This window comes from Trachypithecus francoisi, unplaced genomic scaffold, assembly GCF_009764315.1.
Source record: "Trachypithecus francoisi isolate TF-2019V2 unplaced genomic scaffold, Tfra_2.0 Lachesis_group11, whole genome shotgun sequence".
Taxonomy (NCBI): domain Eukaryota; kingdom Metazoa; phylum Chordata; class Mammalia; order Primates; family Cercopithecidae; genus Trachypithecus; species Trachypithecus francoisi.
In genome coordinates, this window is record NW_022681456.1 from 32,520,022 (window position 1) to 32,584,104 (window position 64,083).

Genomic DNA, 64,083 nt, shown 5'->3' on the forward strand with positions numbered 1-64,083 from the left:
AAACTTGGCTGATTTTGTTTTGTATTCTTTTGTTACGATAAATCTTAGCTGTGAGTAGGACTATGTGCTGAGCCTTGTGAGTCTTCCTAGCAAATCACCAACCTGGAAGTGGTCTTGGGAACCCCTAATGCTGAGGATCCACTGGAAATAAGCCCAAGAGATGAGACATAGGCCTAGGGCTTAAGCAGCCAAAATTTGTTCATGCCTTCTAGACAGATGCCTTCCTTCCTTCACCACTGAGATCTAGGAAGAATTGGGGTTTTGCTTGGAGTGGGGGAAAATAGAGTTAGGAGTTGGAAAAATAGAAAAAAAAAGGAGGGATGGAGCAAAAGGCACCATAAAGATAGGCTTTGCCGTTAGTGGCCGGAGGCATTAAGGAAGTCCCTGGTAACCAACCGGCAAGAGAAAGAACTCTCCAGAGAAAGAAGAAGGAAGAAAGTTATGTAGGATGAGAAGCAGGAGGTGCCTACTTCAAACTTAGCCTGAATCTCTCTTTACCCAGAAAGGACCATGTTCCACCTTGATGAGTTTCCCACCTTGGCTCACTACCCAAACAAGCCCAGAAGGTACAGATGGCAAGGAGAAGATGGGCAAGCCAGCTTGAGTATTTGGCATTTCTCACCTCTTGGGTTGGCCCATGATGATGCATAGAAATCTTCCTGCATGCCTGCAGAACAGAAGAAGAGCTGCAAACTGACATAGGTGTAACCAAAAAGAAGTTCTGAGTGATAAAGTGATATCTACCTGAACATCTTACAAGACTAGAGGAAGAGCCTGAAATGAGACTCCACAGCATAAAGTATTTATATTCACAGATTTGTAAGAGATGCGTAGAATTTTAAAACAGGAAAAGCCTTAGGGATTGAGTCAATACTCTCATTTTAGAGAAGAGGAAAGATCAGAGAGGTTGGGCACTCAGTCTAAGTCACACAGCCAGTACAGCCAGTACTCCTGACCAGCACCCTCTTCACCTCTCATTGAGAAAGAAAGGAGCTTCAATTTCAGAAGAAACACATGATGAAGTCAAATAGGTATTAACTGTTAGACTTTGGAGAGGTTATTCACCATCTCTGCTTTCTATTTTCTTGGTTGTCAAACAAGGATATTACTCCAAACAGAGATGGCTGCTGTCAGTGAAAGCTCATGGAAAACGCAGAAGGCAATACATAGTACGTATTCAATGAATATTAGCCCAGATCTCTCTCCTAAACATCACTCCAAATGACCTTCTGCAAAGCCTGCTGAAGTCCAGTGTTCCTTTGGGATCAAGACTGTGTCACACAAGAAAAGAGGCAATGAAGTAAGAGTGTAAAGAAATGCATGGAAAGGCAAACTCCAAAGTCAGAACAGCAGTTACCTCTGAGGGGGAGGGGAGGTACATGGGGGCCTCAAATCTATCAGTCATGTCTGATGTCTGCAGGTGAGTGCTGGGTATGTGTGTTCTTATCATATTGTTTTTATGCCCTTTCACATGTCTGAAATCTTTCATAAAATTTTACATAAATAAAAAGAAACAAATGTTTGACAAAGTAGCACATGAGACTATAAAGTCTTCACATGAGGGGAAGAAGAAAGGAAAACCTAGGGAGCATGGAAAACTACCCCGGGGGGAGGCCCAGGGAAGGGGTCAGCAACAGACACAGGGTGTTCCATGGGGAAACGGGCTCAAAATGGTACGTCACAACCTTGACCTCTAGCACAGTTTCACCTGGCCCTCCTAAGAAATGTGCTAAGAAACTGAAAAAGTTGTTCATATTTACACTTCCTTTCAAGTTTTAGGCTTGGCATGTAGGTACCTTCTGTCCAAGGAATGAAGGAAGCAGCACTGCCCCTGTTTAGCAGGCATGTGGAGGGGTCTCAGGTCTTACCAAGTCAGCTCAATCACACCGACCACATAACCCTAGAAGTTAAGCTTTGTCCGGTCCCTCTTGATATCCCTGAAGATGTGGAAAGAGAAGCACAAGGAGAAAGAAATGACATGACTGAGCCAAGATAAGACTTCATTATTGATTTGCTTTCTCCTGTTTCTCGTCTCAGCCAGGAAGATAAGAAAGCTCCATTTTTCAGTCTGTTCTTAGTTGAACAAAAATATATACATTTCATAGGCGTGTAGTAGGTGCTATTAGAACTTCTCCTTGTTTTTCTAAGGCCTGATCCAGTGAGAAATTGAGCAGGTTCTGGGAGGCCTGAACCTCCGCCAGCCGAGCGAGAGCCCACCTGCACTTTCCTTTGACTACAGTATCACTAGTGTTGAAGATGAGCACTTGTCCCGGGGAAGTGAGCACTTGTCCTCACGTCTCTGGGTTTTCATGTGGAGAACTTTCTAGAATAACTGATCCTCTGGTCTCCTGTCCTTGCCAGGGGAGCCTTGCTTTTCAATTGGGAAAAGGTAATCTAGTCAAAAGTCAAAAGCACTAGAGATTTTGGTCTCCTTTCATCCCTCTCCACTGGGACCAGCACATATTGGTGGCTGCTCTATTGGCTCAAATTGTGCCTGAGGTGGGTAGTTCTGGGGCCTGGATGGAAAGTGCAGAGGAAAGCATTATCCAATTTGGGCCACAGTCTCCCAACAGCTCTATCAGGAAAAAAGGTGATATTTTCATCTCCATATGCTGAGCATCTGTACCTGCCTCTCAACTAGATCCAAACTCTGGTGGGTTAGTTTACTGAGTCCTGAAAATCCCAGCATCTAGAATCATCTGGAAAGCCTCCAGCACCTTATAAAAATGACTTTTTAATAGGAAGAAATGGAAGCAGGATATCCTCACAATTAAGGGAACTTTGCAAGGTTTCTATTACTTTTGTTACAGCCCCTTTCCCCTAGTGATTAATAATAAAGCCTCTGTGTGCTCAGCGAAGGAGAGGCAAGTACACTGGAGGGTAGGAGGTCATAGCTTCTTCCACTATGAGCTCCGGAAACGAAGCCCAGAAGCAAAGAAGGGCAGCCTTGGAGCCATGGGTAGGGGTGGGTGGGGAGAGATTCAGAGAATAGCTGAGAAACTAGGACCTAGGTAGGGAAAGAAGACTAGGATTGTGCAGAAAAGTCAACATAACTAGGCCTGTGATTCCTTTCCTTAGGAAGGCTTGCTTACAGGGTTGGCACATCACTGGCATCTAAGAACTTAGATTTCAGGAAGGTTTTCTCAAATCTCTAACTGATAAGAATGGCTCACTGTGCCTAAACAGTTTGTGCAAGCAATGTGGTTTGTGCTGAACACCTGCTTTCCTGGGATTTTGGTACGTGCTAAGCAGAGGTACCTACATGGCCAATAAAATCCCTGGATGCTAAGTCTTCAAGGAGCTTCACTGGAAGACACTTCACACATGTTGTCACAATGCAATGCTGGAGGAATTAAGTTCATCCTGTGTGACTCCACTCTGGGAAAACTTTCAAAACTTGTTCCTGATTTCCTCCAGACTTTGCTCCATCCACCTTTTCTGGAAACTTGGCTGATTTTGTTTTGTATTCTTTTGTTACGATAAATCTTAGCTGTGAGTAGGACTATGTGCTGAGCCTTGTGAGTCTTCCTAGCAAATCACCAAACCTGGAAGTGGTCTTGGGAACCCCTAATGCTGAGGATCCACTGGAAATAAGCCCAAGAGATGAGACATAGGCCTAGGGCTTAAGCAGCCAAAATTTGTTCATGCCTTCTAGACAGATGCCTTCCTTCCTTCACCACTGAGGATCTAGGAAGAATTGGGGTTTTGCTTGGAGTGGGGGAAAATAGAGTTAGGAGTTGGAAAAATAGAAAAAGAAAAGGAGGGATGGAGCAAAAGGCACCATAAAGATAGGCTTTGCCGTTAGTGGCCGGAGGCATTAAGGAAGTCCCTGGTAACCAAACCGGCAAGAGAAAGAACTCTCCCAGAGAAAGAAGAAGGAAGAAAGTTATGTAGGATGAGAAGCAGGAGGTGCCTACTTCAAACTTAGCCTGAATCTCTCTTTACCCAGAAAGGACCATGTTCCACCTTGATGAGTTTCTCCACCTTGGCTCACTACCCAAACAAGCCCAGAAGGTACAGATGGCAAGGAGAAGATGGGCAAGCCAGCTTGAGTATTTGGCATTTCTCACCTCTTGGGTTGGCCCATGATGATGCATAGAAATCTTCCTGCATGCCTGCAGAACAGAAGAAGAGCTGCAAACTGACATAGGTGTAACCAAAAAGAAGTTCTGAGTGATAAAGTGATATCTACCTGAACATCTTACAAGACTAGAGGGGAAGAGCCTGAAATGAGACTCCACAGCATAAAGTATTTATATTCACAGATTTGTAAGAGATGCGTAGAATTTTAAAACAGGAAAAGCCTTAGGGATTGAGTCAATACTCCTCATTTTAGAGAAGAGGAAAGATCAGAGAGGTTGGGCACTCAGTCTAAGTCACACAGCCAGTACAGCCAGTACTCCTGACCAGCACCCTCTTCACCTCTCATTGAGAAAGAAAGGAGCTTCAATTTCAGAAGAAACACATGATGAAGTCAAATAGGTATTAACTGTTAGACTTTGGAGAGGTTATTCACCATCTCTGCTTTCTATTTTCTTGGTTGTCAAACAAGGATAATTACTCCAAACAGAGATGGCTGCTGTCAGTGAAAGCTCATGGAAAACGCAGAAGGCAATACATAGTACGTATTCAATGAATATTAGCCCAGATCTCTCTCCTAAACATCACTCCAAATGACCTTCTGCAAAGCCTGCTGAAGTCCAGTGTTCCTTTGGGATCAAGACTGTGTCACACAAGAAAAGAGGCAATGAAGTAAGAGTGTAAAGAAATGCATGGGAAAGGCAAACTCCAAAGTCAGAACAGCAGTTACCTCTGAGGGGGAGGGGAGGGGTACATGGGGGCCTCAAATCTATCAGTCATGTCTGATGTCTGCAGGTGAGTGCTGGGTATGTGTGTTCTTATCATATTGTTTTTATGCCCTTTCACATGTCTGAAATCTTTCATAAAATGTTTACATAAATAAAAAGAAACAAATGTTTGACAAAGTAGCACATGAGACTATAAAGTCTTCACATGAGGGGAAGAAGAAAGGAAAACCTAGGGAGCATGGAAAACTACCCCGGGGGGAGGCCCAGGGAAGGGGTCAGCAACAGACACAGGGTGTTCCATGGGGAAACGGGCTCAAAATGGTACGTCACAACCTTGACCTCTAGCACAGTTTCACCTGGCCCTCCTAAGAAATGTGCTAAGAAACTGAAAAAGTTGTTCATATTTACACTTCCTTTCAAGTTTTAGGCTTGGCATGTAGGTACCTTCTGTCCAAGGAATGAAGGAAGCAGCACTGCCCCTGTTTAGCAGGCATGTGGGAGGGGTCTCAGGTCTTACCAAGTCAGCTCAATCACACCGACCACATAACCCTAGAAGTTAAGCTTTGTCCGGTCCCTCTTGATATCCCTGAAGATGTGGGAAAGAGAAGCACAAGGAGAAAGAAATGACATGACTGAGCCAAGATAAGACTTCATTATTGATTTGCTTTCTCCTGTTTCTAGTCTCAGCCAGGAAGATAAGAAAGCTCCAATTTTTCAGTCTGTTCTTAGTTGAACAAAAATATATACATTTCATAAGGCGTGTAGTAGGTGCTAAATAAATACATGAAAGGAAAGTAACATTCTCACCACACAAAAACACCCACATACTGAGAGACTAATATGATGTAGTGGAAAGCATGTAAGATTTGGTGTCCAAAAACTTGAGTTAGAGTACATGGTCCAGTGTGCCTCTGTGCAAAGCATCTAACCTCTCTAGGTTTCCATATCCTCAAACGAGGATACTAACACCTATGTGTGGTGGGTTAAACAGTGTCTCCCAAAATACATGCCCATCTGGACCCTCAGAAAGTGACTTTATTTTGAACAAGGGTCTTTGTACATATAGTTAAGATTAAGGATCTCGATCATCCTGAATTAGGATGGATTTTAAGTCCAATGACAGGTGTTCATATAAGAGACAGAAAAAGGGAAGACAGACACAAAGAGAAGGCCGTGTGTAGACAGAGGTAGAAGCTGGAGTAATGTCACAAACCAAAGAATTCCAGTAGTCCACCAGAAGTTGGAACAGGAAAGAAAGGATTTTGCCTTAGAATCTTCAGAGAGAGCAGAGCCTGCTGACATTTTGATTTCAAACTTCTGGCCTCCAGAACTGTGAAGGAATAGATTTCTGTTGTTTTAGGTCATCCAGCTTGTGGTCATCTGTTGTGGTGGTCCTAAGAAACCAACACCCCTCCTTTACAGGGCCAGTATGAACATCAAACAGGATCATGTGTGGGAAAGCACACTGTCAATTCTATGGGGTTTTTTTTGTTGTTTTTTTTTTTTTTTTTTTGAGACAGAGTCTCACTCTGTCACCCAGGCTGGAGTGCAGTGGCGCGATCTCGGCTCACTGCAAGCTCCGCCTCCCGGGTTCACGCCATTCTCCTGCCTCAGCCTCCCGAGTAGCTGGGACTACAGGTGCCCGCCACCATGCCCAGCTAATTTTTGTATTTTTAGTAGAGATGGGGTTTCACTGTGTTAGCCAGGATGGTCTCGATCTCCTGACCTCATGATCCACCCGTCTCGGCCTCCCAAAGTGCTAGGATTACAGGCGTGGGCCACCGCACCCGGCCCACTGTCAATTCTTTAGAGTGATATAACTGGCAGCTATCATTATGGGATCAAAACCTTGAAAAGAATAAATCCTCTCAGGAACCAAATCCCGGACTTGCACCTAAGGATACATCCCCAGCAATTCTTTCCAGAGAGGATAGAATGCTGGTGACTAGCTCTAAGGTTATGCCTCCCCTTGCCTTGCTGGCTCCAGACTGCCTCTCTCCACTTGCACTTGTGCCTTTGAGGAAGACTGGAGTGTCATCTGGTGCAGAAAGAAGGCATCTGCTCCCAGGCACCAGTCACATGGCAAGCATTACACACCAAGGCCACCATCTGCACTAACAACTCACATCCAAGTACAGTTCAATGTCAGCCTTACTCTAATTCTGAATGAGCCAAGACCACAGGCAGGTGACTCTGGGGCCAAAATCTTTCCATGAACAGTGCAATTCTGAATCAGAGCATCACAGGTAGACAAGCTGGAGGCTGAATAAGGAAGAACCCACCACATGGCCCTCAACTGCCAATCTCTGATCCAAAGAGCCTGTTTAGGACATTTTGGGGTATGGTGTGATCCTCATGATCTTTTCTGCCTTTTTCTTTTTAAAGGAAGTTTTGAGTGCTGAATTTTATTTCTTTATATTAAAATCCACAGTCCTTGAAGGAGTGAAGAATAGATACAAATTGATCATAGCAGATGGGCAAAAAGAGCAAAATAGACATAGATGGATAAAGACCCACAGAGGAGGAAAAACTCCTACCGAAACCATAAAAGCAAAGGAATCCAAGAGAAAGGTAGGACAATCGCCCTTGATGAATTTAATGGCACTTTAGACTTTAAATATGCTTGTGGGAAAGTTGGTATGGTTTTCATTTTATAAAGAAGAACAAAGAACAGCGGGCAGGTTGGCAGTCTGTGTTCAGAGACCGGACATCCACTTATCAGGAATTAGCAAGTGAACTCAGTGGCCTTCAAAGGCTTTTTCCAATTTTGAAATTCACTCTCCTTGAATGCAAAGTTAGCAGTGGCTCTACCCTCCATAAAGTCAAGTTCATGGTGTACAGCATCCAAAGCCTTCACAATCAGGCCCACCTTTGTAGTTACGAGAGAGAAAGAAGAGTATGTAGGAGTAATCGAAGATAATATTGAAAACAAGTAGGCAGAGGCCCAATCATGAAGCACTACAGAGAATAAACTTTGTTCTCTAGACAGTACAATTGGGAACCACTAGAAAGTTTTACAAAAGGAAGTGACATACCAGATTTGCGCTTTAGAGAGATTAAGCCAACAGCCGTATGGAAAATCAGAGGGACTCCAAGGAAGACAAGTGACAAAGTAATTGTCCAGTCAAAGGTGACGAGGGTTTGAATCAAGGCAGGGAGATTGGGGATAGAAGGAGATAGAATCGACAGGCTTACTACCTGGATGTGAGGAGCAGGGCAGAAGACAGCCTATGATTCTTCTAGGATTCTGTCTTGGGCAACTGGATACATTCACCAATTTTTATCTGTCCCTTCTGGAAAATGCAGATGGCACAGATTTTAAAAACTGTCAGATTAACAGTTCCACATTTCCCAGAAGGGACAGATTAAAAAAAAAAAAAAAACTGAGACAACAGGATGATTTTTGGCTAATCTGAGTCAGAGTGCCTGCAGGACATCCCAGATGGAAATGTCTAGAAGGAAGTCAGAGAAGTTCAGGTTGGAGGTCTGAGACCAAAGTACAGAATACAGATTACAGGTGAAATAGGGGTAGTGAACAAGACCAGGAAAAGCAGACAGAGCAAGAGAGGGGAGCCAAGGACAAGCATTTGAGACACACTGACATTTAAGTGACATGAAGAAGGATTAGGGAAAGAAAAGAAGAAGTAGAACAGAGAAGTGGGACAGAACCCATGTCTGAAGAGGTTCAAGGAGGGAGATCTCCCAAGAGTTGAAATATCCACCAAAGAATCAGAGAAAACAAGTGAAAAAAAAAGTTGAAAACTCAGATTTTTCTAGCTTACTATTCTGTGAATTTTAGACAAAGGATAAAAGCATTTCTCATTAAATAGTACAACTGAACTTATACAGCAATTTGTCTCTCAAGATGTGAAGCAGATTTAGAAAGAAAAAAAAAGCTCAAATGTTGGGTAGGGTGGAAGGAAAAGAGGCATTAATTTTTTGTCTTCCTGCTCCTTGTTAAGCCTTTGACTTTCTGGTCAATATTTGTTCCATCACTCAATCGCATTATAAAATAATGTTCTAAGCTGGGTGCAATGGCTCACACCTGTAATCCTAGCACTTTGGGAGGCCAAGGAAGGTGAATCACAAGGTCAGGAGTTTGAGGCCAGCCTGGCCAACATAGTGAAACCCCATCTCTACTAAAAATACAAAAATTAGCCAGACGTGGTGATGGGCACCTGTAGTCTCAGCTACTCAGGAGGCTGAGGCAGGAGAATCACTTGAATCTGGGAGGCAGAGGTTGCAGTGAGCCAAGAACACACCGCTGCACTCCAGCCTGGGCAACAGAGCAAGACTACAACTCAAAAATAAAAATAAAAAATGTTCTATACATACATTTAAAATGGTACCTTCAATTTCTTCCTGAACCTTCACTAATCTGCTTACTATGTAGGAAGGCTCCAAAGTAAAGTGGCATTTCAGGACACACAATATTAAAATATTGACCCTTTTAAAGCTTTCAAAAACATTTTAACAGCCCTTACTATGTTGAAATTTGACACTAGCAGTATAGATGAATAATATAAAGCATTTAAAAGCACTTCAATATAACTTTTAAAATGTTGTAATTGCATTTTAATTAATAAGAAAAATATATCTGACACTTGAAAAAATAACAAAGGCAATTAAAATAACGACACGTGAAGACTCCCTGACTTGAGATTAAATAAGGAAAACTACTTTATTTCTCCTAGTGATAACTACTCAGAATCTCTTTGCAAACTATGTCATCCTAAGACCCAAAGATCCTCCATAAAACAGTAGAAGACTCATCCTCTGTCACATTTCCCCTAGCACAGGGAAAGTGGTTAAATGTTAAAGTTTCAAGGGACTTTGCATAGGAAAGGGAGAGGAGAGAACATCAGCTGCACTGTTAGCAAACTTGAAAACAGGTGAAAGCAAAGTGAGTGCTCAAACTGCCAAGAAAACAAATATTTGGGTTGAGCAGGTGCAAGCAAACTAGGAAGAAATTTCTTATTAGCTAAGACAATTAATCATAATTAGACGAAGATAAACAAAAACGATTGTAATCAAAGTACAAGTTTAGTGATCATACAGCGTTTAAAATTAAGGATTGGGGACACAGCATTAGCTTCAGGATAGAACCTACACTTAAATAATCAAGTTATTTAATTCAATAAATATTGATCAACTATTATGCATCACACACAAGGCTAGAGGGATCCAAATTCAATTCAGACATTTTCCCTGCATGGTGCCCACCATCTGGCAAGGCAGAGATATACCCTCAACTATGATTCATGGTGGCTAACCATCTGAAAAAGGTGTTATGGGATCACACAGGAAGAAGCATGGGGTATGCGGAAGTCCTTGAGGAGGAATTGGTATCTGAACCAGACTTTGGATTTCACCAAGCAAGAGAGAAGGGGAACAAGGCACTCCAGGTGAGGGATCAGCATAAGCAAAAATGTTAACAATAACACTAGGAAGAACTGGAATGCAGGATGCTTGGGAGCAACAAAGCTAAAAAGATAGGCCGGGTTAGACTGTAAGGGGCATGAACTCCACACTATGAAATCTGGACTCAAACTACAGGTTGTCAGGGATCACTGATGGGTTTTGTGGGCATAGAAGGACATACATTTATTTTATTGTGATAAAATGTACATAACATCAAATTTACCATTAGTGACATTCATTACATTCATAATGTGCAACCATCGTCACTATCCAGTTCCAAAACATTTTCATCACCCCAAAAGGAAACCCTGTACACATTAAGCAGTCATTCCTCATTCTCCCCACCCCTGGCAACCACTAATATGCTTTCTGTCTCTATGGATTTGACTACTCTATTTCATATAAATGGAGTCATACAAGATGTGGTATTTTGTGCTTGGCTGATTTCACTTAGCACAATCTTTTCAAGGTTCATCCATGTTGTAGCATGTATCAGTACTTAATTCCTTTTATGGCTGAATAATATTCCATTGTATGAATATATTATATCACATTTTGTTTATCCATTCATCCACGGATGGACATTTGGGCTGTTTTTACCTTTTGGCTATTATGACTAGTGCTGCTATGAACATTTGTCACAAATTTTTGTTTGAATACCTGTTTTCAATTATTGTGGATATATACCCATGAGTGGAATAGTTGGGTCATATGGTAATTCTATGTTCAACTTACTGAGGACCACCAAGTCCATGATGGTTTATAAGCCAAGGAATCACAGATTCAGATCAGTGTTTTAGGCAATGACAACACATGGTGGGGCTGGGGGTTGGAACAGACTGGGAAAAGAGTGAAGATAGGAAGGCCAGCCAGGAAACTACTGCCCCTGCACAGGCAAGAAAGTAGAAAGACTTGATCCATGGCAATGACCACAAAACTAAAGAAAAGAGCATAGACTTGAGGGACATTTGTGAGGCAGAATGAGCAAGAATTGATGAGCAATTAGATGTGGGAAGGGTGAAGAGAACACTGTGTTCATAGGTGCACATTATATTGTGAGTTATATGTTCACAGTTCACCTCCTTTGCTAGATATTGAGCTTCTAAAAGAGAGAGTCATGTCTTAGTCACCCTCACATCCCCAGTTCTTAGCACAGAACCTGGCCCAGTAAATGAACAAAGAACAATTTCAGTGTCTGGTTGAATAATGGTGCCAGCCATTATTCACAAGAGCAAAAGAACTGAGGGATGATGACTTTGAATGAGTGGTTGGTTAAAGATGACTCTCTGCTCTGTGTTTCAGAAGCAGGATGGATGATGACGCAGCTTGTTGAAACAGGGAACACAGAAGTGGTTTGGACAGGTGCTTGTGGGAACATGTGGGAACACGTCCAATAGACAACCAGGAATTTAGAGCTAAATATTCAGGGAAAGGTTGGAACAAAAGGCCATTTTTGACATGTACTGTACTATTAATAGTTTTATGCATTAAAATATCTCATTTAGATATCTAATTTCATGAATCAACTAAAACTACTATAATACAATGCTATAAATCTTTTCCTAGGAAGAACTGAAAAATAGGAGTAAAAAACACAGTGTGGGTTATGGCTTAATATAAATTTTGCCTGTAGCTAGGCTGCAGGTAGACCCAGGCACATCTCAGACGCTGGCCGAGCAGGCTGCCTGCAAATGTCTGCCTTCCTAAAGTGATGTACACTGGGGAAGAGAGGGCCTTTATAGGCAACTTCAGGTTGGAATAGGTAAAAGGAGGACAATCTACCCAGGGTATGAGGAGGAAAGCATGATGTCTCTTTCAGATAAATATTCCTGGCCCAGTGCAAAGGACTCAGATCTGAGCCCACTTGAAAAAATGGCCTCTTTGGGGTGAAAGAGATCATGTACATGAGATAGAGAGGCTGTGACAGATTGTGTCGTTGGCCCCAATTATTCACAGTTCCCCAATTCCACAGCCTTTCATCATGTGACTTAGCAGTGTTGCTCCACTGAGAATAAGACATTCTACCCCATTCTTAATTTTGGGCTCAACCATGTGGCATGTCTTTGGCTGATGAACTACTAGCAAATACGCTGCCATCAGAAGCTTGAAGTACTTGCATGATTGGACTGGTCCCTTCTCTGGCACCTCCACCACTGTCATGAGAATGTGCCAGAAAGCACATTCCTATGCCTACTGGAAGAGGAAAGGCTTATGGAGCACAGCTGAGTCATCCCAGTTGCTCCCACTGAGGACAACCTAGATCAGTCAAGGGCCAGCCAACTCCAAGATACTGAGTGAGCCCAGCCAAGATCAGCAGAGCTCTGGCCAAGCCCCAGCTGACTAGATAAATAAGTACATCTTAATCCTGTATGCCACCAAGGTTTTGGGGTTGTTTGGTATGCAGTATCATCATAGTAATGGTTAATGGATATAGATCCTTTGCCACAGTTCTTCGTTGACTCAGAGATGTCAGAACTATAGGGAATACAGAGCCCTTTTGAGGGATCACATCTTTGCCAAATCTGGGAGACAGTGTCATTGCCATAGGCACCATAGATGTTTTGAAATGAACATTAATAATAATCAGTCTCAAAGAGAAGTAATTTCCTTGTACAACAGACCTCACACATACCCACATTAAAAAAAAATTGTGTGACCCCTAAAGGTTTCCAAAGCATTTGAGGTATTATATTATCTAAATCAATGTTCAAATTATGAGTTGCAATTCATTCGTAAGCAGTGACATCCATTTAATGGATCTTGAGTTGTACTTTTTGGGGAACAGAATGGAATGGAATGGAAAATATCAGAGTATGTAACAAATAATGAGAATTATTTCCTTAAATATTTTTTTCAGGTTTGTGTGTGTAAGAGGGAGAGGGAGGAAGGAAGAGAAGGAGAAGAAGAAGTAGTAGTAGTAGTAGTAGTAGTAATAGTAATAGTAGTAATAGTAGTAGTAGTAGTAGTAGGTCAAAATACATAAGTATTTCTTACTTTAGGTATTGTTCAAAAATGTTGAAAGCCACAGGCTAAAAGAAGGTAACTACATTTTACTACTAACTAAACCTCAGCATCGAAGCCCAGCACAGGAAATATGAGGAGGAGACAGTTAAGAGAAGGGAGAGAAGGAATCCATGGGCTAGAATAATTAATAGGAAAAGTTGCTTTCACTAACATTTTAGGATTTGAAAAACATTTTTGCCTATTTTATCTCATTTGAGTCTTATAACCGCACCATTTCACAGATGAAGAAATTGAGGCTCAAAGAAGTTAAGTCTTTAGTGTGAAAGTAACACGATAAGTCAAAGCTGAGAAGACAAGCCAGGTCTTTGTCTCCTATTTCACATTCCAACTATATCTTCACCAGCTCCAACACATTCTTGAGATCTCTCTCAAATTACTACCACATCCTCAGTCTTTCCCCATCTTCAAAATCCATATTAAATGCCCTCTTTATACACCCCCTAATAGTGTCCTTTGCCTTCACTGAGCTAATGAAATTTCCTTATTTGGATGATTATTTCATCTCTCTCTCTTCTACTAGCCTATCCCACTGTCATTCCATAATAAAGCAGCCTTGTTGGCTTGGGTCACTCCAGGACACCCAGCACCTAACATAGTACTGGGCACAAAGTGGGCACTCAATAAATAGCTGCTGAATAAATGAATATGAGTTACATGACCTGGGACAAGGAAAGTGGGCCAACTCTTCCATTCTCCAATTACGACCACAAAGTAGTTATATCCTTATTTGCCTGAAAAAGACAAAAACTGTAGTTTCCAAAACATGTACCCGCATAACTAGAAGGAATAGTGACCAGAGGGTGTTACCCAATCTGTTTGGTGCCTCTTTGCTGGAGAGAACTACAAACTGAACCAGAATCCAGGTACTCAGCAGTTCCTGGGGGTTGGAAAACCTGCTCAGATTCTGGGCCTTTTTCTCCCTGGACCTCAGCGCCATGATCCACTACTTGCCCTTAGCTAGCAGAATGGTCCACAAGTCCACTGGTGTCTACAAAGCCAGTAGATGAACTCTTACGAGCCAGCGCTCCAAAACCCTGGCCTACTTCAGCTCAGCACCTTGACACCATACAGGTTGCCAGGCATCTCCCCCTCTCAGCAAAGGTCGGTGGAGATTTTTCATGCTTTTGGCCGAACTGAGAATTCCATCATGCTCTCTGACTTGCTTTCCCGTGTACATCTTCCCAGTCACTTCACTTCCATCAGCTGATGTCATGGATGCTGTGGGCCCCATGGTACTCCCCCAGCTGCTGATGGTTCCAGCTGAATCTTTCTTGGGAAACTGCCCGCAAAGAGAATTCCCCAGGGTCACATTCATTCCTTGTGGCAGCCTGCATCCAGGCAATGATGACAGGGTACAATAACTTTGTTGTGGGACAATGTTGAAGGATTGTTCCAGCTCCAGGTGTCCCTGTGTGAGGGCTGAGGCTGTGTTTGTGCATCATCACAGTTTATATCTTCCCTCTGCCTGGTTATGCTTCCTTCCCTCCATCCACCACACACACACCACACCATACACACTGATCCCAATGACTCTCCCCAAGAAACTTCTTGCATGCACATCTCTGGTTCAAAATCTATTTCCCAGAGAACAAGAACTAAGACAGTTAAGCTCCCTCTTGAGTCAGTACCATGGTTGTTGGGATTTTCATTTGGTTTTTAATATTAAAACAATGTCTATGGAAACATTAAGACACTTATACATCACAGACAAATAATATTCCTGTAACAGAACATAAGCAGACTTCCCACTTACAACTGGTAGTACAGAAAATGTTCTTTATGGAGTGCTGTTTTGGGAATTCAGAGGTGTGTTTTGATAAAAACAATATAAAAACAATATTGCCAAGAATCTTTAAGAAGAGGATTATTCCTGTCTTTCAAAGTACCTGTCTGTTAGTGACCATAAATTATTTGGTATAATATTTTTTGTTACCTGTGTCCTGTACTAAATTCCAAGCTCCATGACTGACAGCATGGGCATCACTTGGAAGCTTGTTAGAAATGCAGAATCTAGGCCACGCATGGTGGCTCATGCATGTAGTCCTAGCACTTTGAGAGGCCGAGACAGGCAAATAACTTGAGGTCAGGAGTTCAAGACTAGCCTGAACAACATGATGAAACCCTGTCTCTATTAAAAGTACAAAAAAAAAAAAAATTAGCCAGGTGCAGTGGCACATGCCTGTTATTCCAGCTACTTGGAACGCTGAGGCACAAGAAGTGCTTGAATCCAGGAGGCAGAAGTTGCAGTGAGCCGAGATCATGCCACTGCACTATAGCCTGGGTGATGGAGTGGGACTGTCTCCAAAAAAAGAAAGAAAGAAAAAAGAAAAAAAAAATGCAGAATCTCACCACCCCTTGCCCAGACCTACTGGATGAGGATCTGCAGTTTAACAAGAAGTCCAGTGGGCTTACATTTAACGTTAAAGTTTGAGAATCGCTGGCCTAAACTACGAAGCTTCAGTATCACATTTTAACCTTATTGAAAATATATGGGATATCCATTCAGTCATATATCACATCCCATTAATTACGGAGTGCTATTGAAGCTATCTCTAAAATGTCCCTTGCATTATCCCTTTTGTACGATATTGTTAAATCCAAACTCAGGCTCTCTTAGCTCTTGTGGATCACACTTTGAGTGGCAAGAGTTTAGATGACTGGAAGATGGATGACTTTATTGGAGCATCTTAAAGCCATCTGATTTTAAAATATATAATTATTTGCAAATCAGATTCAACACAGCTTTTATTCAAGTTCTTCAGTCTCTTATATTAGAAATCCCCAGGTAACTTAATAGCTACATCATTAAATTGACTTTGTCTTCATCATTTCTTTGTCACCAATCATTCTCTGATTCATTGGTGTTTTCAATCTTGTAAAACTAAATAACCAGCACACATGGAGAAAGAATTAACAGGACTGCTGGAATCAGTAATTAAACAACAGGAAACATTCTTGAATTCTGAAAAGAACAATGTAGGCAAGTTTAGGAAAACAGGAAATTTGAAGAAAGCTCAGCAATGTATTTCTCTTAGCCAATGCTCTTGTCAAAATGAACGTTTCCAAAGATTCTCTTAGTTCTAAAGTACAGGCAGTTGCCAACTTAGTTTTTCATTGAGAAGTAGTATACATAGAGGTTAAAATTCTGGGCTTACTCATAAATGTCCATTAACACATGGAATGTACCATGGAAGACCAGAGTAACAGCCCCAGAGAACCCAGCCACCCTGTGCGGCAATACCTCTATTGATGACACATTCAGCACTCAACCTCAATGTGAAGGAGACATTTAACCCCAGGTCTTCTGGAGTCAGCCTTTGTACACTGTCGTGCTGCTTGGAACGCTGGTCCCTCACCTGAATAACCTCAACTGAAATTCGCCTTCCCTTCCACTGTGACATCTTCTACTCAGCCAGCATCTTAGGAAACCACAAACCACCTTTCAAAATGCATAAAAATGCCCTACTTGTTACATAATCTTAAGTAAGTTAACCCTCACATTCACACTCCATGTAAACCAAACCAGGAAATTTATTCCATAACATATGATTAAAATCTAAATACCCCTTCAGGGCTACTTTGACAAAAGGGAAATTTTTAAAGGCAGAGAGGGCAGTAGGAAGATGACATTCCATTTTTAAAAATCACATACAATGCTCAATTAAAATCAGAAAAGGCAAGAGAAAAAGTAGGAAAAAAAGAAACGAACAAATGCAATAACAGAAAATGGTTACAAACATGGTAGATACTAATTCAACTATGCCAATCATCACTTTACTTGTGAATGGTCTAACGACATCAATTAAAAGAAATTGTCAGAATGGATAAAAACACTAGACCCAACTCTGTGTTCTCTAGAAGAAACCCACTTTAAATATAATGGTTTAGAGACTTTCTAATATATATTTCTCTGGTTTTTTGTAGAGGGTACCTGGTCTTCCATTACTCTGTGACACGGATTTAGCTGAACTAACACCCTAGCAGAAAGGCTCAGGCTGGCTGGGCACATGGTGTGCAAGCAGGGACAGGTCAAGGAGTGTCTCTGGGCTTCTCTATAAGGGAACACACGAGTCTCCTGGTGAGGTCCAATTACTCTGCATCTCGTGGTCACATCAGTCGCTCAGGTTGCAGGGTCACTGTTTGCAGCACTCTATCTCTGAAATCAAACCTCTGTTTCCTTTGGCATCAGTTCTGAAAATACCTGGTCACAATTTGTTGAAAGACATTGAATTCATGCTATGAAATGGGCACCTCTTCTAAGGTACTCTATACCCCAGGCAAATTCACAGCAACATAACCTTGGGCACCTAAGTTTTCAGAGCTTGCATATGTGGAGTACCAGTAAGCTCAGTAAGGTCACCAGAAAAGGTGAGTGAACACCTTCCCCCTCAAGACAAGACACGATGCTCTGCTCAGACCTCAGGTGCACAGGCAAAAGCTAGGCTCCTGGGAAGTGATCTGGAACAGGAGATAGTCATTTCTCAACTCCTCTCCTTTTCACAAATGAGGAACATGTTTGTAAAGTCCATAAGGAATGTTTGGAATTCATTAGTGTTTTGTTTGTTTGTGTGTTTGTTTGTTTTTAAGACAGAGTTATGCTTTTGTTGCCCAGTCTGGAGTGCAGTGGCGCAATCTTGACTCACTGCAAACTTTGCCTCCCAGGTTCAAGCGATTCTCCTGCCTCAGCCTCCTGGGTAGCTGGGACTACAGGAGCATGCCACCATACCCAGCTAATGTTTGTATTTTTAGTAGAGACAGGGTTTCACCATCTTGGCCAGGCTTGTCTCAAACTCCTGACCTTGTGATCCATCCACCTCGGCCTCCCAAAGTGCTGGGATTTCAGGCATAAGCCACTGTGCCTAGCCTAGCATTCTTTTTTAAAAACCCAATCCCACCAGAATACCACTAAAGGGAAGATGGTGAGGCCAGGGAAGGAGGGCACAAGGCAAAGGGAAGAGTTCTCAATGATTCCTGCCTATGGAAATGCAGGGAGGTTACCAATGGTCTTGAACACATACAGAGGACAAAGGTGTTACCAGTAGTCTCAAGGGGAAAAAAATCTTCCTCTCTGGAAAAAAATTCCCCCCATGTTTTTGATTAGGGTATGGTTTGCAAAAGGCCCTTGCTAAAATAGGATCAAATGCATTAAAACCCATGAACCCATTATCAATAATTAAGGTACCAGACTACTGCCACTAAGCAGAGCTTCAGAGAACAGGATCAGACTTTGGTGTGAGTCAGTGGTTCTCAACTAGGGGTGATTTTGCCTGCAAGCATACATATGGCAATGTCTGAAAACTTTTTTTGGCCGTCACAACTGACATCTGTTGGGTGCAGGCCAGGGATGCTGCTAAACATCCTACAATGCACAGGACAACTCCCATAGCTAAGAATTATTCAGCCCAAAATGTCCACAGCACCAGGGTTAAGAAACTGGTATTAGTTAAAAAGAAAGGCCTAAGTGCAGCATGAGATACAATTTACGGAGAGCTAAAGAACACAGCAACCCGAGAAAGGGGAAATCAAAGGTGCTAATCATACTTCACCAAGGGCAGCCCTAAGAGAGAAACAAGAACCCTGGGAATGCCCTAAAGGAGGGGACCCATTGCAAGGGCAAGGTACTACACACAGGACGAGAAACTCCCAGGGAGGAAGGAGAGTTAAGAATTGACAATGAACATGGGACAATGAGTTAGGGACCACGTCTTCTGCATGTAGGATGTTTAGCAGTATCCCTGGTGTCCACCCACTAGATGCCTGTGATACCTCCTGCCCAGTTGTGTCAACCAAAAATATCTCCAGACATTGCCAAATGTCCCCTGTGAAACAACATCAGCCCTGCTTGAAAAACCATTCTTCTAAGAGGGATCTTTTGAATTTTTATATACATATTTTTCTTATTATTTCATCGTTTCTTCTAGATTCAAGATTTTTTTTTTTTTTTTTTTGAGACAGAGTCTCGCTCTGTTGCTCAGGCTGGGTTGCAGTGGCACCATCTCAGCTCACCGCAGACTCCACCTACCAGGTTCAAGCAATCTCATGCCTCAGCTTCCCAAAGAGCTAGGATTACAGGTGCATGACACCACACCCAGCTAATTTTTGTATTTTAGTAGAGATGGGGTTTTGCCATGTTGGCCAGGCTGGTCTTGAACTCCTGACCTCAGATGATCTGCCTGCCTCAGCCTCCCAAAATGCTGAGATTACAGGCGTGAGCCACCATGCCCAGCCAAGACCCTTCTTTTCTAAACTAGGTTGTTTAGTCATTCTTTCAGGTGGTCTACATAGAATACATTTTCCCAGTCTTTTTCCAAAAATTTTCTTATGCTGATCTCCCTCTCCAGTGATCACTTAGCTGCATCTGGAATTCTGAATTCACCTTCATTTCCTTCAGCACTTTGAAGATATCAAGCTGCTGTTTTCCAGCCTGTCATTACTACTTGTTTCTCACTTTGCAGGTAATCAATTTGTTTCTCACTTGCAGGTAATCTGTCTTTTCTCTCAAGTTATTTATAAGATGTTTCTGATTTTTGCTGACTCACCATATATTTACATATGGATACATTTTTATTTATTCTATTCAGCACTCATCATGCTTCTTACATCAAAGAATTTGTGTCTCCTCATCAATTCTGGGGAAACTTCCAGCCATTGCCTTTTTAAACATTCCTCATATATATACGTTCTATTCTTTTAATGCAGAACAGAATTTCTATTAAATGGATGTTGAGCTTTTTCATTCTGTTTTCTACATTTCAATCTCCTCCTTCTTGTTTTTGTAGCTCGTATATCTTTGTACTGATAATGGGGTAATTTATTCAGATCTATCTTCCAGGCCTAATTCTCTCTTCAACTGTGTCTAATATGCAGTTTCAATGGTCATAGAAAACATACTTCCTACATGCCAAGCTCTGCACTGAGCAAACAAGTACATGATCAAACTATTAATTCCTAACTCAAGAACTTTAATTACATCTATTGTGGTAGCCATATGAAAAAACTGTATTGAAGTACAGTAAGAGCAAAATTCAATACGTGCTCTTCAAGAATTGCCAGTGGAAACAGAAAGAACAAAATATGCTGAGGCAAAAAGGGAAAGAATTCACAGAGGAAACTCTTAACTGAGTTTGAAGAATAAGAATGTTCTAGGAGGAGAACGTAAGGAAAGGTATCAAAGTAGATGACACAGACATGCAAAATCATGAGCTTTTAGGAAACAGTAAAGAATCAAGTGTAAGTACTGTGCCGACACATCTGTACAGAGTGTTGAGAGATGCTGGAGAGTCAGTTAAAGTTAGTTAGGAAGGCCCTCATGCACCTGTACCATGTACGAAGTGTTTAGACTTTATTCTATTGTCAACGGAGAAGCAACAGAGATTTTCAAGTGGAAGGCAGGAGGAGGTGGAAAAGGAGGAAGAAAAGGTGGGAGAGGGAGGGAGAGAGAAAGAGGAAAAGAGAGAAGGAGAGAGAGGAAGGGAGAGAGAGAAAGGGAGAGGGAGTGAGGGAAAGAAGAAGGGACAGAGATGAATTGGGAAAGCTAAACTATGGTCATGGAAGAATTAAGATGCAGGGAGACTTGTAACAAGACTGCTAGCAGCACTAGTCTAGGCAGAGATGGTGAGAGTTTGAGCTGAAATGTCAGCAGGGATGGAGAGGAAGCTCTGAAGTACCAATATTTCTAAAATAGACGTAATTAATATGTTAGCCAGCTGGCTGTGGAGGCTGATGGCCAGCAGAAGGTTAAGCATGAGGGGGTTAACCCAAAAAACTGGATTAGTACTGTGGATGATGCAATTAACTGAATGTTTGTGTCTCTCCAGAATAAATATGTTGGAATTCTAATTCCAGCATGATGGCATTTGGAGGTAGGGACTTTGGGAGGTGATTAGGTTATGAGGGTGGAGCCCTCATGAATGGGTTTAGTGTCCTTATAAGAAGAAGCCAGAGGGCCAGCTCACTCTCATTCTATCCTGTGAGGGTATAGTGAGAAGACCAGCCAGCTAGAAACCACGAAGACAGCCCTCACCAGACGCCAAATCTGTCAGTACCCTAATCTTGGACTTCCTAGCCTCTTTTTTTCTTTCCATAAGAAATAAACATTTGTTGTTTAAGCCACCCAATTGTATATTTGCTATGGCAGTCCAAACTAACACAATGAGACTATGCCAGCATTAAATAGAATAATAAATTCAACTCTGAGGGCTACCAGAAGGAAGTTCCATTCGGGACATATAAGTTTTGATAGTCTGGGATATATGCAGGTTGAACGTTCCAGTAGGCAGTATATGTATATATACACATGTAAAACTTGTCAGAGAAATCAGACATGAAAATATGACTTTGGGGGCATCAGTATGCAGCTGAGGATTAGATAGAAAGGAAGGGAGTAATTGAGGATCAGTTGGGGATACAGGAATGACTAGAAAGAGAAGTTGTAAGGTGGAGGTGGTAGTGGTGATGGAAGTTACACATCTTGGTTATCAAAAATTGCATGTTAACATGGACACACAGAAGGGAACAATGGACACCAAGGCCTACTTGAGAGTGGAGGTTGGGAGGAGGGTGAGGATTGAAAAACTACCTATGAGGTACTACGCTCACTACCTGGGTGATTAAATAATTTGTATAACAAACCCAAACGAAATGCAATTTGGCCATGTAGCAAACCTGCACGTATACCCCCAAACCTAAAATAAAAATTGGAAGGAAATAAAGTGAAAACATAGTTTTACTCTTTTTATATGACACTTACTAAGCATGAAGGAGTTATTTCCATTTTAATTTTTAAAATACCTTTCATGCCTTATTTTTGTCCTCAAAATATTTCTTGATTTAACCAAAATTCTTATAGTATATCCCAAAGTCCAGTATCTAGTAGCAACTTTTTGAAATGTAAAGTTTCTAATTATTTTTCTGTTAAACCAAAGCTTATAAATTATTTGTAACAAATTTAATATCAATTAAATACTATCATCATTTACTTCTTAAAAAATTGTATGTCAAACCTACTAAAAGTATCTGAGATAGAGATCATTTCCAAGCTTTCCTCCTATGGTTCTCTCAAATGTATCTTCTTTTAATTGAAGAAATAATTTAATAATATATTCTGCATTCAATGTATTTTTACTAATATTTTAGTTAAATATTTAAAATATTTTAATACTATTAGCATTTTAATAACATATTAATTAAATAATTTAAAACAAAAATGTGTGTGTGATCACATCTTGTGAAATCATCTATCTTAACACCACACTGAATTAGAATGCCTGGCTTACTTGTCTGCCTCCTCCACCAGACTCTCAGTTCCTGAGATAGGCATGATGCCTTACTTAACTTTCTCTCCCAAGGACTTATCACAATACATAACATGGAGTGGTAACTTACTATATATGGATGGATGGATGGATGGATGGATGGATGGAGCAAGCCGGACACGGGAGACAGTTTTTCTGTAATAAGGAAGAACTACATTCAGGGCCACTATGCAGTTTCACAAGTTGTTCACTGCACAAGGTGACAAGCAGGGTTAAGTAAAGTCTAACAGAAGAGAATCTACTGTAGAAGTTAGTCACACAATGAAGGGAGAGGATGATGGAATAGGATGGTGACAACAGTTAACACAGATAAATAAAATGAGAGCTCAAGAAGCTCTAGTCATTTAGTTAGTGTTCTGCTATTAATCATTCTTTCTAGGATTGCAGAATGGTGGGATTTATAAAATAGAAAAATGATTTTAAAATGTGTTTGGGAAATTCTTAAACAAGAAAATTCTCACAATCCATAAATAATTGTACAGTTATGTTGTGCCTAAAACTCGTCAGCTCCTCTATATCAATCCCAAAGTTTATAGAGAAGAGAGAGAGCTGAGAATTGTGAAGGGATGTCTGGCAAAGTCTGGAATTTGTAGGGTATCCTAGTATAGTTGAATTGACTTATCTCACCAGAGTTTTCTTCTAACTAGCCACAAAAGCAAAAAATTAAGTATAAATGAGTAATAAAATTAACTGTATTTTTAAAACAAAATAAAATTAAACCTTATTCTTTAAAACACAAAAAGAAAACTAGAAGTTTTCACACAAAAATACATATTAAAATCAACAAATTGTTGAAAGAAATCAAATAAATGTAATAATTGACCTACACATAATCATTGTCGAGACTTACAGAAGCTATACCAGCATCTATAACTTTCTATGATAAAATGATTATCACATGCTTGTGTAATATATATTTGGATATCCAGGCTTACTTTGTTAGGCTACAAATAGTAAGAATAATAATAAGCAGTTGCCTGGAAAAAATCATATTTTTTGCTAATGGAAAGTTCCCAGGAATGAAAAGAATTATAGGCTTTTGTTTGTGAAAACCCGCAAGTTAAACATGGAAACCTCTTCCAAAAATCAGATCAACTCTGAGTATAGTGCTCTATGGAGGAGGAAAAAAGTCAACTAAGGGAACCATGATAAAATGTTAATCTGGCAGCTGCCATTTCACACCCCTTTTTGCCAAAAAATGCCATAACCTTTCAGCTACCCTGGGCAAAGGAGGTACTTTATATATTAACTTCTGATTTTATTAAACTAAAGCAAGCAGAGTCAGCTTTCCTTCACAATAAAAGCAAAACCCAGAAGATTTTAAACTTACTATACAGAAACATTTTCAAGTCCCAGATAGTGATTTTTTCCGCTTTCAAACTGACCTTCAACAAGGACAGTCAGAAAGATGGTTACTTTTGCCATGTGCAGAACTGGTGGTATGCAAATGTTCCCCAGTGCTCTTCAATGCCAATCCCTGCTATTTCAATTCAGTCATTTGACTAAAGAGCCTTTGGAGGGGGTCCTAAAGATATGTATGGGAACGGCAGGAATCAAAATCCCAGGAAGGAAAGCCTGCCGAATGCAGATTGCTGAAGCTCACCCTGTGCCATGGACACAGCATCCCCTGGGGTAAGACCCAGGAATCTTCATTTTTAACAAGTGCAATGCTGATTCTCAACATTTAGTGATGTCTGCAATCTACTGCTTTGAAGATTAGTTTTGATAATCTGGAGTTTCTGCAACCTCAGCATCTTACCTCTAGGTGGCAGCATCTATGAATTGTTGAGTGTTGCGGTATCCCAACATTCAAAGATTTATTTCCAGAACCAGAATTACACATTGGATTTGGCTGACTAAACCACTATCTCTAAGTGCTGTATCTATAGAAGGAAAACACGGCAGGACAGATTTTGCATAATTTAAACCTCCAACTCAGATTTTAGAAATAAAAACAATTAATTGGCCATCCTTGCATGGCCATTCCTGCAGCTATTTCCAGGGTGATGGAAGTCATAAATTTCAAGGCAGGATGTTGTAAGCATTCTTCTCGCCCTGACTGTTTAACTCATGACTTCCAAGGATCACATAGATCAGCAGTCAGCAAACATTTTCTATAAAGGACCAGATAATAAATATTTCAGGGTTTGCGAGATGTACAGTCTCCATCACAATTACTCAACTCTGCCACTGTCATGTGAAAACAGCCATAGACAATACAGAAATCAATCAGTGTGGCTGTGTCCCAGGAAAACCTTATATATAAATACTGAAATGTGAATTTTATATAACTTTCATGTATATCAAAGTATTATTTAAAAACCTTTTTTTCCAACCATTTAAAAACGTAAAAACTATTCTTAGTTCTTGGGCTGTACAAAAACAGGTAGCCAGCCAGATTTGGCAGTAGTTTGCAGACCCTTGAGATAGATCAATTTGGTGGAGCAACATGAATTGGTATTAACTACAGTATTCAAAGATGACTTTCTGATGATGACTTTTTTGAATACATGAATTTAGTCCAAGATAGGTATCTTGTCACTAAATAGAGCATTAAATAAATTAAAGCCATATGACAGATCTTGGAATTTTGATTCAGAGTTGATTTCTAGATAATATTTTACCAAACAGAACTAGCACTTAGGTCAAATATTTCTATACACATTCAACCTTCCTTCTGGTATAGCAAAGCTATTAAAGGCCAGTGAGAGCTGGGCACGGTGGTGTGCATGCCTGTAGTCCCAGCTATTCAGGAGGCTGAGGTGGGAGGGATTGCTCAAGGCCAGGAGTTCGAGACCAGCCTGGACAACATAGTGAGACCCCATCTCATTGAAAAGAAAAGCCAGTATGAACATAGAGGTATTGTCGGGGTCCATCACATCACATAAGCAGAAATACAGATGCAATTTATTCAGCAGGCAAATGTGTGAAGGAATCTTATATACAGCCAGTCCTGAATCTCCAACAGGAAGTCAATACTTACCTGTCGTGTCTTGACTCAGGGTTTCCTGGCTACTACTGCTGTAAGAAGGCACTGGAGTGATAGACAGTGAGGCTGGACAGGACAAAGGTGTGGCCTGGTCAGTCTTGCGGGTGAAGGATCGGTGGTACACAGGGATGCCTGCATCTTTGGAGACGAAGAGAGGCAGATCTGATGGGAGGGTGGGTCTGCCTTGTACGTATGGATTTTTCCAGTGCGTGAGCCCAATTGCCACAGGCCCAGCAACGTCATAACCTGGTAAGATAAACATATTAGGTGAGTGGCAGCAATCAAAGCCATATAGTGTGCTTATTTTCATTATTTTCATACTTCCCCAAAATCTTAGCTGTTAGTCAAACCAAATGCCACTTGGGCTAAGAATGTATGTTCACAATAAACAGGCAGACATCATCCCTCTTGATGGCTCTTGTTCACTTAATCAACTTATGTTTATTAAGTACATGCTAAGTGCCCACTCTGCCTTCAAGGAGCTCAGAGTCCAATCAAGAAAGGAAATAAGACCTGTGTTCATAATAAAAAAATTATTTAAGGCCTACTATAAGCTAGAAACTTTGCAGAACTGATCTAGAATCCTCACAGCAATTGTACACAGGACTATCACAATTTCAGTCTTACAGATGAGAAAACTGGATCTCAACCTGGCCTACATCAAGTTCCAGAGGCAGAACTTAAGCACAGATTTGACTCCAAAATCTATGTTCTTTCCCATAAACTACAACTAACTATAGTACAAAGCAAGATGAAAGAAACCATTTTAAAGTAGATCAGAAAGTGCTCCTCCGGAGTTCAGGGGAGAAAGCCTTTCTAGGTATAGGGTCTGGGACATGGGGAAGGTAGCATGAATTTGGATGAAACTAGGGAATATTATACTAAGTGAAATAACAGAAAATGACTGTATGATCTCACTTATACACAAAATCTTTATATATAGTATATATAACAATTTATATATATAAAAATTTATATAAAGTATGGAATTAAAAAATATATAAATTATATTATAAAGATTAATTTAAATTAAATTATAATTTAAATTATAAAGATTTTTATATATAAACTTTATAAATTACATATATACATATACATATCAAGATTTATATATATATAAACAAAGAGTAGACTGGTGATTACCAGGAGCAGGGAGGATCAGAAGACAGAGGTAAAAAGGTACCAAGTTGTAATTAAGTTATGTAATGTGAATAAGTCTAGAGATTTAATATACAGCATGAGAACTAGAGTTAATAACTTCATATTGTGTGAACTGGAAATTTGCTAACAGTAGATTTTAGGTGCTCTTACCACACACATGTTAAAAACAGTAACTGTGAGATAATGGTCATGTCAAGTTGCTTGACTGTAGTAATCATTTCACTATGTATACCAAGACATTATGTTGTGCACCTTAAATATATGCGGTTAAATATATCAATATATATTTGATTCATCATAAACACTTAATAAATAAATATATGTTCTTTTTCCAAAAAAATAAAAAGTCTCTAAGGAACTTTGGACTCTCTAAGATTTCCGATTTTAGCATTTATTTTATAAAATTATAGCTAATTTATACTTAATTTTGAAAAAATATAATTCACACAGCTAACAAGTCTTTTTTTATTTAGGAAATTTCTACATCATTTACTCTGAAAATGGAGTTCATTAGCAAATATTTTAATCCACATTATTGATATAAATGAGCTATGACAAGATCTGCATAATTATGATGAAATATAAATAGATGAGTCTCAATTTAAAAGCAACAATGAAACCACAGTATTTTGAAGAGACAACTGTCCAGCGAACAGCTGATACCCAAGGGGCAAAGAATAGGAATGTCACATTGGCACCGCTGATAGCCTGCCCATCCTCCCTCACCCACCATCATGTCCCCTCTTGGGGAGGGAAGCAGGAACAGGGGTCTCAATTCCCACTGGACCCAAAACTGTGAAGAAAGAGATGGAAAGAACACCCCAAATTGTAAGCTGTCTTGAGAAAAAATAATGTTAACTATGTGGTTCTTAAATCTCTCATACAATGGCTAAAATGGGAATTTACCTAGAAAATAAGGGGCTAATCAAGTATCTCATGAATAAATAGAATAGTTTTAGAAGGAGTCCTTCTTCTGTTCTCTGGATTTTTTCACCCCACTGCTTTCGACAAGACATAGGTTGGTCTAGGAACCACATTACTAGGAAATCCACCCATATGCTATTTTCCTAAATGGAACACCCTCACAAATGTGACACTTCTGTGTGAGATGACTGTTTTGTAAGAGAAGGAATGAAGTACAAGAAATGAAAGAAAACAAAGGAGATTTTTGAAAAGAACTCTTGGATGATCCATACATCTGTCCTCCCTCTAGTACTTTGAGTCTAAAGTTGTAAATTATTTTTGTTCTTACTATAAATATTGCAAAAGTGCTTTGCACTGGACAGACTGTGAGCACTGGATATAGGCCGTTGCCTATGCAGAATCATTCCCCTCCTGCCTCCCAACAGAGCCATGACTTCATTTGGGAATCTGTCCCACCCCACACAGCCTTGTGACCCAGGACACAAGGCTCCTTCCCATCCTCATCCCTGTCCAAAGCCTCAGGTGAGCCTGATAGGGCTAAAAACAATGCCATCTCCCTTGTCAATGATTGGCTCAAGGATGGTCATGGGATGCAGCCCTGCCCAGTGAGATAGGAGGATCTACCAAGGAGCTACAGGAGAAAGTTTCTCAACTCCTCAAGCGAAGGCCTGAGGAGGGCACCAAAGCTTCTTTCCCTCTGATCATTGTCATGTCTGAATGCAGTTCCTGAAACCCTACAGCCATGTGGTTGCCACCATGAAGATAAATTGAGAGAGGAAGGCATAGGGGAGAAGGCCTTTTACAATGTCACTGAGCAGCTTAATCAACCCATCCTAAAGACAGGCCTGCCTCTGGTGTCCCTGTTATGTGAAATAATAAATTTCCTATCATTTCAGCCCATTTGAGCCAGGGAACTGAAGAGTAATCAAGAGCCTTCTGGTTACGCTGGCACCTTTTGGGAAGATTAAGCATCTGTCATATCTACCTCCCCATCAGAGGTTAGTTTTCTAGGGCTGCTGTGACAAAGTACCACAAACTGGGTGGCTTAAAACAACATAAATTTATTTTCTCACAGTACTGGGGGCTACGAGTCCAAAATAAGGTGTCAGCAGGGCTGTGCTATCTCTGAAGGCTCTAGAGGAGAATCTGTTCCATGTCTCTCTCCAGGCTTCTGATGTTGCCAGAAATCCCAGGGTATTCCTTGGCTTGGAGATGCATCACTCATATCTCTGCCTCTGCTATCACACAGCTCTCCCTGTATGGTCTCTGTGTCTCTTCTCTTCTTATAAGGACACTAGTCACATTGGAGTAGGGCCAACCCTAGTCCAGATGACCTCATCTTAACTTAATTACATCTGCAAATACCCTATTTCCAAACACGGTCACAATCACAGGTACTGGGGATTCGAACTTCAAAGTACCTTTTGGGGGGTACATTTCAACTCAACACCCTGACTTGGTAGCTAAACCTGACTGGACCAGGGAAGGCCACACTTGGCCCAAGTCTGCAAGATGTCAGGTCACAAGAGTGTCATCCAATAGGAGCCTGATGACCTGGGCTCAAATCGCAGCTCGTACTCTCATGTGTCCTTAGGCCACTCTTTACCCTCTCAGGAACTCCATCCCCTCATTTATAAAATGGGGGAAAATAACACTGTTTAACCTCAGGATCTTTTTGAGGATTAAATGAGTAAATACAGAAAAAGTAGTTAAAACACAGTGCTTGGCAAAAAGCTCCCCAAAAGTATCTGTTAGCTACTGCATCATCCTCACACTATCTACCCCTCCATTTTCATTGAAAAAAGCATCTTAAAAGAGAAGTCTCTGCTCACAGCCCTTCCCTCCCTATTCAGAGCTCCGCAACGTGGCTCCCATCCCACCACCCACTCACGTGGCTCTCAGGATATCACCTGGGCAGACTTTAATTTTCAACCTCCTCAGTCTATCCTTCTAGAAATTATCTGGGCTTTCCAAGAAAGGTGCTTGCTTGGTTCTCCTACCTCTGTCATTATTTCTATCCTTACCATGCTTCCCCCAAAGATTGGTCCTTGGTCCTCCACACACACACAACGTACTAATTCTCACTCTTATTATCTCATCTTCTTCCAAAGATTTGACTAAACTCTCTGTGCAGATAGTGCCAATATCTTCATCTCATGAACAGGTTCTCCATATTTCTAATTTCCCATGAGGCATTCTGAGGTGAGAAGTCTCAGGGGCATATCAGATCAACACATCTAACCTATCACCATCACACCTTCTTCCCGACTTCCACGTCCCTGGGAACAGCTCAGACTGTGTCACCCTGATGCGAAATCTCAGGGCACACTTACTATCCCCACACCCAGCCAATGACCAGTTCTGCCAGCAATTCCGTCCCTCTCCCTCAAGACCCGCCTCTTCATCCCACCTCCCTAGTTGATTTCTGTCTCATGTCAAGACCAGAGTCACAGCCACTAACTCTGTTACAACACCAGATTCTCCCACGTGAACTCCATCCTGTTCACCACCAGAATAATCTTCTCTCATCTATACGTTTGTCCTGTCATCCCCCTACTGTGAACCCTAAATGACCTCCTACTACTTAACTAATGTTTAATGTCTCACTAATGTCTCTGGGAATGGCATTTTAGGTTACTCAGTGTTTTCAAACCAGGGTCTGTGAGCTCTCCACAAGAATACTTAAACTGTCTTTGTTTTTCATGTAAAAGTCAATCATTTAAAAATTAATACAAGCATATTCTGGACCAAGTCCTGCCAGTTAATTTTAATGTCTGGGTTTACTTTTGTGTTTCCATCAGGTTTGGCACCAACTGGTACAATGAATGAGAAAAGGGGAGAGATGGATATGCCAAGGTACATTCATGGCAAATAAAGATCCAATAACCTCACATCAGTGAGCACTAACAGAGATTTCACAGGGGGTTGAACTGAGAAAGGCGGCAGCAATGCAGAGTCATCGTGAAGTACCTAGCAGTAAAACTGTACTGCACTCAAAGAACCAACATCACTGCAGCCAGTACCCCATTGCATTACAAGCAGTGACTGCACTTCAGCAAAATAACAACATGCATCATATTAAATTAGTGTGGTAAATTTGTATTTTTATCTGAGTTACAGAATTTCAAATCTGATTTGCAAAATCTATTTTAATGGCTATTTGGAATACAAGGTGTCTATATATAGTTCTATGTTTGAACATACTTAAGTAACCTCATAATAAAAATAATTTAAATCCATTTTAGAGGTTCATCATTAGTGCTTTGTATAGGCATCCACATTGCTGGAGTTTAAGAAACCATGGCATAGTGTTTAAGAGTATGGGCTTTAGTGTTAAACAGACCTAGAATGAAATCTTGGGTAATTAATTTCTAGCTGGGTGGCAAAGCTCAAGTTTCCTCCTCTGCAAAATGGAGAAATAACAGTAACTTGCTCATAAAGTTCTGATTAAGTAAAATAATGTATGCAGGGAGTCACAAGCAGCTTGCAGGCAATAAGTGCAAAATAAGCATAAGCTGTAACTATTATCTTCATTTTTCTTTTCTGATCTCTAAGTCACTGCCCAACATTCTAGAATCAAGAAAGTTTTGAAAGGAAATGGAAAGGAGAAGGATTCATCCAAGAGAAAAATGGCACAGTTCACTCTTCTACTTGCAACCAAAGTAACTGGTGTTTAAGGTTGAGTGAGCATAACAAGGAGAAAGTCTCGCTTTTATTTTCAGCATCACTCTAACACTTGCTTAGCATGTTCTCCAAACAGCAAAGAGTAGACTTTACCATGCATTTTCAATTTGCGCTAATTTCTTTTAAAAATATATTAATACAAATCTTTAAAAAGCAACTTGATTGTACTATCAAGTGCATAATAGTACAGGTGCTACATAAACGAAAGGGTTAAATCAAATTATGAAGATCTAGGAACAAGAGATGACTTAACTCCCTGGACATTTCCTCCATCTAATTCCATGCAAAAGCAGTAAAAATCCACAAGAGGGCGATCCAGAAAGGTGAGTCCACAAGCAATTGCTCTGATTCTGAAAATAAATGTCTATGCATTTACATTTTCTTCCCTCTCCTTCCCCAGCCGTCCCCTCGACCTCCAGCCTTTCCAGGCAACAATATTTTTTAAAAAGTTCAAAATGACACTAGTGCTCACCTATGGTGATCTGACTGACACAACTGTAGTAGCTGCCCGTTGTTGCAGAGGAAAGGTTATAACTTCCGCTGCTCACATCTTTGTCTGTTAAGAAAATAAAAGACAAGAAGGTTAATTATAACCTAGTAGACACCACGACCACAATGTAAATATATGACTGGTGGTAAATAAACGAGCTATCTATATCTATGACACTGGTAGTCCCATACTCATTTATTGGTATCGATGCTCAGGGAGAGCCAGGTGCCAGAACCTGGGATGGGCACTTTAACATTTCAATAAACAACCCAGACAGCCACACACAGGCAATTTCAGTTTCATGTGGCCATTAATACGATGGGAGAGTGAAGGGTGCTTGGGCATTTGGGGGCAGGGGCTTAGACAGGAGAGAAGGTGCCTGATCCAGACTATAGACTAAAGAGTATCAGGTAAGGTTTCCAGGAGGAAATTTAACATCCTAATGAAAACCTAAAGTACTATCTGACTGCGCAAGAAGCAGATGAATTGAGGGAAATGATGCAGGCAGGGGAGCTGTCATCCCCGTCCTCCATCCTCTGGAGGCTGAGAGGCCACAGGCAGCTTCGTGGGTTAGCAGCTGAATGCAGTAAGGGAAGGAGAGAGGAGCAGCAGCCAGGTTGCAAAGGGTCTTATAAACCAAGTTAACAAGTTTGGCTTCTGCCTAGAAAGCAGGATCCTATTTTTGTTTTAGAAAGATTACTTTGTGGCAGTTTCCAGGACAGATTGGAGGACAGTGAGATGAGAGTAGAAAGACATTTGTGAGGTTGCTGCAGTATTCTGATGAGAAATAGTGGTGGTCAAACCATGGGAGGAGTGGCAGTGGAGACAGAGAGGGGTGGATGCAATGCCCTCAAAAGCTAAAAGTGCAGCACAGGCATCTATTTCCTCATTAGTGTGAACAGAAAACGTTCTAGGCAGAGGAGGGCAAAAGAAATCAAAGCCTCACAGGTGCATTGTGTATCAGCATTTTCACCCACAACATTTCATGCACGAGGTAGGCGCCACCCTCACATCTCTGATGGAAAGGTTGAGAATCCAGGTGACTGAGTGCTGTGCCCAAGGTCACACTGACAGCACATGGCAGAAGAGAGCTCAAATCTGGATCAGGAGTACTTGGAATTGTTTATGAAACATTGCAGGAACACAAAATTTAAAAACTCCTAGAAGATAACATAGCAAAAAGAAATCTAGACCTCAGTGATGTTTTAGATATAACACCAAAGACAAGATCCATGGAAAAAATAATGGATACACTGGATTAAAAACTGCTACTCTATGAAAGATAATATAAACAGAATGAGAAGACAGGCCACAGACTGGGAGAAAATATTTGTAAAACACATATCTGATAAAGGATTGTTAGACAAAATATACAAAGAACTCTCAAAACTCAACAGTAAGAAAACAAATAAGCTGACTTAAAAAAAATGGGCCACTTTTACAGACACATCACCAAAGATGATATACAGATGGCAGATATACACATGAAAAGATGCTCCACGTCAGACACCAGAGAAATGCAAATTAAAACCAACACAAAATACCACTACACATTTATTAGAATGGCCAAAATCTGGAACACTGGCAAGACCAAATGCTGGCAACAGGACCTCTTATTCATTGCTGGTGAGAATATAAAATGGTACAGCCACTCTAGAAGACAGTTTGGCAATTTCTTACAAAACTAAACATACTCTTACCATACCATCCAGCAATCACACCCCTTGGTATTTGCCCAAAGAAGCTGAAAACTTATGTCCACCCAAAAACCTACATATAGACGTTTATAGCAGCTTTATTCATAATTGCCGTAACCTGGAAGTAACCAAGATGTCCTTCCGTAGAGGAATGGAAAATCAAACTGTGGCATATCCTAGCAGCTTTATTCATAGTTGCCATAATTTGGAAGCAACCAAGATGACCTTCTGTAGAAGAATGGAAGATAAAACTGTAGTATATCCAGACAATGGAATATTATTTAGCACTAAAATGAAATGAACTATCAAGCCATGAAAAGACATGGAGGAACCTTAAATGCATAATACTAAGTTAAAGAAACCAATCTGAAAAGGCCAAATTCTTTATGACTCCAACTATGTGACATTCTAGAAAAGGCAAAACTATGGAGACAATAAAAAGATTAGTGGTTGCCAGGGGTCAGAGTGGAGGGAAGGAATAAACAGGAAGAGCACACAGGATTATTAGGGCAATGAAATTCGTCTGTATGATACTATAATGGTGGATACAAGTCATTATTAAATTACCCAAACCCATAGGATGTACAACCACCAAGAGTGAGCCCTAATATAGACTATGGACTTTGGGTGATTATGACATGTTGATGCAGGTTCATCAATTGTAACAAATGCACCACTCCAGCGGGAGATATTGATAACAGGGGAGTATATGTGGGAACAGGAGGTGTTTGGGAACTCTTCTGTAACTTTCTTTTAATTTTGTTATGAACCTAAAACTGCTCTTAAAAAATTAACTCTTAACACAGGGAGTAAGTGATTTTAAAATATTACAATAAATACATGTTTTCTAATACAAGCCACTACAGGTTAGAAGAGTAATATTAAATAGTTCCAACACTGGCCTAAAGGCAACATTTGAACATTATGTGGCAATAAGAAAATTCTGATCTATAATGGTGAAAAGTATAGGTCTGAGGGAAATAAACAATTATTAGGATTCAGTCAAATGCATCCAAAGAGAAAAGTTGCCTAGAAACATATCAATTCAGACTTTAATGGGAACACAATGTGGATTGACAGAGAAGATGGCTTTGTAGGTGAATGTTCTTAGGAGGAAAGAACAGCAGGTACCTGGACAGAGAAGCCAGGAATAGGAGTCATCTTTAAGGGGTTTTCTATAGATGCCCTTGGTTTGAAAGCAGTTGGGAAGTACTGACAAGCAGGTGGCAAGCCAGAGGACAGAGAAACAGTGGGCTCTCAGAGGCCACTGCACGTTCACAAACAGAAAGGTAAATGCTAGGAAATATTTTTAAAACTATTTTTAACATGGGAAAACTAATTCTAGCAAGTGTATGTGGCCAACTCCTTCCCTAAGAAACATCTCCAGTCTCTAGAATGCTTACTGAACAGCTAGCCACACCTCCAATACTAGCACTGGGCATGCAAGATTGCACTGGTTTACACATCTCCTCAACCACGAGCTTGTCCAGGGAAGACCCAAATGTTATCCGATTTGCAATTTCCAGAGTTTAGTGTTGTGGCTGACATAAGGTAAATGCTCAATGAATATTCATTGGCTTTAAAAAAGGAAAGAACAAAATTAAAGAAGGAACAAATAAATGACTAATTCTCCTTCCTATTAATTTCAGAGAGGTTGCTGCGATCAAAGAGAAAGCACTGGGCTGAGAGCCAGAAGACCTAAGTTGGAAGCCCAGTTTTGCTACACATAACCTCTTTGAACATGCCAAGTTGTTTAATTTCCTTAAATACTGGTTCCTCCACCTGCAAATGGTGACAATAGTACTTATCTCACTTTTGGGGGGCAGGGGAGGAGGTATGGTTTAAAAAAATAAATCAGCTACATAAAATGCATAGTTGGCAAATAATTCTCTATATATTTGTGGAATCTGCTGAATCAATAAAATTCAGACTTAAAACATATCAAACTAAGTACTCTAAAGTTGTCATTCCTCATTCTTTTTAAACTCTTCTCTAGGGATCTATCCTTATAAGATTTTGGAAGGAAGAAGACTTTCACAGGACAAGTCAATGGCATCAAAAAATGTATACAATCAGAGAGAGAGAGATTTACAAGCACAGAAATGACTATGAATGGGGAAGAGAAAACGAATGAAGAAGAAAAGCTTAATGAGAAATTAGTAATCAACAAAGAAGTAGAGTGCTTGAATTAGGAAATGAATGCCTAGGAAGAGGCTATGAACAGTAAAACTATGCCAATTTGAATCAAGTCTGAATGGTAAAACCAGGGCAATAATTTTGGTGGCAATATATTGAAAAGACTCCAAGAACAAAAGTACGAAGAGCCGTGGTAACTGCAAGTGCAAAGTGATGACATGAAGGAAGGTATTCTTACCTACTGGAATTAAAACAAAAAGGCTAGATTTTACAGAAGAGCCTGAATATCCATTTAATCCTTTAAGAACCACCTAGAGTTAAATGATAAAATCATATAACTAGTGGGAAAACTTGAGACTATGAATTAGATTAATGAACATTGTGGGTTCTAGAGTCAATATCCAGATTAAACAGTCTGTTCCAACCCCTGACCCATTATTTCTTCTCTATGTGGCTCTGTTTCCTCATATGTAAAATAGGAATGATAAAGGCACTTATATTATAATATTACATAAGCATTTGATTATGTAATACATGAGAAAGTCTTTATATAACAGGACCTACCACATAGAACCTATTCAATTAGTGTTAGCTTTTTGGTTTTTTTGAGACAGAGTTTTGCCCTCGCTCTTGCTGCCCAGGCTGGAGTCCAATGGCGGGATCTCAGTTCACTGTAACCTCCAGCTATATTTTTATTTCATACTTATAAGAAACAAGATATCCATAAGATGGAATCCCATATAGCAAAGAAAATTAATAAAGAGAAGCTACAAAAATATTATGAATCTCACAAGCAAAATATAGAACGAAAGAAGCAAACCGAAAATATCTGTGATTCTACTTATAAAAGCTTCAACAACAAACACAATAAATTATATTGTTTATTAATGCATAATGGATGGTAAAACTGTAAAGAAAAGCAACAAAACAATTAGCACATAGGTGAGCATGGTGGTTCCACTGATGTGGAAGAAGTGAGTTTGTGTTATGAAAGAGTATGGGGGGCGTGGGTTCAGTGATGCTAGAAGTGTTCTGTTTCTTAACCAAGGTGGTGGCTACATGGTATACATTTTATAATTATATATGACATTAAACATTTTTCTTCCTCACTTGTCTACATGTATATTATAGTTCACTATAACTTTTTAAAAGAAATAAAGAGGTACAGAGATTATGGCAGGGCAAACCTAGAATATAAATTCTGAAAAATTATCTAGGAAAAAGAAAAGGCCGTGGAATTAGACACCATCAGTTACTGAGCACCCACTCTTTGTCAGGCACTATGCTGAACATTTATTATTTCATTTATACCCATTATTTAAACTTCAAAACAACTCCTTTAAAGTAACTCTATTATGCAGATGAGGAATTAGGGGCTCAAAAAATTAAAGAATTTGCCCAGAGTCACACTCACAGGAACTTACAAAGCTGGAATCAGAATCCAGGTTTGTCTTACACCAGAAAAGTAATTGAGAGCAGAGGCAAAGACAGAAGGAGGACAGATTAATATCACAAGTTGGGTTAGGCAGGTTCCTCCTGTATCTGGTGTTACATCTTTGACAGTCAGTTGTCTGATTTGCTAAGCACTGAGGCTCATAGAGAACAGGATCTACTCTGTTTTCAGAGGACTGCTCAACAAAAAAGTGTGGACAAAACTAACACACACTTTATTTATCTCAAATTATTTGGGGGCATACTCATAAACAAAACAAAAGAAAATAAGGCCCATCTCAACACTCAAACTATCTTACCTTTCATCCTAACCACCACGAAAAAGAAAGCACAGTGCCTATTTATGTCTTTCCACGGAATGTGGAATTCTTGTAAATATGTGGGTAATTCTACTGTCAATATAAAATGATAATTTTAATGTCTAATGTAGGAGAGTTTTAAAAAGAACCAAAGTTAAATACTAAACAATAATAGTCTACGAGCCAGGAGCTGGGTGCTCAAAGTCAAAGTATTGTTCGGAGGAGAGGTTAACATATTAAATTTGGAGTTAGTTAAACAAAATACAATGAATAAGTGTAGAATTTGTTAAGTAAGATTGAAGTAAAAGTGCAAGGGCAATTATTAAAACAGTAGAAATAGACTAAATTTCCAAACCAGTTCGTTGTGTTTAAAGGGGTAGCGATGGGGTAGGGTGGTGAGGAACAGTGGGAGAAGGAATATAACAAAAAAGTTCAACTTTGAAAAGGGAAATAAATGAAGGGGAAAAGTCATAGGAAAAATACTGAAAAAGTACAAAGTAAAATGGTTAAAAATAAGTTCAAAGATAGTAGTAATAACAATACATGTAAATGGTCTAAATTTGCTATTTAAGAGACTATGAGATGGATTTCTAAAAAAAAAAAAACTAAATGCTGTTTGTAAGAGAAACTTCTAAAACATAGGGATACAAATGTTGAAAGTAAAATATTTATAAAGATGCAGCAAGCAGATACTAACCAAAATAAAGCCAGGGTACCTATGTTAGTTTTAGATGAAAAAGGCTTTAAGACGAAAAGCATTATTAAGGATAAAGGTGGTGAGTAATAACGATAAAAGGTTCAAAGTTCAATTCTCCAAAAAGATATAAACAAATGTTAAATCTACATTGCCAGAATAAAATAATCTGAAACCTATGAAGCAAAAATTAACAGAACTACAGGGAATAACAGACAAACCTACCATCAAAAGAATGATTTTAACATACTTAATAACTGATTGCATAGGCAAGCAAAATTTTAGTAAAAACACTGAAAATTTGAACAGTATAATTAATCTCAATTTAATGGAGTTACTGAATGCTTCATCTGACAGTCAGAGAATATATATTCTTTTTAAGCCCACAGTGAAGTATTATAAAACTTGACCATACATTAGACCATAAAGCAAATCTCAACAATTCAAAAATAAATCAGTATCATTACAAGTCATGTTTTTCAACCCTAATCTATGATGATAAAAATCAGAGTAGAAGTCCTTTTTCAGTGAATGGGGGGTTCCTGGGGCAATTATTAAATATTATTATCTGTGCACTTTTCTGTGTGTGTGTGGGTGGGTGTGTATAAATTACCAATTTTTTTCAAAGGGTTTTTTTTAATGTTGCACTACTGGGCAAACAAAATAGAGAATATAGCAGATTTCTATCAAGCAAAACACAATCAAAAACGTCTAAATGAAAAGAATATAATTCCAAGTCTAGTTCCTTTAACCAGGGCCACTTCATACAGTTCACATGCACAAGCCATGGTAACATTCGCTATATAAGCACTAACTACTGTTCTCTATCACCCTGCTCCTCTGAGTGCAGTCTCTTGAACAGCAGCAGCTACACCACCTGAGAGTCCATTAGAAATGCAGAATTCCAGGCTCACCCCAGAGCTACTAAATCAGTATTTTCAGTTTCAAAAGATGTCCAAATGATTTGCAGTCCCATTAAACTGAGAAGGGCTGATCTACAGCTTAACTTTAAGGCCCACAAGCAAAACTCTCAAGGCCTTAGGAATCAACCAAAGACTTTTTAAGGACCTGTATGATCTGCCCTGTGCTAGGAATGGGAGAATTAAGAGTGTAATCAGGAAGGGAGAAACACAAGAAATATATTAGTTCAGAATATGCATAGACTGAAGCTGAGCAGAGAAATGGCAAGCATTGTGTGATTCAAAGAGCTTCTTTTTAAGAAAGACCTGCCCCAAGGCAGAAAGGCCTTAAAAATAAAAAGAAAGGATTTTTTTTAATTGAAGTTTAACACAGATACAATAAAATACCCAAATCCCAAGTGTACAACTCAATGAAAATTATCACAAAATGAACATATTATGTAACTACCATGAGGAGAAGTCCATCTCTAACTAATTTCAGGTGAGAGGACATTACTTGAAAGAATTACCTGAGAATCATAAGAATAGGAAATGCGGAGAGGCTTTCACATCACCAGGTAAATGGCAAGTTAGACTGGCAGCCAAAACTAGGCTGGGTTCTGAGGGGTGACCACTCAGATTGTTAGAAATACAAGAATGGATCCCTAGGCATTTTATTCTCTTTGAAGCAATTGTGAATGGGAGTTCACTCATGATTTGGCTCTCTGTTTGTCTGTTATTGGTGTATAAGAATGCTTGTGATTTTTGCACATTGATTTTGTATCCTGAGACTTTGCTGAAGTTGCTTATCAGCTTAAGGAGATTCTGGGCTGAGACGATGGGGTTTTCTAAATATACAGTCATGTCATCTGCAAACAGGGACAATTTGCCTTCCTCTTTTCCTAATTGAATACCCTTTATTTCTTTCTCCTGCCTGATTGCCCTGGCCAGAACTTCCAAAACTATGTTGAAAAGCAGTGGTGAGAGAGGGCATCCCTGTCTTGTGCCAGTTTTCAAAGGGAATGCTTCCAGTTTTTGCCCATTCAGTATGATATTGGCTGTGGGTTTGTCCTTACAAGGGATGTGAAGGACCTCTTCAAGGAGAACTACAAACCACTGCTCAACGAAATAAAAGAGGACACAAAACAAATGGAAGAACATACCATGCTCATGAATAGGAAGATCAATATCGTGAAAATGGCCATACTGCCCAAGGTAATTTATAGATTCAATGCCGTCCCCATCAAGCTACCAATGACTTTCTTCATAGAATTGGGAAAAACTACTTTAAAGTTCATATGGAACCAAAAAAGAGCCCGCATTGCCAAGACAATCCTAAGCAAAAAGAACAAAGCTGGAGGCATCACGTTACCTGATTTCAAACTATACTACAAGGCTGCAGTAACCAAAACAGCATGGTACTGGTACCAAAACAGAGATATAGACCAATGGAACAGAACAGAGCCCTCAGAAATAATACCACACATCTACAACCATCTTGTCTTTGACAAACCTGACCAAAACAAGAAATGGGGAAAGGACTCCCTATTTAATAAATGGTGCTGGGAAAACTGACTAGCCATATGTAGAAAGCTGAAACTGGATCCCTTCCTTACACCTTATACAAAAATTAATTCAAGATGGATTAAAGACTGAAATGTTAGCCCTAAAACCATAAAAACTCTAGAAGAAAACCTAAGCAATACCATTCAGGACATAGGCATGGGCAAGGACTTCATGTCTAAAACATCAAAAAAAATGGCAACAAAAGCCAAAACTGACAAATGGAATCTAATTAAACTAAAGAGCTTCTGCACAGCAAAATAAACTACCGTCTGAGTGAACAGACAACCTACAGAATGGGAGAAAATTTTTGCCATCTACTCATCTGACAAAGGGCTAATATCCAGAATCTACAAAGAACTCAAATTTACAAGAAAAAAACAAACAACTCCATCAAAAAGTGGGCAAAGGTCATGAGCAGACACTTCTCAAAAGAAGACATTTATGCAGCCAACAGACACATGAAAAAATGCTCATCATCACTGGTCATCAGAGGAATGTAAATCAAAACCACAATGAGATACCATCTCACACCAGTTAGAATGGCAAAGATTAAAAAGTCAGGAAACAACAGGTGCTGGAGAGGATATGGAGAAATAGGAACACTTTTACACTGTTGGTGGGACTGTAAACTAGTTCAACCATTGTGGAAGACAGTGTGGCGATTCCTCAAGGATCTAGAAGTAGAAACACCATTTGACCCAGCCATCTCATTCCTGGGTATATACCCAAAGGATTACAAATAATTCTGCTATAAAGACACATGCACACATATGTTTACTGTGGCAATATTCACAATAGCAAAGACTTGGAACCAACCCAAATGTCCATCAATGATAGACTGGATTAAGAAAATGTGGCACATATACACCATGGAATACTATGCAGCCATAAAAAAGGATGAGTTCATGTCCTATATAGGGACATGGATGAAGCTGGAAACCATCATTCTCAGCGAACTATATCGCAAGGACAAAAAACCAAACACTGCATGTTCTCACTCATAGGTGGGAACCGAACAATGAGAACACTTGGACACAGGAAGGGAAACATCACACACCGGAGCCTGTTGTGGGGTGAAGGAAGGGGGGAGGGATAGCATTAGGAGATATACCTAATGTAAATGTCGAATTAATGGGTACAGCACACCAACATGGCACATGTATACATATATAACAAACCTGCACATCTGCACATTGTGCACATGTACCCTAGAACCTAAAGTACAAAAAAAGAAAGAAAGAATACAAGAAGGATTGGCTCCTCCCCTTTCTTTTCTATTGAGGCAATGATACCTGGAGGGTTAAGTCATTTGCTCTTCGTCACACAACTAGAAAGTGGGAGAACCAGAACTGATATCTTGACATGAGTCTAGCCCAAGAAGTAAGCAGCATTTACTGAAGCAATTGTTTTAAGTTATTCATCTTCATGTCATCAGTTTCACTTTGATTTGGGGAAAATTTCGTTAATTCTTATAATTGCTTGATGATTGTTTATAAACTATGAGGCTCCAAAGTCCTTATTTTAGGCGTAGGCCAGGTTGACAGTTAAGATACCAATTTCCGGCCGGGCGCGGTGGCTCAAGCCTGTAATCCCAGCACTTTGGGAGGCCGAGAAGGGCGGATCACGAGGTCAGGAGATCGAGACCATCCTGGCTAACACGGTGAAACCCCGTCTCTCCTAAAAAAAAAAAAACTAGCCGGGCGAGGTGGCGGGCGCCTGTAGTCCCAGCTACTCGGGAGGCTGAGGCAGGTGAATGGCGTAAACCCGGGAGGCGGAGCTTGCAGTGAGCTAAGATCTGGCCACTGCACTCCAGCCTGGGTGACAGAGCGAGACTCCATCTCAACAACAACAACAAAAAAAATACCAATTTCCCTGACAAAGACACAGGAACTAGAAGCTGAGGTAAAGCCTTCTCCTGGAATCCACAATCCACAAAGCCTGAGCAAACAAACATCTCACTCACAAGAAAGTAAGGAGAAATTTTACAAAGAAAAGGTTTTCATTAAACCTTTCAAAACATATTACAAGCCTGCTTATATACACGGACAGATGAAACCCAAGAACTTACCAAACAGAAGAATGATGCATAACTACTGACTTTGCAAAAATATTCACCATCTGATTCCTTTAATAACTACCTACACTGGTGTACTAGAAATACCATTTAATTTACAAAATATATGTTTATTGTATAGAGTGAGTTGTAATACTTATTGCATCTGATTTTTTAAAAAGCAATCTAAATTGTTTATAAAGGTTCTAAAGAACCAACTAGTAAGAAAAAAATGTAGTTTACTTGTGTATGTACATGTATACATGTGTGTGTTCCTCAGAAATATCAATGTGTTGATTTAGTCCGTGTTTGCTGATTCAAGACCTATTCTTTCCCCCTAGCTGGGTAATCTCTATCTCCTCACCTAACCTCCCTGGACCTGAGCTTTCTTTTTGTTGTGACTGAAATTCATCCATTCAAAAAACATATAGTAGACACAGGCTGGTCCCAGGTAGAAAGTGGTGGCTTGGGAAGGGTCTCCCTAAGGTGCTGAAAACTCAGTCAGAGGGTATCAAGTGTGTTTCCACTGGAAAGAGCTTTTCCTATACAAACAGATCTCTTTATTGCTATTATAAAATAAAGACAGAACTGCTGTTTTCACAATGGTTTTTCATTTATTATGTGCCACTTCACTAGAAGACAGGCAGGAGAGATATTAGTTGAAGTAGTAATAGTTCTAGTAGTATCCTCCTCTGCAACCTGCATGAGACCTGAGTGAGACCCAGACTCCCAGAGGGCAAAGTCATCTTTTACTCATCTTGCATCCTCAAACCCTGCCCTCGGCCTAATGCATAGAAGGCACAAGAAATGTCTGCCAAAGCCTTCAGTAAGCTTTCAAATACTTGAATCACCTTTCCTGCATTTTACATACTGTGTCTGGTGCTCATTATCCCAGCTTCCCTTTGATTCCACTTCTAGCAGCAGGCACTGTGACAAAAGCCCTTTCATGAACCCTAATTAGAGAAAAGCCTTTCCTTTCCTATTTACACCTACTTGATTCAGTGTTGAAAATCTTATATTCTATTTTCATTATCTTCAACAGGTAAAGATTCGTGCCTTATTATTACATCATAAGATCCATGAAACAGACAGGTTTTTGGGGGGTTTTGTTTGTTTGTTTGTTTTTGTTTTGCTTCCTGAACCTACAACGGTGCCTGACACACAGTAAGCACTCACAAAGCCTAGGTTAAATTGTTTGTTCTAGAAACTTCCTTGGGAGCGGTGGTCTCTGTGTCTAGGACTACATGCTAGTAGAAAAAGCCACATCGCTATTTGTTGTGAGCTGAATGTGTCCTCCCAAAATTCATATGTTAAGGCCCTCACTAACCTCCAGTGTGATGGTATTTGGGGATGGGGCATTTGGAACATAATTGGGTTTAGATTTTAGATTTTTTAAAAAGCACTCTAAATTGTTTATAAATGTTCTAGAGAACTGACTAATAAGAAAAAAATGTAGTTTACTTGTGTATGTACATGTATACATGTGTGTGTTCCTCAGAAATATCAATGTGCTGATTTAGTCCACGTTTCCTGTGTATTTTATAGGTTTATGAAAAAAGTTAATATTCAAGACCTATTCTTTCCTCCTAGCTGGGTAATCTCTATCTCCTCTATCTTCTTGTTCATGAGGATGGGCCCCTGGTGATGGGATTGGTCCCCTTATAAGAGACAGAGATCCCCCTCTGTCCCTGAGCACACACCAAGGAAAGGCCACGTGAGCATCCAGCAAGAAGATGACTATCTACGAGCCAGGAAACAGGCAGGCCCTTATCATACATCAAATCCGCCAGCACCTCGATCATGGACTTCTAGCCTCCAGAACTATAAGAAATAAATGTCTGTTGTTTAACCCACCCAGACTTTGGTATTTTGTTATATTGCAGCCCAGAGCAGACTATGACACTATTACCAAAAAAATAAAATAAAATAACGTTTTAAAGGAAAGAATTAAAATACTGCTTCTCACAATAAAAAAATTAATTTAATTTTACCCCACAGAGAAATTTACAAAATATGAAGGGCTGAAGGTCAAAGAATAATCTGTACATGCTTTGCTGCAGCTTCTTAATCAAAAGGATCCTAATCAATGTTGACCATGAGTGTCTTGGTTGCATAATAACAAGCATGTCAGGTGATGTAAGGCAAAAACAAGAGAAGTCATCAAAGAGCTCCTTGGATTTATCTAGTAGCTAAAGCATGAGTCCCAGTCAGCTAGCATGCACCTGATCTCACCATGTAGTCTGGATGCTCTTGTTCTTTTGCTTGTCTTTTCTGAAGGGTAAAAGTTATTTTGCTTATTATTTGCAATAGGAAAAAGGAGTTTTTAAAACTTCTGCATGGTGTACTGCCCCCTGCTATACTCCATTCATTCCCTCAGTCAGTCACACACCCAAGTACTGGTCACCTACTATGTGCCAGGTGCTGTGCAAGGCACAAGGAACGCAAAGATAAAATAGCTAGTCCTTGCCACCTGAGTTTTACAACCCACAGAGGGGAGTACTCATTGCAATACAAAATTAGAACCTGCTACGGAAAGGACTTACCCTAAAAAGTCCCAGGAGAAGCACCAAGATAGAGAATGTCAAGGGGAAAGGAGGAGGGGGCCTTGTAAAGAAGGAGGGAGTGTGTTCAAAGCATGCACCAAGGTCCAGAAACCTGAGAAGACCTCAAACAACCTCTCTCCCAGAGGATGGGATTGCCTCCCAGAGAAGGGCAAGAAGTTAGATTTTTACCCCTACACAGAGAAGAGCCATTGAGGAATTTTAAACAAGGAACAACAGGATCAGATTTGCAAGTGTAATCCAAAGGAGCCAGGACTAGAGGCAAAGGAACCAGTTGGGAGGCCACTATTGCAGCCAAAGTGGGCAATGATGGTGGCCTGGACTAGCATAAGAGCAATGGGCAGGGCAAGGAGAAAGCAAAGTTGAAAGATGTTAAGGAAAAAGGACCAACAGGACTTGGTGATTGAGAGTATACTGGCTAGGAGACGGAGTTGATAATAATACCTAATGCTTACTGAGTACTATGTACTGCTCCTACGCACTTGACAGTACTATTGCGTTTAAACTTCACAGTGATCCCATTTTACAGAAGAGAAAACTGAGACACAGAAGGTGAATTAATTTGCTCAAGGGCAGGCCAGGAGTGGTGGTTCACACCTGTAGTCCCAGCAGGGATTAGAGAGGCCGAGGCAGGAGGATCGCTTTAGCCCAGGAATTCAAGACCAGCCTAGGAAACATATCAAGAACCTGTCTCTACTCAAAAAAAAAATTTTGTTTTAATTAGCCTGGCATGGTGTCCCACAGCCGTGGTCCCAGCTACTCTGGAGGCTAATGAAGGAAGATCGCTTGAGCAAGGCAGGTGGAGGCTGCAATGAGCCAGGATCATGCCACTGCACTCCAGCCGCCTGGGCAACAGAGTATAGACCTTGTCTCAAAAAACAAACAAAAATTTACTCAAGGTCACTGTTAGTATGTGCTGGTAAGGGAGGACTCCACAATGACTTCCAGGATTCCAGGGTGACTGGGGAGAGCATGCTGGGCCCTTTCAACCTCTAGCCACTCTGTCTCAGATGTCATGTTCCACCTACCAGACCATGCTACTAGCGGCTGCCTTCACGCCCCTGACATTTCTCCCCTTCATCTTCGTTCACGTTGCTGTTGCTCCCTGGAATGCCCTCCTTCTCCAGTTGGCCTTCTCCCAATCTCCTCCTCCAGGAAACTGGTTTGGCCCATCCCTCACCCTACCCAGCCCTTCCCCTACAACACTGCATTGTAATTCTCCACTTAGGAGTCTGTCTCCTCCAGCTGACTGCCATCTGTGAGAGAAATAGTGGGGGATCTTATTCGTTCTGGTAACCCTGGGTTCAGGCTAGAGCCTGGCACATACTTGCAGCTCAGTAGTTGGAGATACTTTATAGGAAATAGGGACAGGAGAGGAAGATGGGGGTTGTTTTGGACACACGGAGTTTGTGATGCTAACACAAAGAGAGAAGAGCATACAAGTAGTCTGGCAGACAGCAAGCTATACAAGCATAGCACATGCAAGAAAGAAGTTCTAATTGGTCACTGCTATGTGGGAGTCACCTGCATAAAGATGAAGTCATGGGAGGGGAAATGATGTCCTAGTCTCTCATGTCTTCTCGCCCCATTTGATTCCCACATTCCACAGTTAGGCTTAGCTCTCATTACACTCCCTAAGTAAGTTCCCTAACCTATCTGTGCCTCAACTTCTTCAAATGAATATAAGGCTTACTTTGGCTCAATGTCTTAAAGGTTGTTGTGAAGATTAACTGAGCTAATTCACATAAAGTGCTATTACTATTATCTTCACATCCAGGCACACCCCACACTTCTACTTACAACTCTGAAAATTTTCTTGCTCTAGTTTACAGGTCTCCAACTACAAGACTGACTCTGCACATGGGGCCATTGTTTAGCATCTGGGAGGTATCTAATCAATGTCATCCAAATGGTTGAGAGTCAAATTACTTAAAAGGTTGAGAGAATCCAGGCAAACATCAGCATTAGCAGAAGGAGTCCACACACACAGAATCAAGAGGCAGGAGGAAAATGAGGGGAAAGGAGTTATATAACAACACCAGCTCAGACTGCACTGTCTTCCTGTCATCTTCTTGCTCTCTCTACTCTAGCCACAATGACCTTCTAGCTAGCCTTGAATGTGACAAGCTCATTCCTGCCTCAGGGCCTTTGCACTTACTGTTCACTTTGCCAAGAATCTTCTTTCCCCATATAATGGAATGCCTCATTCCTTTTCTTCATTTAGTTCTCTGCCCAAGTATCTCCTCAGAGAGGCCTTCCCTATCTGAAACAGCCATCACTATGCTCTATCAGCTCTTTGAGCTCCTTATTAAGCCTCATCAGGGCTGACAGGTCCATGCCAGGCCTGTGGGTCTAACCACCACACCCTTCCTGGTTCAGGTGGGGACACAGCCTCTGTGCCTTCCTTTATATGGCCAAGAACAATTAAAGTCCCAGTCATTTCTCTCTAAAAGATACTTGTCTCCCATTCTTAGTGTCATGCGCATGGCTATATAATGAGTTAAAGTGGTTAAGAACCTAAACCATTTAAAGGACAATAAAAGAAATGTCAGTGGTGAGTATACAGGGTTGGGGCCTTAAAAATCCAGTATTATAAAAATCACATCATGCACTGAACATATTTTTACTGGAGGGCAATACAGTTATTGATTACCCTAATCTCATTTCTCATTTCTAGAATGTGAGTTTAGATGGCAGCCTGAAAGTAAAAATTCATATTAAAATATGGAAAGAGCAAGCTCAAAATACAAAAAGAGCAGGATCAAAATGCAGAAAGAACAGGATCAGAAATGCATATTAGAAGGGAAGTTAATGAGGATTACTAGAGGCTGCTGCTAATGAAATGCCTACATAAGCCAAATTTCTCTCTCATCTTATGAACCTAAAACACATGGTCATGGTCTACAGTGTAACTGTTCATTCTCTTGGCAGCCCCTGTGCTAAAGATAAGAATAAAGCATTTATTAAATCAGTCAATTAAATATAAAAATTGAACCCTGTAAATTCCAGGCAAAAAGTTTAGATCATCCCCCATCATGATACCTAAACCCAACTACAACAGAATTGGCAAGGGACATTTTTTACAAGGAATTCAATTGTCAAAGAGAAGATTTGTGGAGGGTTCCAGTGCTGGGCCAAGCTCTCATCAGATAATGATCTCAACAGTATCCAGTGGGTTAAAAATGTATTAAACGTGCTCAATGCTTTTTTCCTTAACTTGTTCACTAGGTTGAACACCCTGATGAACTAATTTATTCTGTCATCATTTAGATCACACTGCTACAGATCTAAGAATTAATGCGGATTTTGTGGCCAAGTACATGCATCATTTTAGGGATGGATGCAGGAGGAGAATGTATCAAGCAGAAATTCTAATTGATATCTTTATTTAAATCTGCTTCAGTTCTCTTTAAGGGTTTAATGAGAAACCTGTGTAATTCTTAATCACCAAAAACAAAAAAAGATCTGCCATCTTTTTCCTTTAATTACTGAAATACACTTCTTTTCAAAATGATTTCACTTATTCTGACTTCATTTTCTCCACCTGGGTGCTCAATTAAGCTTTTAAAGCTTCTAGAAATGTACAGAACTGATCACTATGTAAACCTCTTACTGACAGTATCCATGGGGCAGCATACAAAATCTAAAATGATGTAAAGAAACAGAAGTCAGATCCCTCTGACAGGAAAAGGTGTAAAAATAGATGTTTTGCCAATGAATATGCCTAAAATGCCATCAGCATATTGAATTATCCCCAGATGGTAACCCAGGAACCACAATGTTGAGTGTTAAATGTGCGTGCAGGTAAGAACAACTTAAATCCCAGCAAAAGTGTTCTGGGCGCGGGTGAGGGGGGTTGGAAGAAAGAAGAAATAGGCCACTAGACTGAAATTTGTAATCTGCTCACAATTTGTTACTAGTTCCCAGGCACCAATTGCAAACCCCCTGAGCCACCTGAATGATCATTTTAAACAATTTAAATCCAGAGAAAGAGACTGACCCTGTTAACCTTGGTAAAATGAGCAGGGGACATCACTGGCCTAGAGAATGAAGATTCCACGTCAAAGAATAGCAATTTCCGTCCCACCCACCCCGGGCTTTGAGATGTCCCTGCAGAACATTCCCCATCAATTGCTCACAGCCTTCCCGTTTAAAATGCCAAATCTAGATCTTATCGCAGCAACTGACTGCAAGCAAGAGGAAGGGAGGGAGGTCTACTTGAGTTTCTGCTTCCTATAACCAAGTCTCAGCAGTATTTCTGATAAAGGACTAAAGAGAACTGCTTTATCCACACAAGCAAGAACGCTGATAAGAAGCCTTGCTGGCTTCCCCAGCGCGCTGGGATTTCTAGCTGAGCCTGAAACCTTCACACAGTCATCTTGTTTTCCTTCAGAACCGTGCAATACCATACATGTATATATGTATATGTCTATTCAAATATATTTATTTAACAAAACAATGGGCAGGGGAACGATGAATGCCTTCCTTTTTCATAAACTTTTATTTCCAAACTGATTTCTTTTTGGCATTAAAAACATGTTACAGTCCCTATTATTTTAACTCCACAGCATCTGTCAGAGAGATGTTCTCATCTCTCATTTACAGACGGAGAAATGCAGGGCCAGAAAAGTTTAAATAACTTGTCCAAGGTCAGTCAGGGACAATATAAGCGCTGGCTGAACGCACATCTCCCAACTCCAAGCCTCACCCCGCTAGAGGAGGACTTATCACCCGCGTCCCTTCCCCTGAGTGGTCGGAAGAGAGGGGAATGTTTCTGGAGTCCGGAAGCTCCCAGAGCCTCCCAAATTTGAGGCGTTTTTCCCGCAGACACCCGGTTCCCGGGTTACCCGCAGCCCGAAACCCCGGAGTATCGGCCCCACAGCCCCAGGAGCGGGGCGCGCGGCCTCCGGCTCCCTCCCTTCCAGACACCCCCGCGGAGGCCAACCTCGAAGTTTCCCCGGGTGTTTCGACGGCTCCCTGGGCCCCTCCCTTCCGCCCCGCCGCCCCGGGAACCCGCGACGGCCCCTGTTACCGTATGCGGTGAGGGAGGCCATCCTGGCCCGCGTCCTGCCCAGACTGGCCAGGGCGTCGGCTAGAGCGGCCCCCTGGGCGCTGCGCCCCTGGACGGCCCGGCCCGGCGAGTGCATGCGCCTGGCTCCAGCGGCGCCCCGGCGCTCCGCGGCTGAGCACGCCCAGTCAACGCGCCGCGCTCCCCCTGGAGCTGCCGGCGCGCGGGGGCCCCCGGCCGGGCTGCGCTGCGAGAGCAGCGGGAGAGGGCGCAGACCGGCAGCCGCGCTCCGAATCCCCGCGGGGATTGAACCAGCCGCGGAGGACTCGCGGCCGGGAGAGAGGAGGGGCGAAGCTAGCGGTGGGAGGTGCCCGGCAGAGGCGCGCGGCGGATTTAGCCCAGCGCGGTCGGCGTCGGGCGGGATCCCCGCTGGGTTCACGCCAAATGGGGTGGCAGGTATGTCGCGGCAGGGGTCGGGGAGTCCCAGGCGCACCACAGCCTCTCGGGACGGTCTCCTTTCCTAGGGAAGTTCCACTGGAGAGTGCGCCTGGGGACACATGGGGTGGGTCTGGCCGCCTGTGACTCTGGACGCAATTCCCAGCCCAGGGGGCAGTCTGGAGAAGGCTTTGCCTGTGAGACCAAAGCCCGGGGGAGAGTAGCAACCTTGTCCATCGGACTTCTATTAATGAAGTCGGTAACTGCTAAGTACCGAACTCTGACCCCAACAGTTCAATCTTGTCCCAGTACATCATCTTATCACCTCTATTTGTGCTTCTGTCTTCCCACGAGGCGCTCACCGGTGTCCTATTCCTGCCCGGCATCTGATGAGGGCGCGAGCTCGCACAAGGTTGAGTGATGGAATGTCCAGGCTGGTCTCAGCCCCGCTTCCCTATTGTGCTGGGTCTCCGTTTGGAATCAGCTGGCTGAGGCGGGGAAAGGAGTGGGAGAGGGAGATCGAGACCCGAGAAGTCGGTGGCACCCTTTATGGAATGCAGCAGGGGAAAAGGAAGGCCGCCCAATGCCTCCTCGGGTCAGGTGCAACCCCGACCCCGTTGCCTGCCCCGGGGTTTTGCCATTCCCAAGTGTATAGTTGAGACCACACCAAAAGGGAGGCCCAGAGGCCTCCTGGCTCAGGGCTGAAGGTCGTGGTCACCAGGCCTTGTAAAATGCCCGCGCGGGAGGAAATGGGGGGCGATGCTGTCAAGGCATTAACCGCATTTGGGGTTGCGCCTACTCGGATGGAGGTACCAAGGGCAAATAAATCTGGTGGAGACAAAACCGGGCGTTTGTTTGGGAAGCTTCCGCGCTCCAGCTCTCCAGCGGTCAGATTTGGGCGCTTCCAACCTCCGCGTCCGCCTGCCTTCCCACTCTTCAGTGAGGGCAGTCAGGTGGCGGCGGGTGACCGGTGGAGAAGGCTCTAGGATGTAGTGTCGGGGCCCACAATTACCCCATGTGAGCGCAAGGCTGACAGCGGAGGAGCCAGCTCCTGAAGAAGGCCAGGTCCGCCCTGGGGTAGTGGGAGCGCGGGATCTGGTCCTTTATTGGCCCTCAGTCAGCCAGCCAGCAGTCGGGTGACCCTTGGTTAAGACACCGTCTCGAAGGTTCCATTTCCCCATCTGTAAAGTGGAGCTAACCATTGCGGCGGTGCCCACCTCTCAAGGCAGTTGCAGGGAGCTGGTGGGACAGGGACACTATCAGAACTGAGGCTGTCTTAGTGGCTGCTCCCTGCCTCGACCTTGCCCCTGGAGGGCCCCATCGGCCTCTCCTGCAGGTTTTTTCAATTTCACACTTTACCCAACCAACCCCTGGCTGAAATTGCAACCGCCCACCCTTGAGTCTAAAGTGACTGGGAAACCTGCTCTCAGCTCCTGCTCTCACCTAGCCTGGGGGCGGATGCAGGCCAGGCTTGCCTTCCCCAAGTGCTCCAAGCCTCCCCCAGACCTGGGCAGGGCCTCTGTTCTCCCTTCACCATCCCCATACCTCAGCAGCCCTGTCTGGGCATTCGTCTTAGTCTTTTCCACCTCTTGTGCCCCTTCCTAAGCCTGGAGCTGCTTCCCCAGTCTCCTGTATGCCCACGCTGGGCCCCAAGGCCGTTTGTAACTCATCTTCTGACGTCCAGTGCTTTCTCCTCCATTGATCATCGCTGCGGCTCAGATGGAGTCATGAGGAAAGGCCATCATAACGAGTTACAAATTGCACTTTAATTCTTCTTGTCAGTTCTTTCTAATTAGCAGGAACCAAAAAGTAGCATGTAATTAATTAACCTCTCTTAAGGCTACCTGAACTTCTCCCCACATAACACCATTCCAAGTCCTTGAGATATTCAGTGCCCTCAGCAGATTTAAGTCTGAGGGGACCTGGCTTCTTTGGGAGGAATTGATGGACAAATAAATATCCTGCCTTCACGGCTTTAAGAGCCTTCCAGTTGTTCTCAGCATCTGTATTGTCAAGTGGTAATGAGATCTTTAAGCCGCTACCTGCGTCCTGGTCTGCAGTGGGAGGAGGTGGTCTCCCCCCTACCTCACATTCTTGAGGGGGACAAAGGCTAAGGAAGAATTATGACACCAGTGGTGAAACACAGGCTGTTACAGAAACTCCAGGGGGAACAAGTGATTCTGTCTTAGCAGGATTCACACATGACTTAACTAAGGCAGTGACATTTGAAAGATGAGGTCCAGGATTTGTGTTTTTTGCCAATACAATTTTGTAAAGAAAGCTTGTCATTCAAATTTCCTTATGTTTTATTCATTCTCCATGTTCAGGAGTAAAATATGAACTGCCACAACTTTGATGAAAGCTGTGTTCTAAATCTTTCCAGGAAAACGCTTTTTTTCAGATGATAGATTGAGAGAAACTAGTTCTCCTTCTCTTTTCGGCATGTTCTGAACTTAAACTGACTTTTATTAACTGCCTTAAACATTGCATTGTATTTGATGGTAGAAGAGGCTGACTCTCTGCAGTTAACATTTTTAATAATTCGTTTCAATTTTGTGGCTTAGTAATTATTATACAAATACTGATTTTTAAATATATCTGAAAAGTATTGTAGTTTCCAATTGCCCACAGTCAACTTGATGTAAAATTTGATCCATTATTGAAAGTTTACTTGAACATTTTAAAATATTGCTGCTGTTGGACTCTATATTCCCATAAGTTTTAATATGTTTATTATAACACTTATCACGTTATATTGTAATTTGTTTATGCATTTATCCCCCACCCCGGAAAGCAAGAACCATGTCTTACATTTCAGGGTATCCCAATACCTAGCACAGTACTTAGCCCATCTTGGATACTCTATAAAATATTAATTGAATGAAGCAATGTATGGGAGGGAAAAAAAATTTGATCATAGGGGTTAGGAAGGGATCATTGCTTAGGAAACCTGAATTGGGGTGAGTTTTATTCTGTAGAATAAAAGCATCTTCCTCACTAAGGGAAGACTATTGTATGGAATAGGCCAGAGACTATGTCAGAATTGTAATGTCTACTCTGATAAAACATCAAAAAAGGCGTTCTTATCCTGAAAACTCTTATCCTGATCCATGAAACTCTCCCTGAACTAGAGGGTTGGGGAGAGGGCCCATGAATGGGCTTCCTGAGGTTCATAAGTCACCTGAAAATTACATTCAAAATAGGAGTATATATGCAGATATATATACATCTATCAAAACATCTATATATACACACCTATACACATCTATATAGGAGTATATATGCAGATATATATACATCTATCAAAACATCTATATATACACACCTATATATACACACCTATTATATACACATCTATATATACACACATCTATCAAAACATCTATATATACACACCTATCAAAACATCTATATATACACACCTATTTCCCAAGTGCATCAGGGCCAGCCAGTTGGAACAAACTGCAGAAGAAGTAAACATGAACGGCGAGTTCTTATCTCAAGGAAGAGAATGGATTATTCTGGCTTCTTGGTCTCCTTTTCTCAAGTGTTCTGAAAATCTCTCTCTAATTTACAACAGAAAACACTTTTACCTGTAAGATGGGTTTGGAGACTGATTCATGAATGCTGTCCTTGCATGAAAAGTCTTTTGTAACAATAATTATACTCATGACAATTTAACCCAATTTAAAATGGAATATATATATATATATATGTAATTTTTTTCTGAGTAAAGGATTCATAGTATGATGGCTAGTTTCTGTGTCAACTTGACTGGGCTGTGGGATTCCCAGATATCTGATTAAACATTATTTCTGAGTGCATCTTTAAGGGTGTTTCCAAAAGAGATGAGCATTTGAATTGGCAGACTGAGTAAAGTAGATGGCTTTCTCCAATGCGGGTGGATATCATCCCATCTGTTGAGGACCTCATAGAACAAAAAGACAAAGGAAGATTGAATTCTCCCCTCCCCGCCCCTCTCTCTCTGATTGTTGAGTTGGGACATGGATCTTTTCCTGAAGCCCTCGATGCTCCTGGTGCTCAGTCCTTCAGACTTTTACTAGAATCTATAACATTGGCCCAGTGGCTCTCAGGCCCTCGAACTACACTGGCTTTCCTGGGTCTCCAGCTTGCAGATGGCAGATTGTGGAACTTCTTGGCCTCCATAATCACATGAGCCAATATATTATAATAAATCTCTTTGTGTGAGATTTTGTGTGTGTGCATGTATATATATCCAGCATCCATTAGCTATATATGTCTATAGCTATATATACAGGTAGACATGCACACACACAAAATATATATACATATATACATAAATGCACACACAAAATCTCACACAAAGATTTATTATATATGTGTGTGTATATATACACGCACATATCCCACTGGCTGTGTTATATATATAAATATTCTATTGGTGCTGTTTCTCTGGAAAACTTTGACTAATATACATAGTTTTCAGCAGATTTTTAGTAGTAAGCCTGACCCAATAGAGATAAAAAATATACTGAGATAGCAAGTATTTTGCATCTGAAATGTACCAGTAAGGGAAACTAATTATAATAATGGAGTGTTATAGCTAAATATTATATCCTTCCATTGTAACAATAATAGGCCCCTTGGGTCCATGCTATAATTTGCTATATCTGAAGAAAATAAAGATAAAATAAAATTACAACCTTTGCTTTTGAAAATCCCAAAGTTAAATGAATTTAAATTATATGAAGCAGTTAACCCCTCTCAGTTAGAGTTCTCAAAATGGAAATATCCTAAAATCCTTAAACTATTTCTCTATTTTAAAAAATGAGATGTCAAAGAAGCAGATACATCAAGTTTATATTTTGAGACTTTAAGTGTTTTTGTAACATATTCTCATCAAATTTCCCAGATTTATAACAGTGGAAGTAACTACAGTTTATTGTGTACAATATAAAACTTAGAACAGTCATATATATATATATATGTATATATATGCTTTCATTACGTACCTATTTCATAAATACACATACTAATGAAATTAACACTATTGTTACCAATATTGGCAGACATGAAAAGTGAGGGATAGCGTGGTTAATTAACCACTAGTAATGGATAGATCCAGGATTTGTAACTGGACTCCATGGCCCATGTTTCCTAGTCTTGTTGAGTATAATACGTAAACCATCTGATTGTTTTGCCTTCTAAATCTTCCTTTTAATTAAAATATCAGTTTAGACAATTTTCTTTAAAAAAAGAAGAGATAGGCAGGGCCTATTGCCTCATACCTGTAATCCCAGCACTTTGGGAGACCAAGGCAGGCAGATCACCTGAGGTCAGGAGTTCAAAACCAGTCTGACCAACATGATGAGACCCCGTCTCTACTAAAAATACAGAAATTAGCTGGGCGTGGTGGCAGGCACCTGTAATCCCATCTACTCAGGAGGCTGAGGCAGGAGAATTGCTTGAACCCAAGAGGCAGAGGTTGCAGTGAGCCAAGACCACACCACTGCACTCCAGCCTGGGCGACAGAGCGAGACTCTGTCTCAGAAAAAAAAAAAAAAAAAAAAAGATAAATTGTACTGAAAGGAATTAAAGTGCAATGGTAAAGAAAAGGCTAAATAAAATAATCCCAAGTACATCAGGGTCAACCAGTTGAAACAAACTGCAGAAGAAGTAAACATGAACAGCGAGTTCTTACCTCAAGGAAGAGAATGGATTATTCTGGCTTCTTGGTCTCCATTTCTCAAGTGTCATGAAAATCTCTCTTCAATTTACAACAGAAAACACTTTTACCTGTGAGATGGATTTGGAGACTAATTCATGAATTCTGTCCTTGTATGAAAAGCCTCTTATAACACTAATTATACTCATGATAATTTAACCAAATTTAAAATGGAATTTTTTTTCCTTCAACTTTTATTTTAAGTTCAGGAGTACATGTGCAGGAGGTGCAGGTTTGTAACATAGGTAAACATGTGCCATGGTGGTTTGCCGCACAGACCAACCCATCACCCAGGTGTTAAGTAAGCCCAGCATCCATTAGCTATTCTTCCTGATGCTTTCCCTCCCATCCCAGACCAACAGGCCCCAGTGTGTGTTGTTCCCCACCATGTGTCCATGTGTTCTCATCATTCAGCTCCCACCACTTATAAGTGAGAGTATGCAGTGTTGGTTTTTCTGTCCCTATGTTAGTTTGCTGAGGACAATGGCTTCCAACTCCATCCATGTCCCTGCAAAGGACATGATCTCATTCCTTTTTATGGCTGCGTGGTATTCCAAGATGTATATGTACCACATTTTCTTTATCCAGTCTATCGTGGAGAGGCATTTAGGTTGATTCCACATCTTTGCTATTGTGAATAGTGCTGCAATGAACACATGAGCGCACGTATCTTTATAACAGAATGATGTATATTCCTTTGGGTATATAACCAGTAATGGGATTGCTGGGTTAAATGGTATTTCAACAGATGCTGGTGAGGTTGCAGAGAAAAGGGAACGCTTTCACATAGTTGGCAGGAGTGTAAATTAATTCAACCATTGTAGAAGACAGTGTGGCAATTCCTCAAAGACCCAAAATGGAATTTAAAATAGATAAAGTAGAATTTGCTTTTGAGGAACATGTCTTGCATTGAGTCTCATGCATTAATATGGAGAAAATTTGTTATAAGATCCAATCTTATTTACCATATTAGATGTGCTTTATTGTATTATGTTTTGTAAACAATGTATGTTTTTTTTTTCCTGAGAACAGACACTTATATCTCATCCTCAAATTCTGGGTGTTGCGATGGCAAATCTCATCTTGAATTCCCATGTGTTGTGGGAGAAACCCGGTGGGTGGTAATTGAATCATGGGGAGAAGTCTTTCCCTGCTGTTCTCATGATAGTGAATAAGTCTCACAAGATCTGATGGTTTTATAAAGATGAGTTCCCCTGCACACGTTCTCTCTCTTTTTGCCTGCTGCCATCCATGTAAGACATGACTTGCTCCTCCTTGCCTTCTGCCATGATTATGAGGCTTCCCCAGCCATGTAGAACTGTAAGTTCATTAAACTTTCTTTTGCAAGTTGCCCAGTCTTGGGTATGTCTTTATCAGCAGCATAAAAATGGACTAATACAATACTTCTAAATAGCTTTTGAATCATAGAACAAATACAAACAATTAGAAAATATTTTGAACACAATAAAAATTTTAAAAACAGCATATCGGCCGGGCGCGGTGGCTCAAGCCTGTAATCCCAGCACTTTGGGAGGCCGAGACGGGCAGATCACGAGGTCAGGAGATCGAGACCATCCTGGCTAACACAGTGAAACCCTGTCTCTACTAAAAAATACAAAAAACTAGCCGGGCGAGGTGGCGGGCGCCTGTAGTCCCAGCTACTCGGGAGGCTGAGGCAGGAGAATGGCATGAACCCAGGAGGCGGAGCTTGCAGTGAGCTGAGATCCGGCCACTGCACTCCAGCCTGGGCGACAGAGCGAGACTCCGTCTCAAAAAAAAAATCATATCAAAATATGTATGGTGTAGCTAAATCAACACTTGGAGGGAAATTTATAGGTTTAATTACTTATATTAGAAAATAAGAAAGATCTCAAATCAATGCTCTAAGTTTCCACCGTAAGATACCACAAATATAAGAATAAATTAATCCCATAGCAAGTAAAAGGAAGGAAACAATAAAGTTAACAGTAGAAACCAAAGAAGTAGAAACTACGAAAGCAATAAAGACAATCAATAAAACCAAAACCGATTTCTTGGAAAAGATTAAAACAACTGAAAATATGTAGCTAAACTGATCAAGAAGAAATGGAAGAAGACAATTACCAATATTAGGAATGAAAGAAGAACATTATTATACATCTTACAGATATTAAAAGGATAATTAAAGGAACATTATAACTTCATACCAGTAAATTTGACAACATAAATGAAATGGACAAATTCCTTCAGAGACACAAATTACTAAAACTGAACAAAAATTAATTCTATTTTTATATATCAACAATAATTTTTTAAAGTTCCATCTGTAATAGTATAAATACTTAAAATGCATTTAATGAAAGTTGTGTCAAGTATGTATTCTTAAAAACTAGAAAACACTGCTAAAGAAACTAAAGAAGACTTAAATGGAAGGATAGACTGTGGATAGACTCAGTATTGTTGACATGTCAATTATCCCCAGATTGAATTGTAGATTTATATAATCCGCAATTACATATGAAAATCCAGCAGACCTTTGTGTAGAAATTAACAAGCTAATCCTAAAATGTATATAGAAATGCAAAGGACCCAGAATAACCAAAACAATTTTACAAGACAAAACCCATCTTGGAAGATTTACACTACCTGATTGAAGATGCTAAAGCTACAGAATCAAGAGTGTGGTATTGGCATAAGCTTAAACATATAGATCAATGGGACATAATAGAATATCCAGAAATAGGCCCACACTTATACATTCAATTGATTTTCAGCAAAGATGGCAAGGCAATTCAACTGGGAAGGTATTGTCTTGTCAATAAGTGTTGTTGGAACAGTTGGACACCCATATGGAGAAAAAAAGAATGAAAGAACAAAAGGAAAGAAAGTAAGGAGGGAAGGAGAGAGAAAGGGAGGAAGGGAGGGAGGGAGGAGTGAAAGAAGGAAGGAAGGAAGGAGGGAGGAAAGGAGGGAGGGAAGAAAGAAGGAAGAAAGGGAGGGAGCGCCTTACCTTTATACATACCATATACAAAATTTAATTTGAAATGGATCACAGCCTTAAATGTAAGAGCTAAAACCAGAACATCTCTGGCAAACAGCACAGGAGAAAAATCTTTTTGATCTTGGGTTTGAAAAAAATTTCTAATATTAAACATACAAATTATGAGCCATTTAAAATATTGATAAATTAGACTTTATCAAAATCATAAAATTTGCTATTCAAAAGACACTATTTAGGAAACGAAAAAGCAACCCCAGACTGCAAGAAAGTAAATATTCAGAACACATATCTACTGAGGACTTGTGTATATAAAGAATTGTCACTACTCAATAACAAGGCAAATAATTCCCCATCCCTCACCAAATGGGCAAAATATTTGAACAGACTTTTTCCAAAAGAAAATTGCAAATGGTCAATAAGTACATGAAAAGATGCTCACCTTCTTCCTAACTCTTCCCTGATGCCTACACTATTCAGCATTGGACTCAATTCTGGGGTCTAAAGACAGTGTCTTTCAAGTCCCCCTATTCATTTCAAGCATTTGAGAAATACACATTGAGTACCTACTGACAGGCACATTAAACTATCACAAAATTAGTATGTTTTAAAGAGAGCTAGAGAAGGTATAAAAGGAGAACTACCATAGCGTGGTTGTAACTGGTAGCCCGCTCTTGTTGGCAAGTGTATCCATTAGCTTTTGCTATATAACAAACAACCTCAAATCTTACTGATTTAAAACAGCAATCATTTATTTGTCTCATGATACTGCTGGGATGTATTCCTGGTCTGAACAAGGTTTGGCTGATCTCTACTGGGCTTTTTCATGTATCTATGGTCAATTAATGAATTGGCTGGAGCTGACTAATCCAGGATGGCTCATCTGGAACAATTCTCCTTTGCATTTTATATCACATTATCCAGCAAGGTGACCTGGGCTTCTTCACATGGCAACAGTGCTGAGGGGTCCAAAGAGTGTCAAGAGAGAACAAGCCCCACTGTGCACATACTTTTCAAGACCCTTCTGTGTCATGTTGTGGGCACCTCTTTGTCCAAAACAAATCATATAAATAGGTCCAGAATCTGAGTGGAAGGCCCTCAAAGTTGTACAGCAAGTGGATATGAATACATGGAGGGGAAAATCTAGTGGCTAGTTTTGAAATCTCCCACTACAAGTAACACATCCCAGATCAACCTGGGTTAAGCAAAAGAAGAAATTATGGTTCGGGTTATTGAAAATTCCAGGGATCCACCGGTGGCTAAATCCAGGGTCTCAAATGCTATGAGCAGAACTCTATCTCATTCTCACCACTGCTGGGCTGTCCTGCAATGGCTGCATTCCTGAAAGGCGCTCACTTTAGTCACATGCTGACCTTCAGCAGATGTGGATTTTTCATCTTATCTCTCAGCAACCTTAACAGAGAAAAAGAAGTGGGTTTTTGCCCCTTTTCAGTGCAAGTCCTAAGACTGAGTCTTCCTGGACCAACTTAAGTAATGTACCCATCCCTGAACCTACCTCTGTGACTGGTAAAATAGAATAAATTGATTGTTAAGGCCTTTGTCATATGCCTTTCCTTAGTGGTTGAAGGATGGCAGAAATCCCCTATAAGTCATATGGACTGAGATAAGAAGAGGTAAATTCCCCAAGACAGGGACTGGATCCTGAACTCGCAAAACAATGGATGTCCTGAGCTATAAAAATGTCCTGGCAAAGAAGATATAGTTGATGTGATAAGATGATTGGTAAGATGCCACTGTCGCCGCTGTTGTTAACCTCCTATCACTCACTGCTAGTCATCATTAATTTGCTTTTTGCCAGGCAGTAAGCACTTTATGAACCTTGTGTCATATGACTCTGGATCAAGAAAAGCCAAATTTGGATCCGAAGTATGCTTCATCCTGGACTCTGAGTGTGAGGTGGCAGTGAAATGGAGCTATTGAATTGTCTCCTTGGAGAAGGCAAAAATGGATTCTGTCTGCAGGAAAGAGAGCACATTGAAAAGTGATGAGGAAAGCAGACGGGAGTAGGTGTTAGTGCTACTTACCAGGACTTCCATTCTGGAAACACAGGAGCATTGCATTGTTCCAGCTTGTTGAAGTTAGGCATTTCCATGGAGCTGTTTATTTGTTTAAGAAAAATGTAAGCAGAAGTGTATGTGTCACTTCTAAGTCACATGATATGTGTCACTACTTAGTTGCCATGGTGATCACACAAGAACATGTTAATACACAGGTGCCATGAAATTAAATGCTGAGCCCTGGGGAGTCATCCCGACTCATAGCTGACTTTCCATGAGTGACACATGAACTTGTGTTATAGAGGTCACTGAAATTTTTGTTACTGCAGTGTATTTGTTACTGCAGTATAATCAAGCCTAACTGACCATTATGCCCTAAATCATACTATAAGGCAAATGTATTTACTTCAATTTTATAAATGAAGAAACTGCAGCATAGAAAATGTAAACAAGTTGAATAGAGTCCCATATCTAGCGAGGGACAGACCCAGGATTCAAATCGGGGTCTGTCTAATTCTCAAGTCCATGCATTGAAACTATTTGCCTCCCATCCTCAGAAAAGAAAGAGGGAAGGAGGGAAGGGAGACAGGAAGGGAGGAAGAGAAGACGTTAGGAAATAAAAAAAGAAAATAAAAGTTATAAATAAGGGCATTATTTTAAAATAGCTCATCTCCTCAACCTATCCTCAGGCAAATATACACAAAATATAAAAATACAAAATATAAAAAGGAGGTTTTTTTAGATGAATGTGTTTGTAGTTCACTTACATGATCTGGACATCCAGTTTTAGTGGGAGAACTCATTAGGGTAAGGATAAGAAAATTCAACTTCTAGTTCTGATTCAGTGACCATCTCTGTGTTCTTGGTTGTATCACTTAACTCTTCTGGTTACAATATGTATTTACATATATTTTAAAGCTAAAGGCATACCAGGTCTATAATGATCAAAATGCCTCTCATAGCTGCCTCTTCTGGCCTTTTCTTCTACTTGTCTGCCCTCCCTGACCTCATTCCCATTTTCAAATTGGCCTGTAAATTGACTGCTCTCACCAAATGCATCAGTTGAGATTGGAACATAGTTTTATTTGTCCCAAGATTTAGGAAGGTGCTAGTATGTTCTGGGCACATTCATCACTGTATATGTGTGTATAGATCCATCTTGAATGCCACACCAAATGGTCATTAGGGTTGAAACAAATAAACACTTATAAATGTATCTTAAATAATATGAAGTTTTCTTTTTCACTTTTCTGTATTTTCAAATTTTCCATAAAGAACATAACCTGAAATTTTCACTAACTTTTTAAAAGGAAAGGATAAAGCCTAAACAATTTAAAGATGTGAAGTAAAGGTATGAAGGAAGGGGGAAATTATATAATATAAATGTATGATACTAGACAAATAGTTCTATTCATTTTACCCATGATTAATTTTTAGTAGTATTTTAAAAATATAAATGAAATGAAAGCTACAGATTTAAACTGTAATTTCTGACAAAGGTAGTTAAATACCATACATGTGAGAAAAAGCTCAGACAGATACTCACTCAACTTCCACAATCTTATCTTGTTCTGAAGATGGATATTTTTTGCAGAATCAGGGTCCAAAAGTTCATGTTGCAGGCATCTTCATAAGAAACTCCTGAGGCATGACCTATTTTATATTGCACACCTCAGGACTATAAGATCTATTTATATTTTGAGTAAGCTCCTGATGTAGTTTGAATCTTTTTTAAAACTTTGTGAATTTGAGGACAATAAATTTCAGTGAATTACAACTGCCTTTCAAACAGATTCCAGCATGTACTTTCCCCTAAGTATAACCCATTGTTTCAGAGAAATCAGAGAATTTAATAAGAATCTCTGTTATATTCTGTAATTCTATAATTGCAGGTAAATCATATTGCCAGGACATTGTTATACCAAAAATTTCTTCATGACTAAAAATATGATTTCTAAGTTTTACCATAAATATTTCTCAGTATAGTGGAAACTTAAATAGAGCACTGTGGACACCTCTTATAAGTTTGTTGTGATGCATTATGATTGCCAATGTATTTACTACAGCATTCCTTACTCCTCTCATTCTTCCCATGATGAAAAAGAAAGTAGATGCAAGTCATAAACATGAGTTACATTCTTAGACTTGCCTCTGAGAACAGACAGTGTTGATTGCCTTCCCAATATATTTTCTCTACTTTTCTTTACTAACAGAATCCTGTCTGTGTCCAGGAGAGCAAGATGCCCAGCTAACCACGTAATTTCTCAGCTTCCTTTGCAGCTAGGTGGGGACCACATGGCACAGTTCAATCCAATGCTCGGGATCTGCTAGTTCTGCCTTTCCCTTACTCCTTTCTCCTCCTTCTCAACTTAACGTTGGATATGATCATTGGAATTCCTGTAGCCATTCTGGGACAGTGAAAGAAAGGCCAAAACAATCTCTGGGATATAAAGGTAGACACCGTTAAGTGATAAACCAACAGCAGCAACCGTCCGTTTGCTGACTCCATTTTATATGAGAGAAATAAGCTCCTGTGTTAGCCACTGAAGGAATGGGACTTTATTGCCTTCAGCTAACAATGGTCCCAACAGTTACCCCTCCTCAGTCCCATCTTTTTTTTTTTTTTTTTTTTTTGAGACGGAGTCTGGCTCTGTCGCCCAGGCTGGAGTGCAGTGGCGCGATCTCGGCTCACTGCAAGCTCCGCCTCCCGAGTTTATGCCATTCTCCTGCCTCAGCCTCCCGAGTAGCTGGGACTACAGGCGCCCG

The 64,083-nt window shown here is 40.7% G+C and overlaps 1 protein-coding gene across 1 annotated transcript; it reads right to left on the reverse strand.

Annotated features, from left to right (window-relative positions):
* Window positions 1-545: 545 nt before the first annotated feature.
* On the reverse strand, window positions 546-52,321 carry LOC117090826. The gene is made up of 7 exons (XM_033223472.1): window positions 52,294-52,321; window positions 51,283-51,443; window positions 50,205-50,700; window positions 31,798-31,881; window positions 25,551-25,802; window positions 4,071-4,115; window positions 546-667 (listed from the first exon to the last, which is right to left on the reverse strand). The coding sequence occupies exons 1-7, from the start codon at window positions 52,319-52,321 to the stop codon at window positions 546-548; spliced, it is 1,188 nt and encodes a 395-aa protein (XP_033079363.1).
* Window positions 52,322-64,083: the final 11,762 nt, after the last annotated feature.

What these genes read in the sequence shown, in the direction of transcription:
- LOC117090826 (XM_033223472.1), bottom strand. Translation starts at nt 52,321, where the DNA reads ATGATCAATGGAGGAGAAAGCACTGGAC. An exon ending in CCTGAGTCAAGACACGACAG is followed by an intron (nt 4,116 to 25,550) that starts GTAAGTATTGAC and finishes TCTGTTCTGCAG; the next exon opens with GCATGCAGGAAGATTTCTAT. An exon ending in ATCATGGGCCAACCCAAGAG is followed by an intron (nt 668 to 4,070) that starts GTGAGAAATGCC and finishes TCTGTTCTGCAG; the next exon opens with GCATGCAGGAAGATTTCTAT.